The 71335-nt window shown below is 50.3% G+C and overlaps 1 protein-coding gene and 1 pseudogene across 1 annotated transcript; both read left to right on the forward strand.

Moving 5' to 3' along the window:
* Positions 1-4343: 4343 nt before the first annotated feature.
* On the forward strand, positions 4344-30068 carry LRRC38 (leucine rich repeat containing 38). Its single transcript, XM_028108182.2, has 2 exons — positions 4344-4992; positions 29815-30068. The coding sequence occupies exons 1-2, from the start codon at positions 4344-4346 to the stop codon at positions 30066-30068; spliced, it is 903 nt and encodes a 300-aa protein (XP_027963983.1).
* A 6960-nt stretch (positions 30069-37028) lies between these two features.
* On the forward strand, positions 37029-37311 carry LOC114213334 (cytochrome c oxidase subunit 7C, mitochondrial pseudogene; annotated as a pseudogene).
* Positions 37312-71335: the final 34024 nt, after the last annotated feature.

Below are 71335 nucleotides of genomic sequence, written 5' to 3' on the forward strand. Positions count from 1 at the left end.
TTAGTCTGCCCGTGCTCAGACCAATCAAGCCAGTGAACTGGGGGTGTGGTTGGGGAACCACTCACCTATGACAGTGCTAACAAAGTCAGCCAGAGCTGGAGAGAGCAAAGGTGCGCGTGAGTGCCTCCCTGCGTGCGTATGGGCATGCGTACGTGTCTGTCTGTCTCTCAGATGGTCTACAGTTGGAGTGGGGAAAATAGCTCAGGGAAGGGAGACTTCTGAAAACTGACCCTAGAACTTTAGGACATTCCGAACAAATAAATTCCAGACAGACAAGCACTTAAATACTTGACCTGAAGAACACCACCTCCTTGGGTGAAAAGATAGAGAAGTAGATAATTATGTGGCTGCCCTTTGTTGTGATAGTCTCACTGCTAAGCCCTTGATAGATACCTCATTTAATCCGCATAACAACCCAATGAAGTAGGCACTAGGATTATCCCATTTCACAGATGGGAAAACTGAGGCTTCGAGAAGTTAAGCAACTTGCCCAAGGTGATGGAGCCCATGAATAGGAGAGCCAGGATTTGATCCAGGTCTAACTCCAAATCCACGTTCCTAACCACGACCACTTCACTGCCTCTCATTTAGGCTGGTTGAAGATTCGTTTCCTGGTTCCAGGGATGAAACTAGGGGCAGGAGCTTTTCTTCTAAGTAGGTCCAGGCTTGCCAGAATTCTCGTCACCCCTAGACCTAGTGGTTAGGAGAGATGGATCTGGGTTTGGCTCTCACCAGTGCAGGCGGCAGATAGTGCCCCCTGGTGGTGGTGGTGAGAAAAGGCAGTGGGTGAGAACAGAGGAGCTTGGAGTTGGCCCATTAATTGGGGGGACAGAGTCACAGCAGGGTCCATGGAGCAGAGAGCTGGTTTCATGGATTCAGGATGTCCCAGGCAAAGGGCCAGAGCATCTCTCCTTGGGACCCTTGGGGTGTCCTCCTGCAGGTGCTCATCAGAGGTAATACACACCAGTAACACAAATGATGTCACCAAACACCAGCCACGCTCATCATTCAAACCTAGCATCTGCACCTAGATGCAGATTTCTGCACATTCCATATCGGCATCATCTTGTTTATAATGTAGGGCCTAGGATTTTGGCTAATTTAGAGGTCAGTCTGCCAACCAAAGGGGGAAAACCTCGTGACTAATTGTTTCTGTATATAGGGAGCAGGCCCCACATAGGGGATTTCCTGGGGGCTGTCCACATAGCTTCCCAAGACCCAACTTCACAGGGAGACAGACAGGGGCCACTTATGAAACAAGACAGGAAGGGCTACGGAGCTGCAGCTTAGGAGCACCGGAGGAGTGGGGAGCTCTGCTTGGCGAGTTGGGGAAGGCATGACACCAGGTTTTGAAAACATCAGAATACCTTGGGTATTTGCCACACCAGGTTCTGAGCCTCTTGAATGGGAATCACAAAGAAGGTGCTGACAGTCTCTGAAGTTCTGTCCCTGTCACCGGCAACGGTTTCCCATCCGGCTGTAAGAGGTCCCCTTCCTGGGGCGGTGGGGGAGCAGGGTGAGTGGAGCAGCTGGGGAGTCAGGATGCCTGTGTTCTATTTCCAGCAGCTATCACTGACTCATGGTGTGACCTTGCTGAGGTCAGAGCTATGTTTTTCTTGCCTGGGAAAAATCAGAGGTGGCAAAGTTTGCATTTTCCCAAGGGATAGGAATCCTGGAACATCGGGGGCCCCTCCCTGCTCCCCATGAACCCCAACCGAGTCTTCTCCTGCTGATATTAATGAAAAATGCTGAGATTTCGATTCAAGGGACTTTGGGGGACACTCAAAGCAAGAAACAAGGAGTTCCTGCCATAGCGAGACTTATGGCCACGTTTACGTGCAGTGTTTCTCTAAATCCTCTTCAGATCATGTTTCCTACCAGTATTTCCCTACGTGGGCCTTACATAGTCGGTGGAAGAGGAGAGAGCCGGTATTTTCTCCCAAGTTCCAAGATAAGAAAAATCCAGGCCAGGAGTGCTATTTCTCAACATTTTCATTAGCAAGAGCCCCCTCGTTTTACCACCAAGCACCCCCTTTCGAAAGCCCTTGCTAAATACTCTGCATTTATTACGTAGAAATGCATCTCCATTTTCATTAATCAAAGTCATCCGTGAGTGCCAGTGTCTGCTCAGCACAGAAGAACTAGAGCTACCATCAAGTCCATTACCAAGAATTGCAGCTTTTACTCTGGGTGGCCTCCTCGCAGTTAAAGATCTGGTTTTTACCAGATTTTTTTTTTTTTAATTCTGAAAAGTGTTCATCACCAAGGGGCCCACGGACCCCAGGCTAAGAAGTGCTTCCCCAGAGAGATCAGGTGGCCCGTGAAAGTTTCTGTGACTAGCGGTGGGGCCAGGACCAGGTCCAGGAGCCCGACTCCCAGGCCAGGGCTGCAGGCAACCAGACTCCTTGGCAGGAAGGGCTGGTGCACACGAGACACATGGCGCACTTGTGAGATGGGAGCCCAACCAAACACAGACGTCCTGAAGCAATGATGCCGAGGGCTCCAACCAGTGATAAATGGGTTCTCCTTGGTACTGGAGTGAGCAGCTGGAACCCAGCCTGAGACTGGAAAAGCGGAGGATATCATGGATGGGTTCAGGGCGTTCCTGGAGAGTTACAATAGGGGGACCTGTTTATTCTGCCACCTGCCTGTGCTTTGTCTGACACTACAGTAGTACATCATTTATGCAGCCTGGGGTACTCTCACCCACTCTAGGAGGATTTAGATTATTTCCCCTGCCCTGCATCTGCCTCTTCAAGGGGATGATGCCAGAGTGGGGGCTGAACCCCTGCACCTGGGGATGATAAAGGCGGGGGGGTACCCTGGGAAAGTAGGGACACAGAGAGAGGATTCGGAGGTCTGGCGTGGTGGCCTGTAGTATAAGCAGGGAAAGAGCTGCAGGACCCCAAGAGCTGTTCATTGGAACTCTGTAGCCACCCCACCCCCCACCCCGGTCTTCTGCAAACACTTGTCATCTGTTGAGCTGTTGGCTTCGTCCCAGAGGCTCAGGTTTTTGATCCATCAGAAGGCATCAAGACTGCACGTACCTTTGGAAAAAAGCTGGGGCTTAGCTCTTATGGTTTTAGAATCTGAGCCTCCACCAGTCTGTGTAGGGGCCAGGGACCCGGGCAGGGTCTCTGGGGGCCTGCTGCCCAACAGCTGTTCCCTGGGTTATTTTGGTTCAGTGGGAGCTTATCAATTCCAGGATATTTGGACCAAAATAGCCAGCAGCAGGACAATCTCTTGGTGGCTCTGTGGGGACCTCTCAGCCATTTCTGAAAGGAACCGGGGCCAGGGGAGGAGTTTGGCTTGAGTGTAGTTTCTCCCAGGAGGGAAATCTCCTGCCAGTATCATACTTACTACCCTTTCCCGTTCTACAGATGGGACACAGGGGGTCCAGAGAGATGGAGGCACTGGAACTGAGGCCACACCACTGGGAGCCAGGCCTCTGCCCCCAGGCCACAGTGCCTCTCCCTTGGGCCTCTGGTAGACCAGCAGCCAGGTCTAATCGTGCCAGGGGGGATTCCGGTTCCTGACAAGCTCGGGCCAGCATGGAAAGTGCTGACTGGCCCTGGCTTCCTTCAGGCCACAGCGGGGGCCCAGGCAGCTGCCCGCCTCACTTGACCCCGCGTGTCTCCCTGAGATGGGTCAAGTGCAGGTGGGCGGAGTGAGGAGGAAAAAACGAGCCACTCGGGAGCTCCACCCAACCCTAGGTCAGCAGCTCCTGGAGTGGCCCCCTAGAGCCCGCCGGGATTGCCCGGGGCGCAGAGCCAGAGGGACGCAGGTCGCATTCCCTTTGGCAATGGAGCTGGCGAACGGGGAGCGCGCTTCGGCACCAGGCGGGAGTCGGGGTGTGGGGCACATGCCCCCAGCACGCCCTCTGGCAATCGCTGGGGTGGGGGGCGCTCGATAACCGAACTTAGTTGTCGAGCGCTCCTGGCCAAGTCCGCGCGACAGGTCTTATTACCCTGTCTCAGAAAAAAGCTGCCCGGGCCACTCGGCCACCTCTATCGCTCCCCGCCCCTCCCTGGGATTTTCCAGAGGGTTAATTTCCTGTCCCGGTAAGTCCTTCGCGAGTCCTCGCCCTCCCTCCCGGACTCTCCCCTCTCGGTCCCTGCCGCCCCGGACTCCCCGAGTCCGTTGGCATCGCGCTCGGTCGCCCCCGCGCGCCCGGGCGCACGCCCTCCCCGCCCCGGCCGCCTTCCAGCTCCCAGCGCCCGGTCGCCGGGACCCCGCGCGCCGCACCCCTCCTCCCCCCGCGCCAGGGCTCGCCCCGAGAGCCACGTCCGCGTCGCCGCGGCTCGCGCGGGTCCTCCCCCAACCCACCCCACCCCGGCCGGGCCATGCGCCCCCGCGCCGCCCCCCGCAGCCCCGCCGGCCGCGCCGCCGCGCTCGGGTTCTGCAGCCTCCTCCTGCTGCCGCTGCTCCGGCCCGGGCACGCGTGCCCCGCGGGCTGCGCCTGCACCGACCCGCACACCGTGGACTGCCGCGACCGCGGGCTGCCCAGCGTGCCCGACCCTTTCCCCCTGGACGTGCGCAAGCTGCTGGTGGCCGGCAACCGCATCCAGCACATCCCCGAGGACTTCTTCATTTTCTACGGCGACCTGGTGTACCTGGACTTCAGGAATAACTCGCTGCGCTCACTGGAGGAGGGCACGTTCAGCGGCTCGGCCAAGCTGGCCTTCCTCGACCTCAGCTACAACAACCTGACCCAGCTGGGCGCCGGCGCCTTCCGCTCCGCGGGGAGGCTGGTCAAGCTGAGCCTGGCCAACAACAACCTGGCGGGCGTGCACGAGGACGCCTTTGAGACCCTGGAGTCGCTGCAGGTGCTGGAGCTCAACGACAACAACCTGCGCAGCCTCAACGTGGCCACCCTGGCCGCCCTGCCCGCGCTGCGCACCCTGCGCCTGGAGGGGAACCCCTGGCTCTGCGACTGCGACTTTGCCCACCTCTTCTCCTGGATCCAGGAGAACGCGTCCAAGCTGCCGAAAGGTGAGCCTGCCGGCAGACTGGGCTACACACCAGGCTGGGGGCGAGAGGAGGGGAGCAGGGAGCGTCCCCGGGCAGGGGGGCTTAGGTCCAGCCTGCAAGCCGTGGGGGGGCGGGGGTCTCGGGTGCACCAGGCACCCGAGCAACTGCCCCAGGAGAGTCGCTCAGGTATACGCCTGGCAGGTTCCCAGCCTGAACTTTGCCTGGGAGTCGGCTGGGACAAGTGGGTGGGCAGGGTTACTATGGATTCTCTGGAGTTTCTGGGCCCTGATGCCTTGCTTCTCCACCTGTTTCTCCGACAGCTCACTTTCTGGAGCTAGGGACCTTCCATTTCTGTTACCCATGTCCGAGTTCAACTCATCAGGTTTTGGGTCATAGGACTGGTGGGTGCAGGTTTTTTATGGGACCCTCCTAAGTGGAAGACACCCTCCTGTGTGGGAAAGAGCTGAGTGCCCTTCTCGCTACACTGAACATTGAAAGATCCAGCCAATTCTAGGGGCTCTCCAGCAGCTTCCAGAGCCTAAGCAGGCCTGTTTCTCAGCTCCCAGGTTTGTTCTCCTGTCCAAAAGGGATGAGAAATATTTCTGGTGAGGAATACTGGCAGCCTGCTAAAAGCCAGTGATGCAGTAAAGATTTGCAGTTCTGTGTTTTTTTTTTCAGCCCAGATGTGAAAAGCTGAACACAAAAACCTTAGCAGGCTGGTGCACCCTTTGTTTTCCTGGTTTACTTTTCCTGTGGTGACACGGATGGATGTACAGATCCCTTTGGCAGATGGAAACACAGAGGGCACAGACGTTAAGGGGCCGTGCAAAGGCCAGCAGAGGGAAGCAGAAACAGAGCTGAGAAAAGGGGGACCCCAGCATCCATAGAGATGAGCCCCAGGATGTCCGTACCCTCCGTGGATTCCAGCCTTCCACCGGTAGGCATGTGAGCCTCAGTCCTAGCAGTGACCTGGCACAGCCAGACCGGCCTCCCGCCTGGCCCCCGAGGGTTTGGCAGAATAGGATCCAGAGCTGTAAGACACATGTTATAAAAAGTGACATAGATGTGGATTTAGCTTTGGTATATCTTTTTTCCACTTCCTGGATTTCAAGGATGTTGCTCATCTATGCCCTGAATTCCTGTGACCACTTCTTCACTCCATACTTTACTAAGCATGAACCCCAGGCGTCAGGGCCATCACTCCCCAGCAGACGCAGGCCCCTGAACTGGCATTTTCAGCCTGGGCTGGCTCTGCCAGGGGAGCAAGTCCTGAAAAGATCTGACCTGCCCTCATTCACCTGCCTGCCCCACCAGAAGATTGTCCCGGAGACAGGAATGTCCAGATAGAAGCCTCATTGTGGAATGGGGGTATGCCTTGGTTCTGATCGCTCTTGCCTTTGGTTTTTGATGGAGTTGGCATCTTTAACCTCTGTGGTTAGCTGAGTTGGTATAATTGGTTCCATGTGTTATTGCAGGAGGGCAAGGTGTTAGAGGAAGCTGTAGATTTCAGTCTCAGTTCTGCCACAGACGGATGGCTGTGACCTTGAACAGGCCACGTGTCCTGTCTGGGTTTCAGACTCCTCATCTTCTAAAGTGCTTTGGTTGACCTCTGAGGTCCCTACACAGTCCTGGTTGTAGAGTCAGAAGACAGAGGTTTGAGTCCTGGTGGAAAGCCTGGGTGAGTCTGGCCGGGACCCTTAACTTTTCTGAGCCGCATCTTCCTCCTGTGTGAAATTAGGACACGGGTGATGCCGGATGGTCCATCTAACCCGGTGCTTGTCAGCATCAAAACCAGCTAATGTGGGTGAATGTAAAGAACAGTGAGACCTTAGGATGTTATTCCTCCTACGGCCTGTGATGTGGGGAAGGAAAGGGACACCAGGTGGGGATGTGTGGCCGGGAGGGGGAAAGGATGGGCAGGCTCAGAGCAAGGAACAGTGTCCAGGCCCTGGGTGAGGGTTGGTGTGGTCCAGTGGGGAGAGATGGAGGCAGCGAGAAGAGAGCATGAGGGCTTCGGTCACCTCACGGCAGGTGAGAGGGGGTGTGCCAAGAGTAGTGGTGGTCTCACTGCGGGCTGCCATGCATGTGTGGCCAGAGCAGTGTCCGGAGAATGTGAACCAGAGCAGGGTGGGTGGTGAGGGGACAAGCACGGGCCTTGATGCGAGACAGCTGAGGTCTGATTTCCACTCACGTTTCTCTCTGAGTCTCAGTTTCCCTGCCTCTGACTTCAGCACGCGGTACCAGTATGCCCCACCTTGTTTGCAGTGAAGTTGGAACGAGATCAGCTCTGTCGGGGGTGCAGGGATGCTTAGCACAGCCTAGGTGCTTGCTAGATGCCGGTCGCCCCCACCCTCTGCCTGCTGCCCTTGTGCTCCTTGTACCTTCGCAGAGGCGCCGGGCAAAGCGGCTGAGGGCCCAGGCTCCGTTTAAATCCTGCCTCGACCTCTTGCTAGCTATGTGGCCTTTCTGCGGCCCCGTTTCCTCGCCCGTGAAATGGAGATGATGCCAGTGCCCACCTCCTAGGGTTATTGGGAGGATTAAAGAGGCGTTATTTATGAAGTTCTGAGAACAGTGTCTGATACGCAGCGGCACGATCGAAGCGTTAGCGCTGTTGTCACCCTCCTGTTTTAACTGGAAGGCCCAGAGGGGTGATGGCACAGAGCGTTAACAATCGCTGGGGGGCAGGGGGGACCTCAGGACTTCCAGCCGTGGCCGCCCACTTCCTGCCAGGGAAAATCGGGCTCCGTGGGGCCCAAGCTCCAGGGGTTTGTAGGCAAGTGGCCCGCCTCTCCCAGGAGAGGGGATTCAAAGGCAGGAGCAAAGGGGTTCTGTCTTCATTGCTGTGTCCTTGGCTCCCCGGCCCCCCTCCCCCAGAGAAGCAGAACAGAGCAGAGCAAGTGACCTTGACTGGCTCCTTCGGTTACAAAAATGCCTTCGTCTGCCAGGCGAGCCTCCTGTGCGGTCACCGTGCTGATGGGAGCACTCCGCCACCGAGCACACCCCCGTGGGGAGGAAGGAACGCCTTGGAGGCGCCGGATCCCCTCCACCCAGGCTCCTTTGGGGGTTGGGCAGGGCTGGGTCTGGGGATGCAGGAGGATCTGTCCCGCTGGTGCTGGGGCTGAAGGAAGAGGGTGAGGGGTGGCCTGCTGGAAGGCCCATCAGCCAACTTAGCAACAAAACAAAGCAGACACACCTAAAATAAGAAAACAAACAAGGAGACCCGCCCGGATGCCTAGTTAACTCTGAATTTCAGATAAACAGTGAATCCTATTTTAGTATAAGTATGTCCCATGCAGTATTTGGGATATACTTGCACACGAAATTATTTGCTGTTTTCTGAAATTCAACATATAAATGTGCCATCCTGTATTTTACCTGGTGGCCTGACCTGGTGGTGTTTGTCACTCTGTGGTGTACCGGTGCCATCCCCTTTAATACAACTGTGCCTGGCAGGTACCTTAACCCACGGTTCCAACAAGGGGCAAAGAAGTGAAGTGGTTTGCACAAGGTCATGTAGTCAGTGGCTGAGATGAGTTTGCACTCAGGAGTGGCTGACCCTACACCTAGTTCTTTTTGATGGGCATCGATCAGGAGGGAGGGTGAGGCCATCCCCAACACTGCCCCCTCCCAATCTCCGATTGCTCTGGGTCACAGCTGGTGGACCTCCTTCCAGCCCCAGATCCTGAACCTGGGCTGGTGGTTCTCCCGTGAGATAGTGGATTCCCAGGCAATTTGGGACAGTGACCATCCCACTGTAGGTAGAAAGGACTCCAGACTTGGAAGCAAGCGTCCTTGGAAATCACTCGGGTGAGCCATGGGGTAGAGAAGGAGAGGGTGGGAATGTCTGGGGAGATGGGGAGCAGCAGGGTGACACCCTTGAGCTTTAAAGCTTTTCCCTGCTGGCCTAGCACCTGGTCTCCTTATAGCCCAGGGAAGTGGATCTGAACGAAGATACACAGGGAGCTTGGTTGAAATGCAGATTGAACCCCCGGGCCAACTGAATGGGTCTGCATTTTTAACACCGTACCCCCGCACCCCTGGCCCAGGGACTTGCAGTATACACGGAAGCTTGAGAACTGCCTGGAGGTGGGAGGGCCTTTTGGTACATCTCTAGAAACCCAAGGTCTTGTCTTGGTTCAGTAGCTGAACCAAGAGAAACATCTCCGAGATTTTTCTCTTGCGAGCAAAGGAGTGTGAGTAGGAGCATTTTAAGGCTCCTCTAACTCTAAAAATTCTATGGTTTCAAGGGAAGGGAATATTGTCCTCATATTAAGGGTTGGAAAGTTGAGGCCCTGGGAGGCCAGGTCCCTCTAGAGACCCCTCTGCTGGAATCTCGGGGGGCCATGTCTCTGTGTAGCAGGGTGGGGGCAGAGCACCCAGACCACTCTGGGCTCATGGGACACCTCACTTGCACCTAGCGTCGCTCCGGGAGCTACAAGAAGGAAAGGCTACTGGGTGTGAGAAACCATAGCGGCAGGCAGGGGGCTGCTTCCATACCTGGCTTCAGAGGTGCATGGAGCGAGCAGATGACCCGGGTGACACAGCCCACACCGTGTCTGAGAATGCGTCACAGGAGAGGCATATGTAGGTCCCAGAGTGGGAGGCCCAATTGCCCAGGCATCTTCTATCCCTTCCCTCTCTAACCACAACACACGTGGCCTGCAGGTCACAGCCCACAGTACCAGTGGAGAGATCTGGGCTTATCTTGCACCCCAAGACCTTGACACATGTAGCTATGGGGCGGGAAGGGTTGGGAGCAGGGAGGGGGGGACCGGGAGCCACAGGTCATGTTTTGGGTCTGTAACCCTGGCCCCTTGGGGGACAGCCTCCTAGAGAAGGTCCACTATAGTGCCTGGAGCCTCCAAGCATTTGGGGGCTCAGCCCCTGCGTGTTCCCGAGCCCCTCTCTAAGAAGGGGTGTCCTGGCAGCAAGGTCCTGGACGAGTTCCATGACTAACCCCTCCTTCCAGGCCCGACTGAGTGCTCGCTGGGGGAGCTGCCCCCTGTTTGCCAGTAACCCCACTTCTTTTTCTCATGTCAGACACAGTGAGGGCCTGGCTCGGTCAGATGACTGGGGACATCTTGTCATAACGACAGTGTAAACCGTATTTCAGCCAAAGGGACAAAAGCTGATGCTTCCTGGAGGTAACACAGGTCCTTTCTCCCAGGTGACTCCAAGGTGACTCTCTTTTCCTTTAGAAATCAAAGCAGTTTTATTTCTCCAATTATAAAGTAACAGTCTCCTTGTATATGTGGGAAACGTAGAGAAGTATCGTGAAGGAAACGGAAACCACCCAGAATCCCACCACTGTTAAAGTTTTGCTGTATTTTATTCCGGTTTTATTCTTATACGCATATACATTTTTAAACAATGTAGATGATACAATGTAGATCTTATTACTGATTTTATTTTCTCTTATTGAGCTGTGAGAATTTCCTGCCATTTCAGTTCTTTGAAAGTGTAACCTTTCACGGCCACGAAATACGTCATTTTGTGGATCTATTCGTTGAACCCGTCTCCTGTTGTTAGATGGATGTTTTGGGTGTGTTTATATGCCTAAGAAAATCATGTTCCCGGCAGAGGTGGGCTGAGGTCTCACCCCCTCTTGCAAGTGGCCTCCCTCGTGCCTTTGACAAGTCTGTACCCGTCCTGTGTGCACAGGCTAATGCGTTTTTAACTCGTCTCAATCAGAGCGGAGTGACGGGGTGTCACCTTTCCCATCATTACAGCGTCCGGGCCGAGCGTCAGCTCTGACGGGCCGCGGGGTCTGGACTGGAGTTCTGCTGGGGAGTGAGCCGCAAACGGGACCTAAGGCAACCTCGCCCTGTCTTGCTGGCTCCCAGGGGAGCCCGGCCGAGCCCTGCGACTCCGTCCCGAACACTGATGAAAATGTCACATTGGTTGTGCCATTCGGTCAGTTAACCCAAATTGCAGCCCCCTTGCTGGGCGACGTGGGCCAGTGGACCTACCTTCCTGCCCGTCCAGGGCAGCCCCGGGGGCACGCAGCCGGGGATCTGTTTTGGAGAGGCCCGTGTCCCTGTTAGCTGAAGCTGACGGGTTGCCAGGTGACTCACAGCCCCGGAGCGTGAGGCCTTGCAGTTTGCAGTTTCTGCTCTTGCGGTATTCGGTGTGCGGCGTTCGTTGTGGTTTGGAAGGAAGGGCTGGGCAGGCCTGGTCACCTCCAGGCTGGCAGTGCTGATGATGGAGACTGTGGGGAAGTCCTGGGAAGCTGTCCGGGGCTCCTGCCCTCGGGCCTCTGCCCTGGCTATTACCAGGTGCCCGGATTCTTCCCTCCCCATCCCTGCCTTTACTTCTTTACCTTTCTGGTTCCTACTTAGCCTTCCAGCCTCCAACCGTCTGGGCCCCTGAGGCTGGGTGGGGAGCCTTTCCTGCGTGACCTCATTGGATCCTGTACTATCTCTATGACCACAGCTTGACATGACTGTGGTTCCTGGGTCTGTCTGGCCTGTTTGGAGAACACAGAATGTGTCTTTTTCGTCCCTCAATCCCCAGAGGCTGGTACAGTATATGGCATGTTTGGAAACCTTCTGATGGCTTCCACTGCACTTAGAAGAAGCCAGCTCCCTCTCATGTCCCACAAGCCGTTCCCCACCTCCTTGTCCCTCCCTGCCCAGCCCCCCTTCCCCAGCCACACAGACCCCCATCTGTCCCTGGAACACACCAACTGCCAGTGTCCAACCAGGACCTCTGAACTTACGGCTCCCTCTCCTCCTAGGACATTTCCTCCTCGAGTGGCTGTGTCTTCCTCAGGCCCCCAGTCAGATGTCCCCACCTCCGAGAGGCTTTCCCTGACCACCCTGCCTGGGCAGTCCTGCACCACCCCCGACTCATCTTGGTGGAGTTTATGTCATGGCACTCACTGAGGGCCACATCACCTTGTCCACAAGATATCTGTGTCCCTGCAGAAACACAGGCTCCCAGAGATCAGCCTGCTCGCTGCTGTGTCCCTAGCAACTGGGGTCACGCCCAGTGCGGAAGGGGCTCGGTGGGGCTGTGGGCACGTGTGAGCAGACGAAGGCACACCCCCCAAGGCCTCTGTCACACCACTGAGGAACAGGCCAAGATCACTGGCCTTGGCTTTTGTCCTCAGCAAATACCCCTCTCCAGCTGTAGTCAGCAAAGGATACCCAGAGCATCTTTCAGCAGAGGCGGAGGCCTGGCAGGAAGGTTTTCTGGAGCGATCCTGGTCAAACCCCATAGGCCCCTGAGCCTCAGGCTCTCCACTGTGAAGGAGGGAGGGAGCCAGCTGTGCCTGGCCCTCTGCTGGCAAGATGAAGGGGCAGCCATCCGGGAGTCTTGGGGTGGCTGGTGTGCTCGAATTCTCTGCCCTGCAAGGCACACCGTGAGTGGCTGGTGCGGGTCACCAAGGACACACATCTCAGTTCACCCCGCTGAACCAGAAACCAGCTCCACCTGGCATAAGCAAACAGAAAGGTTTCTGCTAAGCATGTGGGGTGTCACCAGGAAGCCTAGGTCCTGAACCGTTGGGCCCCAGGGAGTACTGCGGGTGAGACCTCCTGGGAGGCCACAGGGGGCACAGAGCCTCCCCCGTGCTCTCATCTCTGCCTCTCATGCTTCTTTATTCTCCTCTCCACATGCTGATGGACTTTCTTTACGTTCTCACCCGCATGGCAAAAGCACACTCCTCCATTCAGGAGACCAGCTGGGGCCCAGAGACACTGGGCTCTGCTGGTCCCGATTTCCGGGTCCCAGGAGGAGGCTGCGTCTGGCTCCGTTTGGGAGATGTCCCTCTCGGTCCAGGCAGGGGAGGGGATGGCTGCGGTGACATGGTACACGGGGGCTGCTGGGGCGTGGGGCGGAGTTTAGGGAGGGGGCTGGGCAGGCCATCGCTAGGCGTCCGTGACCAGTAGCTGTGCTTCCAGTGAACTGTCTGATGGCAGGTACGTCCCCTAATGTTCCTGGGCCCCAGTGTCCCCCCAGTCCAATACAGGTGATAGTGTGGGCCCTTTGACCTCAAGGGATGTCATATGAAGAAGCTCAAAGTGCGGTTTCCTTCACCGCTGCACACAGAAGCGATTTTTTTCTCTTTATGCAAGTCATAGAAATGCAGATGCACAGATCAGCCATGCACGCAGCCTTGCAGATCCCACTGGATTTCAGCATTGCCAGTCAAATCCCAAGTGTCTGATGATCCACGCAAACGGGCACTCTGTCTTCACGGCACAGCCTCCCACTGGGTCGCAGCCTGGCCCCTCTGCTTCAGAGGCTGCTGATCAGGGAGCCCCTGGTGCCCCATCTCCCCCATCCTCTGGGCTGGTTATGGGATGAGTGCCAAGGGCACGGGTCAGGACCTCGAGGGAACTGCGGGCCGCTCGGGATTAAAGGGAGGATTCTCAGAGGCGAACCCAAATCAAAGAGGCAGGAATCGGGGTGCTGGTCCCGCTCCGTCCATAGCTAGCAGTGGGACCTGTGAGTCTCGTCCCTCCTTCAGTTGCCCTAGATCACCTCAGATGCCCCTTGGGGCAACAGGTGGGAGTCACTGGAGAAGGGGGGCAGGGGCAGAACTGAGAGCACATGTGCATGAAAAACAGTTTAGAGCACCACACTGGCCGAGCTCCCTAAAACATGTCAGTGGCTATGTTCCTCCTACTGGCTTCCAATTTTTGGCCCCTGGGTCAGGTGAAGACTCCTTCTAGCTCTGATTTTCGCTGATTCTGCACCCTCCTGAGCCAGCCTCCGCATGGGGTCACAGGATGAGCGGGTCTGAAGCCCCCAGCTCCTAGCAAGAGTCTCTGGGGTAGGTTCCCTTGGCACAGGTCCTACCCCCCAGCAGCTGTGTTTTAAACAAGCAGATGCAAGAGTATGTTCCCTTCTTCCTCTTCATATCAAGAAAAGATCCCCCCCCCCCAGTTGTTAGAATAGCCTTGCTTTTTATAAGACACCAGTGAGGTGAGATCTGTTTTAAACATAACCATCATAAGTGATTATTTGCATCAGAAATGAAAGCTGCCCATGGTCACGTTGAGGGGCTAGGAGCTTAGAACGAAGGGTCAGGACATTCTGCCTCTGCTGCCTCCTCCTTGACTTGGGCAGGTCACTAACTCTTCTGGGCTTTGGTTTCCTCGCCTGTCACCCCCTGGTGATCAGGGAAATACTGACATAAAAGAGCTTTAGAAGCAAATGGGGAGCACTTGCAAGAGAAGGGCCATTGTCAACCCATAAGTTTACAAGATGGTGCTTTGTAGGTCTTCAGCACCCTGGACAATCACGTGGCAAGAACCACAGAACAATGATGGGCAGCCAACACTCTCTGTACCCCCTTGATGGGATGCGGGAGAGAGGGTGGACATCCCAGTACGAAGGAACTGCTAGATGATGGGAAAACCTCGGCTTTAATGTTCATTGGTGGGGATGGGAGCGGCGAGCGCAGGGAGGAGGTGGTGAGGAAAGGAAGGAAGCTCCCAGCTGGTGCAGGGGGGCTGGGGGAAGCTTGCGGGAAGCCCCCCGGGGAGGCCAAGAGAAAGAACCGGGTCCCATAGAAAAATGACTGGAAAGGGTAGGCAGCCTAGTGCCACTGGTTGATTTTCTCTGGCTGAAAGAGTGGTTTTATTTTATTTTAAAAAAATAATAGACGATTTTTTTAGAGCAGTTTTAGGTTTCTGGAAAATTAAGCAGACAATACAGAGAGTGCCCATATGCCCCCCTCCCCTTCCGTTCCCCTATTACGGACACCTTGCATTAGTGCGGTCCATTGAGGAACCAACAATTGAGGAACCAACGTTGATACTATTACATTATTATTAACTAAAGTCCACAGCTTATGGTAGGGTTCACCCTTTGTGATGTGCATCCTGTGGGTTTGGACAGATGGACTATGTCATGCATCCACCATCCTGGTATACAGGTAATTTCACTGTCCTAAAAATGTCCTGTGTTCCACCGGCTTATTCCTCTCCCCTCCTCCTGAGCCCTCTCTGGGAAACACTAACTTTTTGCTGTCTCTATGGTTGGCCTCTTCCAGAATGGCATAGAGTTTTTCACTTCTTTCTTTTCTTCCGTGGGCTCTTCCATGTTGGTACAATGGGTAAGTACGATGTTGCCCCTCCCTGACCTTACCTTTATTTTAATATGACCCGAGCCAGACAAACAGGTGCACACATCTACCTGTTAGTCACAGCTCTGTCTTCCTGCTTCTTCAGGTTTGGATAACTGCCCACTCCCCTTATACCCCCAGGGAAGGCCGCCCCTCCGCACTGGTAGGGCTTTGGGGACTGCACTGACCCTTGTTGCCTTCTAAAGGCTGGTCCACGTGGTTGTAAATAGCCCCTTTGTTAGACTCCCTTCAAATAACTGGGTTTGGGTGGGCGTGGGTGGGCCATGCTCGCCTGCTGGGACCCTGACTTGAGGAACTCTTGCAGACTCTTGAGCAAGGAATGAGGGGAGAGGGTTGCTATGGGTTAAATTATGTCTCCCCAAAATCATATGTGGAAGCCCCAACCCTCCTGTACTTCAGATTCTGACCTTATTTGGAGATAGGGCTGTTTTAAATGTAGCTGGGATTTGTTTTAATCAGGCATGGTAAGACATGCTGACACAAATGACCTACGAAGGAGGAAGTTTAACACTCACAGATCTCGAGAAACTCTAGAAGCGTGGACGCCATGCAGGGCCATGCAGGGAGGCTCCACGGATGTTCAGGGGGCAGAGGGACCGACAGGGCGTGCGGTCAAGAATCTTTATTGTGGTTTTTGCAGGAGGAAGGGGCATGGTAGATAGGCTGGGTAGGTTTGGGATTGGCTAGTTTGAATAATTTGGGCAGGCTGTGGGCTAGACGGGGGGGGGGTCCCCTAGTGTCCAGTCCCTGGCCCTGGTGTCATTCAGGGCAGGAGAGAGTGTTCCAGACTGCAAGAGTCTGACAAAAAAAGGTGGGTGGCCATGTGGACTGGGAGTGGTCAGATTGCCTAGCAAAGGTGCACTTTCAAGCTGGTTGATTACTGTCTCTAGGAAGTGGAGAACCCTGGGTGAGGCCCCAAGATGTCGAAGCTAAATAAAACACAGAAAGTCCAAAACATGATTAATACAAGGGTCACTGCCGATGTAATTAGTTAGGATAAGGGCGCTAGGGCGGGCCTTAAACCAGAATGATTGATGTCCTTATAAAAAGGGGCAATTGGGACACGCTGACAGGGAGAAGGCAGAGGTCAAGGTGATGCGTCCACCGGCCAAGGAATGCCAAGGATGGCCCCCAAACCCCCAGGAACTGGGGTTCAGTAGCCTCCAAAATGGTGTCCAGCCGTCAGATTTTATGATGTCAAAGCAAATTGCCCTGCTGCGTTTGATTAAGGGGAAATAAACACTAAAGGTACAAAGCAGGCTTTTGCTTATTTGATCGGGGGTTGTCCCTACTCTCTGCACGAGCAGGCTGCTCCCGTGGCTCATTAACTGAGTGTCTGACTGTGTTCCAGGCCCTGAGCTAAGCACCCCAGGGCAGCCCCACCCTGTGGAAAGACAAAGAAGACACAAATGAACTGGTGAAATTAATTTTAATATTTTATTGAACGCAGCAGATCCAGAAGGTTATTTTTTTCAACTTGTCATCAAGAGAAAAGTCATTCATGAGATCTTTTTTGATTGTGTTTTCACACCAAGTCTTCAAAGTCTGGGGTGTATTTGACACCTACAGCACATCTCAGTCCAGACTGGACATACATGAACTTGTCAGCATGTGGCCAGAGGCTACTGCAGTGGACAGCAAGAGTTCCAGGTCTGTTAGTGTCATCCAAGGAGGATGTTTCCAGCCAACATCACCCCATTTGACAGGTGAGAAAGCCAAGGCACAGACAGGTTACTATAACTCAGCTCGGGTCACCAGCCAGAGTGGAGGTGTGACCCAGAGAGACTGGCTGCAGGATCTTTGTCACGAGCCGTTGTGCAGCTTCCCAAATCTCATATCAGAAACTGGGGTCCTTTAGTGGCAAGCCTATCCTCTTGGGTCCAGAGCCTCTGCTTTGGGCTCAGAACCTAACCTAGTCAATGAGCTTTCCAGATTCGGAACCTGGCCTGAATCCAAAGATGCCCTGAATGTCTTCGTAGAAACCAGAGCAGACTAAACATGTGAAAACAAGTTCAGCTCCAAGTGTGAAGGATCTGGCAGCGATCTGGACAAAAACTCTGCTCTCTTGGAGGGAACATTCCAGAAAACTCAAGTTTAGCTTATAGGGTGATCTAATTTATCCTTCTTCATGTACAGATAGGAAATCATGGCTCAGAGAGATTGAGTGACTTGTCCAAAGTACTCCCTGGGTGGCCATGTGGACTGGGAGTGGTCAGATTGGTGGGGGACATCATGGTGGAGATGGTGGAACCGGGACAGGTGGGGGACATCATGGTGGAGATGGTGGAACCAGGACAGGTGGGGGACATCATGGTGGAGATGGTACACATGGGGCAGGTGGGGGACATCTACAGCAAACTAGTGAAAAGCAGAGGAAGTCTAGCCCAAACCCCCCAGTTCCAGGCTGCGGCTGTGCCCTCATATTGCTCATCAGTCACCAGACGGGGATATGGCACAGTGGCTGAGAACTCAGGCTTTGCATTTAGAGCCCCCACCATTTGAACCCCGTTCTTCTACTTACTAGCTGTGTGAGTCTGGGCAGATCACCTAACCTTTCTATGCTTCAGTTGTCCCATGTGTAAAATATGGACAATGATATTCGTAGCTCGGCACGGTGCCTGGCACACAGAAAGCCCGTAATAAACACCAGCTGTTATTATCATCAGCTATAAATCAACACCCGGGTCACCTCCCCAAGGACCCAGTTCAAGAGGCTCACACTGAGCCTCCGCTATGTCTCAGTGAGGTACTCCTGCAGGTGCTCAGGACGGAGGGTCCGCTCCCAGGCGGGGCTCTGCCCCTGACTCGCTGTGTGATCTCGGGGGCTGTGTTAGTTTCCTGTAACACATTACTGCAAAACTAGGGCCTTAAGCTCACAGAGATCTATAATCTTACAGTTCTTTGCGTCAGAAGTCCAAAACAGGTCTTGCAGGCTGAAATCGAGGCGTCTGGGTTCCTTTGGCCTTTCCCGGCTTCCCCTGTCTCCCCACCTGTGAGAGTAGAGGCTCAGATAAAGGTGAGGGCCTCTCTGCCCGCCCAGGTTGTTTCTAGGGACGTCCTCTGCCCCCCTCCAGCCGCCGCCCCTGCGGTCCCTTCCAAACAGCCCGTAGCTCTAGCCCCAAAGACAGCAACTGTCCCCAGTGCTGGGAGCTTCTGAAAACTGCACGGGCAGGCGTCTGCTTCTGGGACCCCAGGTCTACCCGTGCCCCACCCCCCCCCAGCTGCCGAAAGATTCATAAACATAACAAAAACCCAACCTGATTCCTGACCTTCCTGGAAAATCAGAATTGCTGTGTTGGTTTCAGAGACGTCTGGGGCGGGAGAGAACTTAGGGGCTGAGAGGGACGGCCGGCGCTCACGGACAGCTATCCCGGGGTGACTGTCAGAAGCAGCGCAGATCCGGCTAGTCACCAGGGTCTCCAGAGAGAGGCAGGCCTCACATGCTGAGGGAGCACGATGGACGGGGTCTGGAGGAGAGAGGGAAGGTGGCACCACTGAGCAGACCCGGGGGGACACGGAGGCCGCTTTCACCGCTGGGATGAAGTTGTCCCCTGGAGAGTGGCCCGGTGAAGTCCCACAAATGGCCATGGGGTGAGCCCCCACAGTACTGACGGTGCCACGGTGTCAAGGAGGGGGGATGGGCTTTGGTGACAGCCAGGCCTGCCTTTACATCCTCATCCTGCCAGATGAGCTGGATGACTTTGGGCAAGTCACACGGCTTCTCTGAGCCCCGGGGCTCTGCATCTAAAAAATACCTCACACCCATGTCCATAGCAGTATTGTTCAAAATAGCCCAAAGCAACCCAAGGGTCCACTGAGGACTGGAGAAGCAAGATGGGGTCTATCCATACAATGGAATGTGAGTCAGCTTTATTTAATTTTATTATTTTTTAAAATTTTATTTGTTTATTTGTCAGAAAGCACAACCAGGGGGAGCAGGAAGCAGAGGGAGAAGCAGGCTCCCCACTGAGCAGGAAGCCTGATGCAGGACTTGATCCCAGGACACTGGGATCATGACCTGAGCCAAAGGCAGATGCTTCACTGACTGAGCCTCTAGGTGTTTCATGATGTCCCATGAGTCAGTTTTAAAAGGAAGGACATTCTAGGGTGCCTGGGTGGCTCAGTTGGTTAAGCATCCAACTCTGGATTTTGGCTCAGGTCATGATCTCAGGATCATGAGTTCAAGCCCCACATTGGGCTCCTTGCTCAGCAGGGAGTCTGCTTGAGATTCTTTCCCCCTCTCCTTCTGTCCCTCCCCCACACAAATAAATAAATAAATAAAATCTTCAAAGGGCTGTTAAGAAAGAGGACCAAGTGAGTTGATAATGGTGAAGTCCTCATCACAGTTCCTGGTAAATAGTTGGAGCTTCAATAAATATTACTTCCTTATCGAATGTCATCTCAACAGTGTAATTGGATGGGGCCCACTTCCCATGCACACCCCTCCTCACCCCAACACACTCGACACATCACGTTTTGCACCTGGCCAGTGGGCCCACTGTTAGAGACTTACTTGGGGCAATGAGAACTCCTAAGGACAGGTCCAGAGAGAGAGCCACATAGTAGGTGTCTCTGAGTACTCCACGGCAGCATGGAACATTGATCACCATGAGTATGGGAGGTAACCAGTCTTAGACTGGGGCCAGTCTTAGACTTCCTCACACAGAGGAAGCTGCCAGAATGTTCTCTTTAACCAGATCATCAATAATAACTAGACACAGATGGGTATCCCTAGCACTGGCAAATAACTGGTGTCGATAACTGAGGTGGCAGTGATGGTGGTGGTAGAAATGGTGGAGGTGACATCATGGTGCAGATGGTACTCATGGGACAGGTGGTGGCCATCATAGTGGAGATGGTGGAACCAGGACAGGTGGGGGACATCATGGTGGAGATGGTGCACATGGGGCAGATGGGGGACATCATGGTGGAGATGGTGGAACCAGGACAGGTGGGGGACATCATGGTGGAGATGGTACACATGGGGCAGGTGGAGGGACATCATGGTGGAGATGGTGGAACCAGGACAGGTGGGGGACATCATGGTGGAGATGGTACACATGGGGCAGGTGGGGGACATCATGGTGGAGATGGTGGAACCAGGACAGGTGGGGGACATCATGGTGGAGATGGTGGAACCAGGACAGGTGGGGGACATCATGGTGGAGATGGTGGAACCAGGACAGGTGGGGGACATCATGGTGGAGATGGTGCACATGGGGCAGGTGGGGGACATCATGGTGGAGATGGTGCACATGGGACCGGGGGTAGAAGTAATAATGGTGGTGATGGTCAAGATGATGGCAATGATGATGATGCTGGTGGTGGTAGCAGAAACGTGTGCACGCCTTCCCAGAGAATAAGATTTTCATCAGTGATCATCTCTGCTCATTTCTTACCAGGAGGAGGACAGGCTGCGAAAACTATACTGTGAGTCTGTTGATGTTCTATCCTCCTGCAGTGACTGATGTGGGTGTCCTGAGGTCCAGGGCTCAAGTCAGGCTGGAGGGTAGGATAGCGGATGCAAGTCCCAACCCTGGTGTAGGACCAACTGCACTCTGCTGCCCATTCTACAGAACATGCTCTGTGGAGCCAGCACCAAGCAGGAACGGTTGACCCGATGCTGCCAGTGCCTCTTCCTCGGGTGGAAATCAGCTGATTACTTAATCAGACAAAGTGTCTGCGGCTGAGACAGGGAGCACAATTGGGAATTTCCCCTGATGCCACAGCCCATATTTAATGAAAGTCATGGTGGAGAACAAAGGCCAGCACTATAGGAAATTAGAGCTGGCGTTCCCAGCACCCTGCCCCCCTGCAGTCCATGCAGGGTTGCCTCCCTGAGAAGTCTTCCTCTGTGACACCAAGAGGCTGCAGCAAGGGGCCATGGGACCCGCACCTTCAGGTCCAATGAAGGGGAGATGTGGGGCGGGGCGGCACGCACAGATGCCTTTGGATCTAAACTTCTAAGCTGCTGTGAAAGCAGGAAGCCGTGACTGGAAGTCTGGCTGTGCATCTGAAAGAACACCATGTTGCTTCTGTCTCATGCTCCTTTGGGTTTGGAGTTCTGGGGGGCTGTTGGGGAGTCCCAGGCCGGGTTTCAGCAGCCCACACCAAGCCCTCCGACTCCAGAGAGCGGGAGGGGAGACTGATAGGAGGGTGGACTCTGGTCAAGAGCAGTGGGACCAATGCCCAGGGGTCCCTGGAGGACCTTCGTGCTGGCCTTTCCTCCCGGGGGTGGGAGGAGAGGCTCCTTCCCTGGGAGCTGTAGCTCCAGCAGTGGTTTGGGTGGAGAGAATCGGCCACCTTCTCCCCCCAGCCCTCCTTGACACCGGGGCCCTCTCACGCCTTGATAAGACATGTGAAGCATTTAGTACAGGTCTTGAGCAGGCAGTTCACAGAGAAACCACTCCAAATGGTCCACGAGTCCGTGAGACAACATTTCGCTCTACTCGTAATCAGAGAAATGCAAATTAAAGCAGCAATTATGCTTTTTTTTAAAGAGTTATTTATTTATTTGAGAGAGTGAGAATGAGAGAGAGAGAGTACATGAGAGGGGGGAGGGTTAGGGGGAGACGCAGGCTCCCCGCTGAGCAGGGAGCCCGATGCGGGACTCGATCCCGGGACTCCATGACCTGAGCCGAAGGCAGTCGCTTAACCAACTGAGCCACCCAGGCGCCCTGCAATTATGCTCTTTTACGGCTTATGAGATCAGCAAAGATGGAAGAGTGACAAAACCCATTGTTAGCACAAGTGCAGGGACAGTCTTCAGCTTGTGGGAGCGCATTGTGCGGAGATAATTAAGAATGTGTATATAGATGCCCATAGTGGCCTTGCTTCTAGTGAGGAAAAAACTGGAAGCACCGTGGGATTGCAGAAGTAAATCGTGGCTCATCTACACAATACAGGGCCTGCAGCCATTACAAATGATGTTTGGAGGGAGCGTCTGGGTGGCTCAGTCAGTTGAGCGTCCGACTCTTGACCTCAGCTCAGGTCTGGATCTCAGGGTCATGAGTTCAAGCTCCACCTCAGGCTCTGCGCTGGGTGTGGAGCCTGCTTAAAAATAAATAAGTAAATAAACAAGTGACATTTGGCAATGACGTTGGTAGGATGGAAAGGTGTTCCCAGTATGGTTATCCAACAGAGTGGCAGAGTATATTTCTACTTGGGCGATTTCTGTACAGAGACGCACAGAAGAAATCTAGAAAGGTGTAAGCCAGCGTGTTAAATATGTATTTATGGGTCCTTTTATCCTCCATCTTTTTGTTTATTTCTGTTCTTTCAGTGTATACACGGGCTTTGCCTAAGCGGAGTTGGGAAAACAAAAATATACTTTTAATGACAAGAGTGCTTAGAAGAGCCTGTCATTGATGTGGATTGGCGGGGGGTGGGGGCCGGTTCAGCGGGGAGGGCCCCAGAGATCCTCTGGCTGAAGGCCCATTTGTTGGCAAGGGGCAAGAGATTAATCTCAGTCTACCATCCGCTGTGTCACCATCTATTTCGGGAGAGTGGCAGCTCTTCACCCTCTCCAGCTCAGGTGTCAGCTGCCGGGGAGAAGTCATCAGTCAAGGGGACAGAGCAGCAGCATGCCAGGGACTAAGCCACCCTGCAGGAGCAAGGAAGCATGTCTCTAGCTGATGGTTCCCGTAGGGCGGGGCTGCCGGACTGAGTGGGCTCTGGCCACCTTCGTGGTCAAGCCACTCAAGGCTCAGTGTACCAGGACAGAGAGACTGTGGCCCATTGTTGGTCACATGCTGACCCCCTGGCCAGGGGAGGGCCATGCATTTTCTAGAGTTACCCAAGTGGTGGAAGGCGATGGCCCCAAAATGCAATCTGGGAGCAGCCTCCAAATAAGGAGGGAGGACGAGAGGCCAAAGGGCAGCAGATGACTGTCACACCTAAGACACCCGGAGTGGGTTGAATTGTGTCCCCTCCAAGAGATATGGCCAAGTCCTAAAGCCTGGAACCTGTGAGTGGGGCCTTATTTGGAAAAAGAGTCTTTGCCGATGTAACTAAGGATCTCAAGATGAGCTGAGCCTGGATTTTGGATGGGCCCTAAATCCAATGACAGGAGTGTTTTTTATAAGAAGGAGATTTGACAGAGGCAGAGGGTGGAGTGATGCTGCCATAAACCAAGGAAGCTCTGGAGCCACGAGAGCTGGACAAGGCCGGGATGTATTCCTTCCTCGAGGCTTTGGAGGGAGCCCCACCCTCCTGGTACTTCATTCCAGGCTCTGGCCTCCAGAACTGGGAGGGAATAAACTTGCTTGAAGCCACGCAGTGTATGGCAATTAGTTAGGGCAGCCCTAGGAAAGGAAGACAGCACCCAGACCCTTGAGCATGACCTTGGGTGTTCTTTCCTCTGAGTATCCTGGGCGGGGGGCCACCACTGGAGGTAGCACAGGTTCCAGATCGGGTCAGCACACTTACTGTGCAGCCTCGGCATAATGATATGACCCACTGGGGCTTAGTATCCCATGCAATGGAATTATCATTCAGCTTAAACAAGAGGTAAATTTTGATAGACGCTACAGCCATGGAGGGACCTTAAAAACATTGTGCTTGGTGAAATAAGCCAGTCACAGAAGGACACATATTGTATGGTTTCACCTCTACGGGTAGGCAAGTTCATAGAGGCAGAAAGTAGGATAGCGGTTAGCAGGGTTGGGGGTGGGGGAAGGCGAGTTATTCTTTAATGGGTACAGAGTTTAGGGGATGAGAACGTTCTGGAAATGATAGTGGTGATGATTGTACAACATTGTAACTATACCTCATGCCACCAAGTCGCACACTTAAAAACAGTTAAAACAGTACGTTTTTATGTCCTGTATGTTTTGCTGCAATAAAAAGTACACGGAGGAGGGGCACCTGGGTGGCTCAGTCGGCTGAGCGGCCAACTCTTGATTTCAGCTCAGGTCATGGTCTCAGGGTCAAGAGATGGGGCCCCTGCGTTGGGCTCCTCGCTCGCTAGGGAGTCTGCATGAGGATTCTCTCTCTCCCTCTTCCTCAGCCCCTTCCCCTGTGTGCTTTCTCTCTCCAAAATAAATAAATAAATCTTAAAAAAAAAAAAAAAAGGATGGAGGAGAAACCACCGCTCCCTCTGTAGTCAAGAATGACTGTCGACGTGCAGATCGTCCATTTTCCACACCGCTAAATCCCGCTTTTGCTCTGAGCTCTTTCTGCCTTCTTTCAGGTATTCTGAGCAAGTAGAGGAAAGAAGACAATTTCTTCTGAATTTTCACCTCAGACCCATATAACTAAAAACGTCTCTCTTGTTGCTGCGGAAAAGCATGGAGAGCACTGTGATGGCGGAGTTTTGACTGCCTGGATATTTAGGCAGACATTATTCTGGGACCACCTATGAGGGTGTCTTTGGATGAGATGAACATTTGAATCCGTGGACTGGGTGAAGCAGAGTGCTCTCCCCAATGTGGGTGGGCCCTCATCTAATCAGGTGATTAGAACAAAACAAAACGGATCCTCCTGTGAGTAAGGGGGAGCTCCTTCTGCCTGACGACCTGGAGCTGGATCATCCGTTCTTGCCTTCTGATTTGAACTGAAACATTGGCTCTTCCTGGGGGTTGGGCCTGGCAATATTCAGCCTGAAACGACACCATCAGCTCTTGGGGTTGCCAGCTTACTGGTTGCGGACCTTGGGACTTGTCACCCTCCATAATTGTGTGAGCCAATTCCTCATGATATTTCTCTTTACACACACACACACACACACACACACACACACACCCCTCCTGTTGGTTGTGTCTCTGGAGAACCCTGACTAATGCAGGCAGCCTCCTCAGATATCTGGAGTCAGGTGTGGGCACAATTTGAAACCTTGAAAATCTGAATAAAATGAATGCTGTTTTTTTAAGCATGAATGGTGGCCAGGCGCCATAGTTCAGAGTTTCCAGATGTCCCCTATGTCATGCTCACAACACCATCACCAGGCCAGGGGAGGGGACGAGGGGGAAGATGCTGTTCCCAGGCTCACGGGAGGGTGTCCCTCCACATCTGCATTCAGAGCTCTGCTCCTGACAAGGAAGGGAGACCTCTCCGGTCTGTCTAGGTCAGGGCTGGAGATAGGAGGGTCGCTGGAGAGTTCTAGAGCATCTCTCTAAAAGACAGTCTGCCCGAAAGGAACTTGTTGTGAAATGCTGGGTGAGGCTGGGCCGCTCTGGGAAAGCAGGTGAGCCAGCGTGCTCAAAATGCTGTCTCAGTATTGGCTCTTGTTTGCTGACCTTAGCTCAGATAGCCGAACAGATGGGGGTCGGGAAGGGAGGGAGAACATTCCAAATCAAGTAGGGACATCCCAGGGACGCCCTTCCTCCCCTCATGTGCCCGTGTCCCCCCACATTTCCACTGACCCTGCACTGGTGCCCCTCCTGTTAGACCAAAGGTCCTGAGGCCAGAACTGTGTCTCTCTTCCTCCTTCCTTCCCTCCTCTCCTTCCTCTTTTGCGTCCTTCACAGCCTCTAGCACAAAACCTCACCCGTTGTGTTTAATGCATGAATCCAAGAAAGCCATTTAATAGCTAAGCTCAGTCACGAAGGGTAGCCCTGCCATAGAGGGTAACTTACTTTGCCGGGCACTTTCCCCTAAAGTTCTCAACCAGAAGGACTTTATCGCCCTCTCCCAGGGGCCACGTGGCACTGTTCGGAGACATTTCTGATTGTCCTCCTGGGTGCCGGAATGCTGGCAAACACCCTGCCCCACATAGGGGTAGTGCCCTGATGACGCAAAACATCACTAGTGCCAAGGGTGAGACACTCTGGTCTAGAGTAAGATCGTGCAGGAGAGAAGAGATACCCAAAGTCAGATTACCCTGACTCCTGAGTTCCACAGCCAGCCTGGGACGCGTCTCCAGAGCACTCTGGCAGCGAAGCCCTGCCCCCTCCGCTGAGCCTTGTCTGTTCGGCTGACGCTCTTTGACTCTTCTTATTTCTCTGCCTTTTGTGAGCTACAAAAACCCATTAAGACAGTGTTTCTTATCGTGCTAGCTCCATCAAACGTGGTTCCAGAGTCTCCCACTCCTGGTGGGCTTGTGTGTGCTGGTTTGCAAACAAGCCTGTTTCTTCTAGCCACAGAGAAATGTGAGGTGACATTCTCTAAAAGTGTCACTTTGTAAAAATGCCAAGCCTAATCTCCAGGCACAGACACCATCATGGAAATCGGAATTGACTCAAGGAGTCTTGGCAAGCAAAGGCAGGATTTAAATGGCAGGCTCTGTAGGCTTGCGTTGCCGCATTGCGGTTGTTTTCCGGTGAATACAGCTTATTGAAGGCAAGAACGGCTAGAAAGTTTCTCTAGGCAAGAGTGACCTGGTATAGGTTTGGGGATTGCAAATATTATCTTGGAATTAGAAACTTCCTGTGCTTCCTTGGAGTCCATCTTGTTTATGTTCATAACACCTGTGGCTGTGGGGGAAGTGTTTAGAGGAGGCAGGTGAATTGATTTGTCCACTTTCCATTGAAGAAAACAAGGGAAGCCCAAGGGAACCCCAGTATAACTCTGTCTTCAAGTTCTCCTAATTCTGTTCAAGGGCATTGAAAATGCTCATAAGTGGTCAACGGAAGTTAGGCTTCTTTAAGAAAAAGAGAGTCAAAAACGAGTCCAGCATAAACCGGAGAAACATGCAGAGCCCTCGCCCAGCTCGTGCCCGGGGTATGTGAGGTGGGCATGGGATCAGGGAGAGGAGGGACTGGGAGTGTGGTTGCCACGGCAACGGCTCCCTCGGGGAGGGGAGCCTCGGCGGGTTGGCTGTACACTATGTAAAAGATGGGCCAGGACAGAAGGAAGGAGGAAGGCTCTGTGTCTGAGCTGGAGAAGGAAAAATACCCAAATAAAGACCCAAAGGGTGGTTGCGGGGTTGCTGTGCACTTAGCAGCTGCTCTTCACAGGATGGAAGCCAGCTCCTTAGGGAGGTGTGAAGAAATCATTCTGACTTTCGGATAATTCTGGAGATGGTTTGAGGGCCAGCTCTTTGAAACCTGGAAGCCCTGAAAAAGAGAGAAATTGCAGGTTTTCCTGGAAGTTGAAAGGAAGCCGAAGGGAAGAAGAGATTGTAGGCAGCTGAGCTTCACGTCAAAATGGTGTCCTCACATTTCTGGGAAGCCGTGTCGCTGAAGGCAAGCTATGTAAACTCCCTATGCTTCAGTTTTCTCATCCATAAAATGGGCATGCTAATACTACCTACCTCATAAAGTTGTGGCGAGAATTAAGAATTGGTATGTTTGTAGCACATGGAAGAGAGTTTGCACACACTAAGTGCAATATGCATGCTAGTTTCTACTGCTTTATTTTTCTCTCCTCTTCCAGATCAGAAACAGAAGATCTGGGTCTCATTATGCATTTTAATATTACACATTTTCTTATATCTGAAGTTTGTGAAATCATGGTAGTAACTTGACTTTGTGTATAGTTTGTACTATGTATCAGTCAGGGTGTGTAGATTTTGCTTGGTAACAAACAACCTTTGGTTGCTGACTTCTCACACAAGTCTACCTTTTGTTCATGTCCAGCGAGGGTTTGTATTTGTTTTCTAGGGCTGCCATAACAAAATACCACAGGCTGGGGGACTTCGATAACAGACATCGATTTTCTCACAGTTCCGGAGGCTGGAAGTCCCAGATCAAGGTGCCAGCAGGATCGGTTTCTGGTGGGGTCTCTCTTCATGGCTTATAGATGCCACCTTCTCCTGGAGTCCTCACGTGGTCTCACACTCTGTGCACATGCAGAGAGAGAGAGAGAGAGAGAGAGAGAGTTTCTTCCTCTTCTTCGGAGGACACCAGTCCTGTGAGATTAGGGCCCCACCCTTCTGACCCCATTTAACCTAATTATCCCCCTATTATTATCTCTAATTACAGTCACACTGGGGGTTAGGTCTTCAACATATAGAAGCAGTGAGGGGCACAATTCAGTCCATAACAGGGTTGGTGGTACAGGTGGGGCCTCTGTTCATGATATTCATTTGGAGACCCTGGCAGGTCGGGGGCTTCATCTCAAGCCATGTCCACGTGTCCCACTTCAGCTCATACTAAATGCCCCTTTGCCCACTCTGCTGCCCCTGGCTACACGGTGTTCCCGGAACACTGAGCTCTTTGCCAACTTCCTGTCTCCTCTGACTCGACTGTTCTTCCGTGACTGGTTCCATCTCATTCTTTGGATCTTCGCTGAAACAGTACCTCCTGAACACCCCATCTAAAGACACTCCTCATTTTACCCTAGTGTGTCATCTTCACATTTATGTATTTCTTTTTTTTTTTTTTAAGATTTATTTATTTGAGAGCAAGAGCAAGCACACATGTGATGGGGGGGGAGAGAGAGAGGGAGAGAAGCAGACTCCCCACTGAGCACAGAGCCCAACAAGGGGCTTGATCTCACGACACTGAGACCACGACCTGAGCTGAAATCAAGAGTCAGACACTTAACCAACTGAGCCACTCAGGCTCCCCAACATTTATGTATTTCTTGATCTACTCATTAGTTGTCTACACCTAAGCTGCATTAGGGCAAGAACTTTGTTGTGCTCCCTGCTCTATCCCCATGGCCTAGTATGGAGTAGATACTCAGTAAACATGTGCTGAGGGCATGAATGCGTGTCTGTCTTCTAGAATTTATACCCTCTGAGATTAGGGACCTTTTTTGCCTTGTTTGTCATCAATCCCTTGGCACAGGATAAAGTGCTCAGTAAATGTGTGCTGAGCGAATAAACGAGTGTCTGGAAAACCATCCTCATGGTGCTCAGATCTTCATGCCTTGGGCAAGTTTTCCTTCAGGCTCACTAGGTAACTGGAGGGTATGGAATCCACCCAGCTACAGTTGTACGAGCTGTCCCCCTACTTCACTTGATGGCACCACGAGGGTGAAATGCATGATTGTATGTGAGGCACTTAGAACAGCGTCTGGCCCCTGGTAAGTTCAAGTTAGCATTTATTGTTACTATTGTTTTAAAGCACTTTCTCACACGGACTCAGATGTCAGATTTTCCTGGACTGGAGTCTTTTTAAGTCAGCCAAACACTCTTCAAGTGAAATCTTAAGGGGAACGTGACTATATAAAACAGAGGGTACCAGGACTCCTCTGGGCATCGTCGGAGTGAGCGTCCCAGAAGCTCGCCAACTCCCTGGGGAACCTGCATTTTAAAGCTCTCTTCAGGTGATTCTGAATCACACGGAAGCTTCACAGAAGCTTCGGTAACTGCTGTTGGAAGGCCACCTTCAGATAGAGCCTATTTTCCCCACTCCCATCGAGGGAAAACCCTTCTAGAGTAGTGGAGTTACTCCAGTGCTGTGCTAATCCTCTGTTCATTTTTCGCCCTGAGGACAAGGAAAAGGAGGATGGCATCCAGCTCGGGCGGTGGCACGGCACGCTGGATTATATGGCAGCTGCGGGCACTGCCCCCGGCCCCTTGCATCTGCCGCCCGCCCCCAATCCTGGGTGGTATCCAGGTCTGGATCAAGGTCAACAGAGGCCCTGGCCCTGAATCTCCTCTTGCGTCACCACCAACGTGGTTCAAAACCCAGAGTTCCTCAGCTTAGGGCAGGGCAAGGGAGACCAAGGCATTCTGATTTTCCCCATGGGGATTACTCCGGAGCTTTTAAAAAAGCTTCAATTCCATTATCCATCAACTTTCTCCCCCTTTCGCTCGGGGGCGGGGGGATGCCCGCGCCCCACACTTCGCAAGCTCTCGGCCTGCCAACTTGTAGGCCATCCTGCAGACCTCTGTCTCACCCTGCCTGCCGTTTCCACAGGCCGTGAGGAAATCCAGTGCTCCGTGCCCCCGGGAAACAGGCGGATATTCCTGCACGAGCTGTCCGAGGCCAGCTTCAGCGAGTGCAGGTTCAGCCTGTCGCTCACAGACCTGTTCATCATCATCTTCTCCGGGGTGGCCGTGTCCATTGCTGCCATTATCTCCGGCTTCTTCCTGGCCACCGTGGTGCAGTGCTGCCAGAGGTGCGCGCCCAACAAGGACCCGGAAGACGAGGACGACGATGAGGACGACTGAGCCGCCGCCTCCCTTCCTGGCTTTGCGGGAGCCCAGGCCCGGCTCCCCTCCACGCGGAGAGGGAAGAGGGGAGGCGGGACGCGGGAAGGAGTCAATCTGCCGCAGCCCAAAGCAGCCCCTGCCCCTGGCCGTCCGCCTGGCTTGCCCCTGGCCACGCCCCCTGGGACCTCCCATCTCGGAGTTTAGAAGCTGCGGGGTGGGGGTGGGGGTGGGGGGCCCGGAGGAGCCCAGGAGGGATTCTGGGGGCGGGGGAGGGGGGGAGGGGGAGAAGGGGGGACCTGCCTTCCGCCTGAGGTGCGAGAACGGGGAAGGAGACGGCCGCGTCAGGCTTCCCGGCTGATGGCTGACCACCAAGCCAGGGGGTGCGGACACTTGCAGTTCCCACCGCTAAGCTGGTTTGTGCACCTGTTCTCTGGCCTGGACTGGGAGACGAGCAGAGGCCTCCCCCTCCCCGGATGCAGCGGCTTGATGGGGACCGTGTCCAGGGCCCTGTCCCCGGAGCGGGGCTTCTCCTGCTGTAATGGGCTTCAGCAGCCTCGGGAGGTTAGCTACAGGGGCACCGAGGGGAAAGCTCAGGCCCGGCCAAGGGGTGTTTGTTGCTGTATTTTGGTGAGCAGGTGAGGAAGACTTCTGCCGGCAGGACTCCCACCCTCAGCCTCAGCCTCAGAGGAAGCAACTCGTAGAGGAAGGACGGTGGGTCGATGTGTACAGTCTCGAGGGCCTCTGCGCCCCGTCTCTCCGCCCCCTGAAATGCAAGCAGCTGTGCCCCTTCCCCGGCCCCCGCCCTGGCCCCCCAGTTCGAGTCCCTCCTCGGCCAACTAATGCCTGGCCGGTCTCTGTGCTGGCCCCGCTCCGACCTGTCATCTCTAGAACTTGCAGCGAACTGTCTCCGAGGCCAGGATTCCAAAAAAGCAGGTTGCTCTGGACCAACAAAGAAACCTCCCTCCCTCAGTGGCCTTAGGGTGTGTGTGACATTTCTTGGGAGCACAGGTTGTGACAGGCACTGCTTTCCTGGATGTGCAAGAAGGCACTTTGGGCAGAGATAATACGAAACCATGTCATGTGCCCGGCGGGTTGTTACCAAGTGACAGTGTCCGCCGCATCAGACCCCGTTGGGGACTGAGACGTAGACGGGGCCTGAGAGAAGCCCCTGGGGTGTTTCTGAGAAACACCTCTCCATTGTTTCTCACAATATATTCCTTTATGTGTCCTTGCATTGCTCCCTGCTATTTCTGCGCTTGCGAAGGGCCAGGCACTGGGGGTCCGGGCAGTGTGGGGGTGCATTGAGTAAGAAGACAGGGCCCCCGGCTCGCTTGGCCTCAATTCTTATGGTGGGGGGCGGGGGGGGACACAAAACAAACAAGGAGACAGAACTGAAATTACAGGTAGAGATAAGCACCGTGAAAGATGTAAATGAGATCCTGCGAACGAGGAGTGGGTAAACTCAAGAATGGGTAGTTGGGTGTATTAGCCAGGGCTCTCCAGAGAAACAGAACCCCCCGGAGATAGGTATTCTATATAGCTGTTACTGTCTGTCTGTCCGTCCGTCCATCCATCCATCTAGATTATAAGGGATTGGTTCACGTGAGTATGGAAGCTGAGAAGTCCCCCTATCTGCAGTTGGGCAGCTGGAGGGAGACCCAAGGAAAACCAGTGGGGTAGCGCTAGTCTGAGTCCAAAGGCCTGAGAACCAAGAGAGCCATGAGTCTAGGTTCTAGACCGAGGGCAGGAGAAGACTCAGCTCAAGCCGTCATGCAGACAGAGAAAGGTGGGGGGAGTAATTCTCCCTTCCTCCACTTTCTTATTCTATTTATTCTATTGAGACCCCCAACAGATTGGATGCTGCCCACCCACACTTTTATGCAAGTTGATGCATAAAATTAACCGTCATATGGGGGGAAGGCCTCAGCGGGTGGCTTCAGCTGAATCCTGCATCTTTCTCTCCCTCGCTCTTTTCCTCTGCACCTACTTTCTTTCCCTACTCTTCTCCCCCCTTCACCCCTGAGGAGACTCAGTCACCCCTGCTGGCCCCCAGCATTGTCGGCTCCAGGGGAGGAGACCCCTAGCTCAGGGAGCTGTCTTGTCACAGAGTCCCTGGGCAGGTGGGGAGGTGGGCAGCATCTTTGCCACACTCCACGGCCCCTCCGCACTGGAGGGAGCCACCTCTGGGGGCCCCCCCCTCAGTGCAGGTACCACTTCCCTTGAGAAAATAGTACGAGCTGCCTGAAAGTGGTCGTCAGGAGCGTGAGGTGCTGTGTGCATGCCAGGCCTCAGCTTCCAGCCACTGTGTGCGCCTTACTGTGAATGAAGGCTCATGGAAGTTTTCGGTCAGGAGAGGGGAGCTCTGCTGCTGGTGAGCTACTGGAGGGACTGAGGAAAAGACCATGGCGGGGGAGGGGGGGTGTGCATCAAGGGCTCAGAGGCTGAGAGTTTGAGCCACAAAACAATCTCACATCAGCACCTCCCCAGCCTGGCCACAGACTCACTGAGACTTGTGTGGGGTCAGAATCGCTGCCCGTTGTCACAGCGTCTGATCCCCACCCCCCAGGAGCACCCTATGAGGGACACCGCTAAAGGCCCTGCGTCCAACTGGGCCCCCCGCAAAAGTCGCAACTTGTTTCTCTCAGAATCCTAGGGAAATGGTGCCCCAAGCTGTGAAATTCCTACCACAGCCTTGTTCTAATGGGCCTCAGGGGGTGAATTCCCACCTCATGAGTCTATTTTATTCCTAATAGTGAGTGGACTCCCGCCGTTTCCTTAGAAACACAAGCCCTGCACAGCATGGGGGTCATTCACTGAATGAACGAGTGGGTGGAGGAGGGGCAACCCGGAGCCAGAGATGAGTGCTCGATGGGTACCAACCAACCCCCATGTCTGCCGGCTGCACCCCAGAGATTTGGAAGGAACGTGACTCTGGGGAAGAAGAGCTTTAAATTATTGCCAGTTGAAACCGTTACTGCCTGGGTATAAAGCCTGTGAAACACTCAGGAGGTTGGGGACAGGAGGGACATCCAAGCCCGAGAAAATATACTGGCCAGGAGCCCTGGCTCAACTGGGGAAATGCCTTTCGGGAAGTGGGGTGTCAGCATGATCCGTTGTCACTAACAACAAGGATGATGCAATAAATACCCCTCTCAGATCTCTACAAGTGTCACTGAGTCTCCAGTGTCACCTCCCCAGAGTCTCCTCATCACAGCACCCCATACTGTTCTCTGCACAGCACGTACCCAAACCCTTTGTTTACATGTTTACGGTCTACCTCTCTGGCCTGGAACATGAGCTCCCCAGGCGCCGGGACGTGGGCCATCGGTGTCCCCAGGTTTAGAGCCGTGCCTGGCACACTGTGGTGGCACAACCGATATGCATATTGGGTAGAAAAAGCAAACAAATGAATTCCACGCACCATACCAGAAACTCTACCAACACGAGCTCTTTTTAAGCATCCTCGTAAGTCCAGGTGAGAGCAGCTATTATCCCCGTTTTATGGATAAGGAAACTGAGGCCCAGAGAAGGTGGGTGGGTGACAGGACATGGCAGGGCTAGAGCCCATTCACATTTGGACTTCGAAACCTGTGCTCCTGCTTATGATAATAGTTCATGCGCCTTGAGGGCACTGTGCTAGATGCTGGGCCACGCCTGTTCCGTGGCTCATAAACCCTATTAGGCGGTGTATTTATCTGGGTTGCCCCGAGAAACAGAACCAACAGTGTGTCGTAGAGAAAGAGACTTATTCTAAGGAACCGGTTCATGTGACTGTGGAGGCTCGCCAGCCCAACATCTTCGGGGCGGGTTGTCAGGCTGGAGACCCAGGGAAGAGCCCGTCTTGCAGTTCAAGTCTGAAGGCTGTCCCCTGCACAATTCCCCCTTGCTTGGGAGAGGTTGGTCTTTTGTTCCGTGAGAGCCTTCAGCTGATTCCATGAGGCCGCATTACGACTGGGCAATCAGCTTTACCCAGAGTCCACCGATTTAAATAATCTCGTCTAAAAACCCCCTTGTAGAAACATCCAGCATAGTGTTTGACCACACATCTGGGCACCGTGGCCCAGCCAACTTGACCATGAAGCAAACCATCCCAGATGAGGTACCATGATCACCTCCTTTATAGATCCATCGCCTCCATGTGGCCATAGAGAAAACTGGTTCAGTCCTGGGAGTCACTTGCTTGCCCAGACAGGGCCAGTAAGAGAGCGGGACCTGGCCACAGGTGCTCTGACCACTGCATAATCTCTCTCTACTCAACTGCACTCCCCGCTCAGGCCAGCAGGGGTGGGCTTGGCAGGGACAGCGTGGGGAGGCACTTTTCTTGGAGCTGTATCCTGGGCTCCAGGAAAAGCAGCTGGGTGCACCCGGGATGAATTTATTTTGAGTCTCCAATCCCATGTCTCAGACCCCTTCAGGAGAGTCAAAGCCAACAAAATATTTTGCCTCCTTGTCTTGCTCTCCCTAACATCTGATGACCAGAGGATTCTGGCAGCATCACAAATGAATTCATCTTATTAGGCTGACCATGGCTACCACCAGTACAGCCCATGAACCTCAGCAAGGGGCCTCTGGTTTGGGTCCAGCCCTTTAGAGGGCCCTATTCCAGCCTTCCTCTAGCTGTGCTCCTCCGCCCTGGGATGAAGAATCTGTGGGGCCCAGGGTACATACATACTCAGAACTGGTGCCCTCTTCTAGAACAGTCTCTGGGTCTTTATGACTCCAGAATTCACTGCACAAATGACGTCCAATGAGGTACACCCACCATCCCTCCTCCAGGACAGACTGAGTGGTCAGGCAGTAGAGGTTGGGGGGATGTGAATGGAGGTTGGATGTGCATAAGTGTGCCTAAGACCCCTGGAGGCACAGGATGGAGCCAGAGCTGAGAAGGGGGAGGTCTTGGATGCTCAGCTCTCCCCACACGCCACATTCTGGTGCAGATTTCTAGGAATGTAAGAATCATCTGAAGCTGGTCTTCCATTCATAAAGAAGGGATTTCTGTGAAGGTTGCTGGGTGGAATATTTTCTTTAGCACTTTATCTTCATTGATGACTTATGATGGTTTCAGTGTGGGTATGTGAAGTGTATTTTTAACGCTTGTCCTGGCTTCATGGATTGTTACAGGTGGGCCTGGGTACCACACTAGGGGCCAAGAGGCAGCTACGGGCCTTGGCTCTGGCCCTAGGGCCCAACACTGCTTCTGCTCCACGGGGCTGATCCACAAGGGGCTTTGTACAGAAAGCATGGAAAATGCACACATACTGATTGCTTTCACCAGCCACAGAGAAGCCTTTGCATGGAACATCCATGCTTCGGCCTCCCCCTTCTTCCCCTTGTCCTCCCCCCACCCTGCAATGTCCCCCTACAGGCTCAGATGGCCAAAGCTACAGGCACAAATTCTAGATTCTGACAGTGGCTGGACGCGGGTGTTTTTTCTAAGCTATGAAATTTAACTGGACCCTGGAGCACATCACGTCTCTAAGCCTCCTTTACATCCCACCCCCACCAGCTGAGTCAGCCACCAGCCCTGGGCCTTGGCCGTTAACCCCTTTTTAGTGGCCCCCAGTAGCCTTAAGGGTTAAGTAATTCATTATTTGCAGAAGTGGTCTGTTGATTCCTGTATGGTAAAACCACCCCAAAGCAGACCCCTGTGGCTTTCATTTGCCTGCAACCAACAAGGTAGCTTTTGTTCTTTCAGACTCCTGACTAATAAACACACATCCAAACTTTAAATTGTTTTTTCTGAGAAAAGATTTTTTAAAAATGAACAAGAACACTCTTCTGCTATTTGCAAATGGGATCCTTTTTTGGAAAACGCATCTTTTCAGGGTGCAAGTTATTATATTTTGGCCTTGGGAAAAATACAATGTGCTTTTTGTTAAAACCTCATACTCGTGCTCAGGACTGTTCGTCAAGAACTTATTTGCTGCCTGGGGCTTCGTTGGTATCCGAGCTGGGAGTTGGTTGACCAAGAATCATTCTTTCAAGGTGTGTCACTCAGTAAAATCCCACCATCCCCATCCAAGCCTCTAACTGAATAATCAGAGCAAAGCAACCATGTGTCTACCAGCCTCCAAGGGAGTCCTGTGTGGTGGAGGGTTAGCCCTCCAAAGGGCTGTCCGTCCACTCTGCCCTTGTAGCCAAGATGCCCTTGGCCACACTGTGGACCCTCTAGAGCCACAAGTCTCCCCCGCCCCCCACTGTGAACAGAGTAATACTTCTTGGCAGAGTTGATGAGAAACGATGAAATAATGGCCCCACAAACATGGTCCCTTCCCTCCCCCCTCAGAATCCCAGTGGTACCTCCTTGAGCGCTCACAGGTGCCCAGAAGAAGAGGCCGTCTCAAGAGAACGATGGAATCAGAGGCCAAATCCCAGCATCGGGTAACAGGAGCCAAGGGCCAGCAGTCTGAAGACCTCTGGTGCATTACAAAGGAGCTCAGTTGTCCTTTTCACCCTTTTGTAAGCAGCCCCCAGCCCCACTGCTCACGAGTCTGCATAGATATCAGAGGCCACGTTTACAGGTGCAACCTGTGCATCCCCTGGGGTCCACGCACCAGCGATACAGATGAGGCCCCAGGAAGATTCATTCAAATTGTGTTGTCCTGGTGGATCCCACCGGCCTGACTGCAAGTCAGTGAAAGGGTCCCCCTGCCCACTCCCCGGCCCACAGACACTATTTCTGAGGATGGAGAGTCTCTCTCAGGCTTAAAACCCACCCTGAACTGACGTCCATGGAGCATCCTTCATGTCGGCTGCGGGTTCACCCTTGTCCCAGGCAGTGTGGCCTTCATCTGCTCTGCTGGGGCTCCTTGGGGACCCCTCCCCAACGATGGGTGCCCTGCCTGGGGGTTATTCCCACACCACCATCCCTGAGCACACTCACTCAGCCCACAGAGCCACAGTGTGTTTCTCATGGAAATGGGGACAATGTACGCCGAGGAACAAGGTCGTGAGAAGGGGAGGACTAGGTGGTGCTGCCATTTCTACGGTCTTAGGGCTCTGCCCCTTTCGCAGAACTTCCAACAGCGCCATGTCGGGACAGAGCGTCCGGAGGTTCACAACCTCTGTGGTCCGTAGGAGCCACTATGAGGAAGGCCCAGGGAAGAATTTGCCATTTTCAGTGGAAAACAAGTGGCGATTACTACTTATGATGACTTTGTACTTTGGATCTGGATTTGCTGCACCTTTTTTTATAATAAGACATCAGCTGCTTCAGAAATAAGGATGTTTTAATTAATCCATCAAACAGATGTGAAAAGGAACATTTTAAGAGGTGCAGTCTCTTTGAAAAATGGATCAAACTCTTGTTTTCAGCATACTCCATACATTTGTAAATAAACTTATGGCATGCATCCTTAATGCCTCTTCTCTGAAACATGGAATGTAATAGTTGTGCTTACTTTTTTATTTGGGAAATATTCCAGGATTAGTTTGTTTGGTCAAATTAGTGTGTGATTTAGCCTGTTTCTTGTTTTTAGATTTTTGAGGTTTTATTTAATCTTGATACTAAGTCAGGACCTTGTTGGTAATTTATGTTATTAAAAATGCAAACTTGAAAAAAAAAAAAAGAAATGGGGACAATGTCCCCTAGTCCCTAGGCGGGGCTTAGAAGCAGATCCCCTAAGATCCTCCCATTTTCCTCATCCCTTGGGCTTCTTCCTTGAACACCAAAACCTGCCTTTTGTCAGCCTCCCTCCACTCAGGTTTATCAACGTGAGCAAACAGATTCTCCAGGCGGGGACACCACCACCCATAGCCGTGGCAACCAGCCAGCCTCTGAACCAGATGAGGTTCTGGTGGGACAGGAAGGGATACGGACATCAGTGACATTCAGCACCTGATTGATGGGGGAAGCTGCAGGGATCTGCTGAGGCGGGGAAAGCCATGGGCTCTCCACACCCTTGCAAGCTGCCTGGGAAGGCAGGAAATGCAGGGCAAGCCGTGCCCGCCACAGGGCTCCATGTTGGCACCATGGACGTCTTCCCCTGCCCCATGCAGTCCCCTGCCCCCAGAAATGCCCATGAGACTGTAAGCTCCATGAGGTCAGACCCAGCTGGTCTCCATCACTAAACACTGACCCTTCAACAGGCCTGTAGATAGGAGCCCCCAAAGGTTGCACAAACAAGGAACACACACTCTTTCCCATCTGAAGAGGCCATACCACGTGGCCTCCCTCAAGGAAGGAAGTGCAAGGGAGTGAGGAGGCAAAGCAGATCCCAGGCTGGGGTCCAAGCCAGCCTATTGCACTTGACCCACGGCCACTGAGATGGTTCTAACGGAATATTTGTGGGTAGTACTACTGGAGCATTGAAATAGAGTAATAAAATATTTTGGTATGTGAATTGTATTCACATTCAGCCTGAGTATTTGGAAGGCCGTTGGTCTGTGTGATGCTGCCGTGGGTGATCCTGGCCTTTGCCAGCCTGCTCCTGCCCCTCTCCCCACCGCTCATGCTGGCGGCCCCTTGGCATGCAGGCCTTGCTTGCTCCAGCTATCCTCTCCGCTTGGGAGGCTCTTCCTCCAGATCTTTGCTCCTTCTTGTCATTCTGGTCTCAGCCCAAAGGTCACCTTCTCAGTGAGGCTTGCCCTGCCCATCCCAGCTAAAGAACCATCCCCTGTCCACCTCTAACACACATCACTCTGTTTCATTCTCTTCAGAGCACTCGTCGCTGTGTGGGCTTCTTGAGTTGTGTTTGCCTGTCAGTTTGCTCTGTCTGTTTCTTCCTCTCTTGATTGTAAACTGCGAGAGCAAGGTCCATGCTTATCTTGTTTATGCCCAGAGTCTAGACCTGTCATGGGCTTGGCAGGAGCCTGATAAATATTTGTGAAGTGGATGGATAGGTGGGTGGATGGGGAGATGGATGACGGTTAGATGGATGGGTTGGTGGTTGGATGGGTGGCAGGTGGATGGGTGAGTGAGTAGGTGAGTGGGTGGATGGGTAGATGGGTAGGTGAGTGGATAGATGGGTGGATGGATTGATAGGCAGGTGGATGGATGGGTGAGTAGGTGTGTGAATGATGGATGGGTGGGTGAATGGGTAGATGGGTGAATGGATGGATGGATGGATGGATGGGTAGATGGGTGGATGGATGGATGGATGGATGGATGGATGGATGGATGGATGGATGAGTGGGTGAATGGATAGATGGGTGGATGGATGGATGGGTAGGCAGGTGGATGGATGGGTGAGTAGGTGAGTGGGTGGATGGGTGGATGGATGGTTGGACAGATGGGTGAATGGATAGATGGGTGGATGGATGGATGGGTAGGCAGGTGGATGGATGGGTGAGTAGGTGAGTGGGTGGATGGGTGGATGGATGGTTGGACAGATGGGTGAATGGATAGATGGGTGGATGGATGGATGGGTAGGCAGGTGGATGGATGGGTGAGTAGGTGAGTGGGTGGATGGGTGGATGGATGGTTGGACAGATGGGTGAATGGATAGATGGGTGGATGGATGGATGGGTAGGCAGGTGGATGGATGGGTGAGTAGGTGAGTGGGTGGATGGGTGGATGGATGGTTGGACAGATGGGTGAATGGATAGATGGGTGGATGGATGGATGGGTGGATAGCAAATTTTCTACCCTTTCCAAAGACTTGAAAGCCACACATAATGTGTGAGGGATCTAACCAAGAAAGGATTTACAAGCCATACAGAGTGTGTTAAAGGAACATGCCTCTTCACCTTGCAGGGGGCAGAGTTCCAAGCCCAGGGTTGCAGCCATGTCGGGGACCACTTGTCGTGTTTCCTTCCTTAGCAGTTGCCCATCTTGTAGCTCAGGAGCCTTCCCTCCTGCCCCAGGGCGGGCTGCTGATTATGGATGCAACCCCCAGACTTTGCACCTTGCCTTTTGTCTGAGAGCCCCAGGAAAACAAACCCGATCAGATGATCAGATCATCAGATTGCCATGTCCTGTTAGGCAGTGGCGGCCACCTCTTCCCTCCCCTCCTCTCGGAGTCCCGCTCCCCCTTGCTCTTCTCTCCTTGGCTCTGCCAGCCTTGGCATCAGTGGCTGGATACTGAGTGATCTCCATCCGTGACCATCTGACCCCTAATTGCTTCCGTTAATTACTTGGACAGGCTTTCCCTGCAAGAAGGGCTTAAAACCCAGCGCTGACGAGAGGGCCATGTTCTTCACATGTCCTTGTCCACCACCTGCCTCTAGAGGGAGGAGACTGTGCACCAGTCAGGTTATTCGATTTTCCAAAGATTTGCTCTCAGTGGAGGTCAGTCTGTCCCTTTGATGAGCTCCCTCTAAGAGCTTATTCTCTTGCTAATCCTGAATCTTCTAAAAGTGCCTGATTGCTTGTTGGGAGAAACAAGTGTGAGAGCAGGAGAGAGGGGGAGAGCTCTCCTCATGGGTGCATTGTGGGATTAAGTCTCTGGATGATTTCTGGTCCCCACTCTAACTCCCTCCCCTGGAGCTCCCCCCCCCCCCCCCCGGCTCACAGCACAGAAGCCCAAGTGGGGTATAGACACCCCTCAAACCAGTTCTAGGGAGGTTGTGTGGGTCTACACTTTCTTCTCATTTTTTCCCCCATTTCCCCATTTTTACCCCGGGCCAGGCCCTGTCCTATAGTAGCAAACAGGACAGACACAGCCTCTGACGTCAAGCACTTTACTATCAGCGAAAACAAGAAAAACAATGGCCACAACAAAGGTAAGGAGTTACCCTGCAGGGAAGTGCCGCTCCCTGGGGAGCCCAGAGCAGGGGCCATCTCAGGGTGAGGGGCCAGGAGAAGGGTCCCCAGTTAGAACCAAGGACTGAGCCCAAACCCCTGCTGTAGGAGATGAGCAGCGGGAGGCTGTGTCCCTAGGACCTCCCCAGCCCCCTATGAAGTGCCTGCCTGAGAAAGCTTATCACTGCCAGAATTTACTGTTTGTTCTAGCCAACACCTGACAATGGGCCCTGACTTCCCTTTCTTAGAGCATTTACTAAACAGGGCTTTCAATTAAGAAAGCTTCCTCTGTCCGTTTGAGATAGACCCCTATGTCCTGTAACTCAGGAGTTTTTCTCCAGGGTCTGAGAACCATTCCTCTGAAATGCAGTCATTAGGAAGGTGGGACCCAGTCTCCCAGTCCCTGTGGGAGGACAGACTCCTAACTCCTGCAACTACCGAGCTAGCAAACCCAGTTGGCCTAATCGCATGCACGCTGACCACCCTCTGTGGTTTTTCTGGCCCCCCCCCGGCCCCACCCATTCTCCCCCTCCTTCATTCTCCCTTTCAAATGCCCAGTCAACTCTGGCAAGTCCGCCCTTCTCCTACTGTCGGCCCTCCCCGAATAAAATCTGTTTTCACCGCTTTAACTAGCATCCTGCTGTATTTACTTTTGACACTGCAGAAGGCATGTTTCATCTGAAACGAGAAAGTTAGCCAGGCTGAGGGGGTGGGCCCAGGACAAGGAGGTGGAGGAGAGGGTTCTAGACAGAGAATAAGAGAGAAACTAGAATTAGGGGCTGGAGATGGGAGGGGTGAGGTCTTTGGTGCCTGTCCTGCCCTGGGGAGAGCCTGGGGCGATGCGGGAGGCTGCTCCTTCCCACCCCGCCTCCTCCCCTTTCCCACTCAGCTCTGCCCAGCCCTCCCTGCTGCCGCCCCATGGCTGCTTCCTTCCTTCTCATTAAAGCAAAACTCGAGATAGGACACACCGTCCAGTCCCCCTTTGAAGGGGACAGCCAGGGGTGTGAGTGCACTCGCAAGATTGTACAATCGTCACTACTCTCTGACTCCGGAACATTTCATCGCACGGAGAGAAGCCCCATACCTATCAGCAGGCACTCGCCTTGCCCCTTCCCTCACTCCTGCAACCCTTAATCTACGTCCTGTGTCCACGGATTCGCCCATTCTGGACATTTCATGTAATGGAATCATACAAATGTGGCCTTTGGTGCCCGACTTCTGTCGCTCAGTATCATGTTCTCAAGGTTCATCCCGTGGTAGCGTGGGTCAGCGGCAGCGCTCCCTTTTCATGGCCAAATAATATTCCACCGCTGGGCTAGTCTGCACGTTGTTCATCTGCTCCTCAGTCCACAGACATTTGCATGGCTTTGCTCCTTGGCTATGATGAATAATGCTGCCGTGAACACTCACGTGCGCACGTGGGTTTTTTTAAATGAACAAGTGTTTTTGATTCTTTCGGGCGTATACATGGGGGTGCGTTTTCTGCATCACCACGGAGAATCCCCTTCACTGGCGCAGGTAGCTGAGGGCAGTCCTGGGTTCTTTCCCATAAAACCTGCTCGATGAGGCTGGGCTAAAGAAGCCTCCAGCCACAGCATTTCCTGTCCTCATGTTCACAACCTGTCTCTGAACTGAACCACGCTCCGGGAGGGAGGTCCACGCCCTGGGGAAAGGAAGAAAATCTCTGAGACTATCTGCTCCAACTCAACTGGGGTGAAGGTGGATTGTTTCCAGGAGGACAGGGCTTGGGGCAAGGAGCAGGCTGGTGCCAGCAGGAGTCCTGTGAGCGGGAGGCTGTCCAGACCCTGCAGGGCTCTCTGCCCTCAGCAGATGGCATAGCCTCTAGCTAGAATGTAGCTCCAACTGCAGGAGTTGGAGCCAACGTTCGATCTAATTCACAATCCCTGCTTTAGAAAGGTGTGCGCTTGCCTCCCCCAAGGGCATCTGAGTCATTTGGCAAAAGATCAGCCTTCACTGAAATGGCCAGGACAGGGATGTGTGCTGTGCTGTGCTTTCAGTGGGGGCCCGAGCAACTGGGACGCTCTGCCCATCCCACCACTCCCCCAGGGGCTTTGCCTGATAGCACCTTCTGGAGCCTTCTCTGGTGCTTGCCTTGGGTAGGTTGAAGCCACCCCCTGGGAGTTACACAGCACTCCCCACACCGGATTGCTGGGACAATGGCTCACAGAGAAAAGTCCCTGAGTGTAGCATTCACCAATTTCCAGGGTGTAACTATCACCCCCTTGGCTGATTTCAAGCCACCAAAGTGACCTCACTGAACTTGGAGTTTGGAAGAGATGCATACAGTTGGTCTCACCAGCTGATAGAAGCAGGCAACAACACTCCCCTGCCCCCCCCTCCCAAAGGCCCCCAGGCCAACGGCCAGCAATTGATGGGGAGTGGAGTATCAGGGGTACAAAAGCCCCTCTCCTTTGTCTCAAGATGGAACAAGCCCTGGGGGGCCAGTCACGCTCTGGGGCTCCCTGCAGGACTGGCTAAAGCCGGACTTCTGAAACCAGTCTTATGCTGTTCCTTCCCCTGGGTTCTTCTGTTTCCCTCACCCCTTGTTGGAATCTTCCGAGGGCTCTCACTCGGTAAGTCAGATCTGAGTCTCAGGCTCGGCTTCTAGGGGACGCAACCTGAGACGGGTCTCTCTGCCAAGTGGTGTCCCAGCAGGGTCTGTCCTGAGGTGCACGTGGGTTTTCGGATAGTGGTGAGAGGGAGGGCATGACCATCCTCCTGACGTTTGCAGGTGGTCAGAATAGCCTGTACCAGGAGGCATGAAATTGGCCCGGACTCCACTGCTGACCAGAGACGAGGCCCTTCTGCTTGGTCTATCCCAAGTTCAGCAAGGAGAAGCATGGGTATGGACTCCATCACCTCTGGAAGCTTTGAAATCCTTGGTCAGGCCCCATTTCTGGAAACTCAGATTCATCATGCCCAGGTTGGGATGCTTCTTATTTAAAAATGCACCTGTTGATTAGGTGAGGCTGGAAATCATGGTTTGAGGGCAGGCTTCTCAGCCTCTGCACCATTGACATTTGGGCCCAGTTATTCTTTGTCGGGAGCGGGGGGACCATTCTAAGCAGCATCCCTGGCCTATGCCCATAGGATGCTGGTATCCCCCTCCCCAGTTGGGACAACCAAAAATATCTCCAGACTCTACTACGTCCTGGTGGGCAAAATCACCCCCCTTCCCACTCCCTGGCTCAAGATCTATGCCCATGAACCTTGAACTGTCATGGCCACACCTCAAACTGTGGTTAGCAGACCATACAGATCGGACTCCCCACAAACCCTTCTACTTTAAAAAAATCTGTCGATGTTTTATTTCCCAATTATATTTGCATAGAGGTACAAATACACTCGCTCTCATTTTTAAAATGTACTGTAATCATTATTGTTACTTTAATTTTCAGGGAGGGGTAGGAAAATTACTTCCAGTTCTATCTGTGCAGACACATTCATTTTGCTCTGCCACCTTCCCCCTCGGAACTGCGTCCCCTCCCCTCCACTCTCTGTAACTAGAGGCAGTCCCCTCTGAGTTCCTCTGTCTTCAGCGCTGTCAGCACAAGCTCCTGCAAGATCTTAGGGAGATTCTGAGACCCAGGATGGACTGAGGGGCTTGGGAAACAAAGCGGAACGTAACAGGAAGGGGTGCCTGGGTGGCTCAGTTGTTAAGCATCTGCCTTCAGGGGCGCCTGGGTGCCTCAGTCGTTAAGCATCTGCCTTGGGCTCAGGTCATGGTCCCAGGGTCCTGGGATCGAGCCCCGCGTCGGGCTCCCTGCCCAGCGGGAGGCCTGCTTCTCCCTCTCCCACTCCCCCTGCTTGTGTTCAGTCTCTCGCTGTGTCTCTCTCTGTCAAATAAATAAATAAAATCTTAAAAAAAAAAAAAAAAGAAAGTAACAGGAATGTGGGGTCGGGGGGGAGGCAAGCCACTGCCACTGGGAGAGGGGCTCATAATCACAACCAAACCGAATCAGGGACACAGCACTTTGATAGCTGGCTCCTAGTGAGTGGTGGGGTCCAGAGCGTTCTTCTAACTGGGGAGTGGGTGGAAACCCGGAGGTGGGCGTATTCAGCAACCCTCAAAAGATGGCCCTGTTATAAGCAGTCACTTTACATTCCAGTAGGGTCCTTGACAGATAAACAGAGGAGTTTTTGGCCCACCATGTTGTGCCCTACGGAGCCACTGAAGGATCTTGAGTAACATTCCACAAAGCAGAAAGGATCCTGACATTCACTGAACCTCCAGGCTTTCTGATGTCTCTTCAGCTTATAGCAAGTCGTAGGAGAACAGTGCGGTGGGTGGGGGGTGGGGGAGGGCATTGGAAGAGGAAGAGGTCCCAGGCTGCCCATCAGTTAGGCAGAAATCATTGAGTAGCTAATTCTGGGAATTCCCTGGATGTCACATTCGGATTGTGAAGTCCTTCCCTGTCCAGGGCAGGCAGAGTTTAGGGGAGCAGTGTGCCCTTGGCGATAGGGAGGCTAAGGGAGCAGGTGGTTTGTTACAGGGGCAAACGCTGATGGGTGCTTGTGGTCAGTGCCTGTCTGGACGATGGCGGTTGGCCGCTCCCTGCTGTGAACTGCACCAGCTTTGGAACCCAGGCTCTGACATTCCAACCAGCACCTTCCAAATGCTCTGATATATGAGGCCTGCCCAGGGATTTTCTCCTGTGCAAGGGGAGGATTTTCTCAGATTAACCGAACCGAGACAGGCATATGTAAAGCTCCGGACGAGGCTTTGGGAAGGAAATCTTGGCCTTTCCCCAGGCATATTCTCAGTCTTACTGAATCCTCATGAGTGACAGGGATGTTTCTTCAAACCGTCTTGGGATGAAAGACTGAACAAGGAATGTGACTCGTAAGTCCTTCCCTTTTCTTTCCTCATAAACTTAGTCTCTAAATCCAAATAAATATGTAAATACGGTCCTTCCAGGAGGGGTTTACACAGGTTCACAGGCCTTGGCTGGTGGATTTCTTTTTTAAAATCAGTAAAAAGGCAGAGGAAACTGTCATTTTCATCCCCTGATGTAGCATCTACTTTGAGGGTGTGAATGGACCCTGCCTTCCCCATTGCTGGAGAATGGGCTCACATCCTTTAAATTGGGCTGATTTCCCATCCTCTCCCAGCACAGAGCATCACCCCGAGAATGCGTTACAGGGTGATGAAAATGTTTGGGGACTCGATAGAGGTGATGGTTGTGCCACAATGTGAATGTACTAAATGGCACTGGATTATAGGACTGTACACTTTTTTTTTTTTTTTTAGAGAGGGAGAGAGAGGGGGTGGGGAGGGGCAGAGGGAGAGGGAGAGAGGGAATATCCAGCAGGCTCCACACCCAGCATGGAACCCAACCAGGGGCTTGATCTCACAACCCTGAGACCATGACCTGAGTCAGAATGAAGAGTTGGATGCTTAACCGACTGAGCTACCCAGATGCCCCTAAATGCCACTGGATTATACACTTTCAATGATTAATTTTATGTTATGTGAATTTCAACAACATTGAAAATAGGGCAGGGCATGGGGCGCCTGGGTGGCTCAGTCGTTAAGCATCTGCCTTCGGCTCAGGTCATGATCCCAGGGTCCTGGGATCGAGCCCCGGGTTGGGCTCCCTGCTCGGCAGGAAGCCTGCTTCTCCCTCTCCCACTCCCCCTGCTTGTGTTCCCTCTCTCGCTGTGTCTCTCTCTGTCAAATAAATAAATAAAATCTTAAAAAAAAAAAAGAAAAGAAGGCAGGGCATAGAACCCCCTGCCCACTTGTACTCTCTACCTCTTTGACCCCAAACAAGCTCCTTGATCTTATTTCCCTGGCTCCAAGCTCAAGGCTCCTTATTTTAAAACCCAGCCACACCTCTGGCTCCCTTTGACATTATAGTCATTGTTCCCCAGAAATATGATCTTATTGTCCAGTGCTGTTCCAGCTTTGACCTGCTTCCCGGGTCTCCTTATCTCCTATCCAGGTGGGAGTTCCAAGAGCTACTCCAAGCCAGCTGAGGGAACTGGGGCCCCCCAATCATGGGGGGGTCCTTTAATACAATAGCTCATTAGAATGCTGAACCGGGAGGGAAGTAAAAAGCAAGTGGGGTGTGGGGATGGGGTTGAGGATGTCATCAGATTGTGACTCCAAGCCGCTTTGTCCTTCCCTCCGAAGCACGTCTGTATGTCTTCTTTCCTGGTTTGCTTGTGCATTGCTGGACAGAGATATAGCAGGCAACCAGGGTCCTCAGATGGCCCCCAAGATTCCCATCCCCTGGTGTGCAGACCCCGTACAACCCCTCCCTTTGAGTCTGGCCAAGACTGAAAAAATGATGGGATTTTGCTAGTGTGATTAGGTTACATTTGAACACTAAAGGTGACAGGATTTTGCAGCTGTTGACTTTGGGTTCATCACAAGGGAGACTGTCCCCAGTGGGTTTTTAAAGGAGGATCTTGAAGAGAGAGACTCTCCTGCCGGCTGGAGGAAGCAGGGACATAAATTCTGCCCCAGGAGCTCAGAGCAGGACCCTAAACCTCAGAGGAGACCCCAGTCCTGGCTGACATCTCAACTGCAGCCTCATGAGACCCCGAGCAGAGGACCTGGCTAAAGCACATGAGGACTCCTGACCCACAGAAACCCAAAGATGATATGTGGGTGTTGTTTTATGTTGTTTTAAGCCGTTAAGGTTCGTGGTGACTTGCTTTTCTTCATAGCGCGCGAATATAGAGTGACTGAGAAAGAGAAAGACATCTTGGCCAGAAAGCCCTCAGGATCAAGAGATTGGAGTCGACTCTTAGATCTGCTATCTGAATGTGATTGGGGGGGGTGCGGGTGTAGGTCATGGAAGAGTTTTTTGTAAACGACTTTGTTGAAGTATGATTGACATGTAATAAATGGGATGCTTAAAGAATATAACTTGATAAGTTTTTATCTATCTGTCCATCCCCATGCAATCATCACCACCATCAAGATCATGAACATGGCCTTCATCCTTCACACCACCCCTCTCCAGCCCCAGGCAACCATGATCAGCTTTGTCACTATAGATTAATTTGCATTTTCTAAAGTTTTAATAAATGGTACTGTTACCAATCCATCCAGCATAGCTGCTGACTCCGGAAACGAAGAGGTAAGTCTTGGCTCAATGTTACAGCCAACGGCCCTACCCTGGGGATTCCCGAAGGGGCTGGACAAATCAAGAGCAAAGCTTTGCCAACACTGTTGCTGAAGAAACTCGGATAAACTCATCGCAAGCTAATAACGCAAGAGACGAGGGTTTGGAAAAGAGGAAGGGAGAAATTCATTTCTGGTGCCGGCTGCTGGGGACAGTGGCAGGCTTGAGCCTTATCAACCGACTTCTCTGCCCACAAGATAGACATTTAGAATTTTGTAGGGAGAGGTTCAGCAGGGTAGGAGCGAGAGAGCAGGTGGAGAGCGCGTGATCACAGGTAGGGGTTCGTATGTGTTCAGCACATGATCACAGGCAGGGAAGGGGGCGTGTAGGTGTGGTCTTCTAGGCATTCCCTTGCTATCAGGGCTTTTCTGGGCTGGCGATTGGGATATTCCAAAATGTCATTGCAAAACATCGTCAGTGTCTCAACAAGGTGTGATAAGAAATAAGAATGATGGGTTTTCCCTGGAGCATGAGTAAAGTGGTCTTGTCTATATCTGGTTTTAACTCTTGGGGTCTATAGTTGAACAAGAGAGCTCGCCCACAGAACCAGAGACTAGGAATTCTTTTTGGTTGGGCTTCCTCTTCACTCTGCACGACCATTTGGAGACTGATCCATGTTGTTGCTTGTATCAGAGGTCATGCCTTTTGGTTGCTGAGTTGTCCTGAATGCCCTTTGATCTTAAGCAGGACATTCAGTGTCTCTGGGTCTCAGTTTCTTCCGTGGGTAAACAGACACCAGATCCCCTAGGAGCTACTACCTGGTGAACTCCACGTCTTCTCTCCTGGGATTGAGGACACAGCACACCTCTTCTAGTACCTTCCTGCCTGTGTCCTAGATGCCTGGGGTTTTTCCAAGGGTGGCAGCTGTCTCTAAGTCTGAAAAATCTGTCTCTCTTAGTTCTTAACTTATAGAAAGAGAGAGCTTTGAGACTCCAGTCTCAGGGATTGGACCCTCTAGGGACCCTCTGTGACACTGAGTGACCTCACAGATGGCAGACCCTGCTTGTGGACTAGCCCGCACGCTCATGACCCTGAGTGCCCAAGAGCTCCGGAAAGAGAATTCCACTCCAGTCTTGCAGACACAGAAAGGATCAATTGAAATCTCAGGGTCGATTCGTTGCCAGCCTGCCTTCCTTTCTGCTAGGATTCTGGGTGAGGAATATAAAGAGTGCAGTGGGTAATCAGAGAGGCAGCAAGGTACAGCCCCTGCCCTAGAAAAGAAGTGAAATATATTTGAAAAAAAAGGAAGGAAAGAAAGTAAAGGAGAGAGAGAAACAAACAAAAACAGGAATGCTTTTGTATCTCCTTGGCAGAGCTAACCTCACACCCTGTTTCTGATGGTTCCACGGTCCTCTGTAGAAATAGCAGGCAGCTTACCTCTCCGAAAGTGTTTGCCAAGTCTTGGATGAACATTGTTTTTAAAAATGCCTCCGTTGGTTAGGCATCTGCTTTCAGCTCAGGGCATGATCTTGGGGTCCTGGGATCCAGCCCTGCGTTGGGCTCCCTGCTCAGCGGGGTGTCTGCTTCTCCCTCTGTGCTCCCCCCACTTGTGCTCACTCTCTCTCTCTCTCAAATAAATAAAAATTAAAAAAAAAATTTAAATTAGAAGTTAGAGCTGATTTTTTTTTCAGAGAGCGCAAGAGAGAGAATTGTGTGTGTGTGTGTGTGTGTGTGTGTGTGTGAGCAAGCAGGCAGGGGATGGAGGGGGTGGCAGGGAGTTGAGCACAGAGCCTGATCCCACGACCTGAGATCATGACTGGAGCCGAAATCAAGAGTCAGACGTTCAACTGACTGAGCCACCCAGGTGCCCCAGAGCTGAAACTTTTAAAACAGAGAGGACATGTCTGTATGGGTAAGGCAGCTCCTGGGTCTAGGCCCACCTGAACAAAGAAACCCTTACCTTGGTCAGAAATTTCATCTTTAGGGGGAGGCACATAGCTCCCCCTACTGGGGAAGACCCCCTTGCTGCTAGGAGCGAGGGCATTGGCTGGGCTATACTTAGGGTCTATTTCCCCAGGTACCCCAGACTGCAGTCTCCTGGACATCTCTGCCTGGTCCAGTTGGGGCCACCTATGGTTTATTCACTTAAACCCCTGCTTCCACCATCTACTGTGTTCGGTCCCGTGGTTCCTGAGGCTGGGCAAGAACAGTGGCTTCCTTGGGCCATGACAAGGCTACCACCCTTCTTTTTTTAAAAAATTAACATATAATATATTATTTGTTTCAGGGGTACAGGCCTGTGATTCATCAGTCTTACACAATTCACAGCGCTCACCATAGCACATACCCTCCCCAGTGTCCATCACCCAGCCACCCCATCCCTCCCACCCCCCACCACTCCAGCAACCCTGTTTGTTTCCTGAGATTAAGAGTCTCTTATGGTTTGTCTCCCTCTCTGGTTTCATCTTGTTTCATTTTTCCCTCCCTTCCCCTATGATCCTCTGCCTTCTTTCTCAAATTCCACAGATCAGTGAGATCATATGATAATTGTCTTTCTCTGACTGACTTATTTCGCTCAGCATAATACCCTCTAGTTCCATCCATGTCGTTGCAAATGGCAAGATTTCATTTTTTTGATGGCTGCATAATATTCCATTGAATATATATACAACATTTTCTTTATCCATTCATCTGTTGATGGACATCTAGGCTCTTTCCACAGTTTGGCTATTGTGGACATTGCTGCTATGAACATCGGGGTGCACGTGACCCTTCAGATCACTACATTTGTATCTTTGGGGTAAATACCTAGCAGTGCAATTGCTGGGTCATAGGGTAGTAGCTCCATTTTCAACTGTTTGAGGAACCTCCCTACTGTTTTCCAGAGGGGTTGCACCAGCTTGCATCCCCACCAACAGTGTAGGAGGGTTCCCCTTTCTCCGCATCCCCGCCAACATCTGTCGTTTCCTGACCTGTTGATTTTAGCCATTCTGGCTGGTGTGAGGTGGTATCTCATTGAGGTTTTGATCAGTATTTCCCTGATGCCGAGTGATGTGGAGCACTTTTTCATGTGTCTGTTGGCCATTTGGATGTCTTCTTTGGAGAAATGTCTGTTCATATCTTCTGCCCATTTTGATTAGATTATTTGTTCTGTGGGTTTTGAGTTGGATAAGTTCTTTATAGATTTTGGATACTAGCCCTTTATCTGATAAGGCATTGCAAATATCTTCTCCCATTCTGTCAGTTGTCTTTGGGTTTTGTTGACTGTTTCCTTTGCTGTGGCTTCCACCCTTCAGATTGAGTGGAAAGCCCACCAGACTTCCCAACCCCAAGCTGGCCCTCGCTCCTGGCACAGGTCCCTCTGGTCATTTGTTCATCACACATGCGTCAAGCATCTTCTCCACTGCTGATTCACATTGGGCAGCATCGCTGGGGTGTCTCCATGACAACCACATCTCTGCTTCCACCTCCCTTAGGAAAATTACCCTGTGAATGCATGTATTTCAGACTGATTAGAATCAGAGAATTTTAGAATGAGAAAGTTACTTAATTTCTCCTAATTTCTCCCTCTGCTGCTTTGTGGATATGCAGAGGCACAAAGAGGTGAAGTGACCACAGTGAAGTTACAGAGCTGGTCAATGGTGAGGCAGGATGGGAACCTTCTTGTGTCACTTGGGATTAGGTTTGGGATGAAGTTTGGCTATACATGACAACAAACAAGCAAATGACAACAATAACAAAAACAGATAACATAGCTTGAACAAGAGAGTGGCTTATGTCTTTCTCCAATCAGGTAGCCAGTTAATTGAGGATTGTCTGACCATTCCACAATTCCAGGAATCCAAGTTTTTTCTCAATGTGGCTCTGTCATCCGCAGCACCTGGCTTCCACCTCATGGTCCAAGATGTCTGCCTGAGCTCCTGCCATCACTTCAGCATCCCAGACAACAAGAAGGAGGGACAGAGGGGAAGGACATGCCACTGCCTCCTAAGGGGATCTACCAGAAGTTCCACCAACATTTCTGCCTATCTCTTATTGCTTGGAACTTGGTCACCAGGCAGGCCATGACTTTGAAGGGAGGCTGGGAAATGAAAGGGGAGGGGGTCACGTGACCAGCTAAAATGTTTTATTCACTAAGGAAGAAAGGGAGAATAGTATGGGAGGCAAGTGGGAAGTTCCCTGCCCCGCAACCCCCGACTTCTGCCTCAGGTGTCACTTAGGACTGGGGCTCTGAGCAGGGAAAGCATAGGCTCAGTGGATCCACATTTTCAAGTTTTTTGCTTGCTAAAATTTATTTGTAAGCCCCAAATCAGTACTTACAGCACTTTTGTAGTCATTCCGAGGCATGCGTGCACTCAGAGTGACCGAATATTAGAGTAACCCGATGTGGGGACTCCCAGCTGGCGTGGGCCAGGGTGACACTCTGCCCTCCTGTCTCATGCTCTCACATCTCAACCTTCGCATGGTCTATTTACTGCCACTTTTTTTTTCTTGCATTTTTGCATTTGCAGGTTTTTTTTTTTTTTTTTTTTGGTGATTTTGCTGTTTAAAATGGCCCCCAAGCGTGGTGTTGAAGTGTGGTCTGGTGTTCCTAGATGCAAGGGTTTGGATGAACCTTAGAGAAGATATGTGTGTTGGATAAACTTTGTTCTGGTCTGAGTTATAGTGTGGTAGGCCATGAGGCCGACGTTATGAATCTACAGTATTTATCAAATAAGGTGTCTGGAGACAGAAACACACATAAAACAAGGTTATGTATTGGTAAGTTGACAAAAATGTTGTGACCAGAAGTCCCAAGGAACCTAACTGTACATTTCCGCTAGAGGCAATGATTCAGTATTGACCCGTTCAGCATTTCATGCACTTCATGGAATGTAAGTACCAGAAATAACAAGAATTGACTACACACACACACAATCTTATTTAATCCTCAAGGACAATTATGCTCATTTGACAGACAAGAAAACTAGCTCAGAGAGGTTAAGTGGCTCCCCCTAAGTTGCACAGCCAGAAGGTAGACTTGAACTCACTTCTGTCCAACCTTGAGTTTTCCCTCTTGCTCCCATCAGGCTGAATAAGAGAGAGTTGGGAGTAAACTCGGGAGCCAGGATGAAGGTTGCCAAGTAGAGAGTGATGCTCAGAGAGGTCAAGTGTCAAACTCTGCTGAGCAGAGGATCCCAGAGCTCCCTCTCCCCTCTTTGGGCCCAGCCCCTGCTGAGAGGCCTGGAGCAGGGAGAAGTGAGCAGGGCGGCCTGGGCCCCCAGCGTGAGCCACAGAGTGGACAGTCGGGGTGGGGCGGGCTCCTTGGCAGGCGGACAGTTATATATATCCGAGGATTGATTGCTACCATCTGCCCTCCCTCCATCTGGCTCACGGAAGACTGCACTCCTTCATCTTTACACAAAGCAGGCAGCTGGCCCCTCCCCACCCACTGCCCCAGGAGTCGGCCCACAGGTCCCTTCACAAGCAGGCCCCAGTGAAAAGAACAGAAAGACATTTGCCTTTGGAAGAACGAAAAAGAGCAGACAGCAAATGCGGAAGGAGCTTCTATTGTTTTGTGTGGCAAAGAAGACTCAGAGGAAATATTGAAATAGAAGCAAAATTAGAATCGCCGTGGGCAATGCAGAGCCAGCAAGCAGAAAATGGTGTCTCTGAATGATCCTCAGTATCTCTAGTCATTGGGATTTTGACTCCCATGTGGAATGGGCTGCCTTGCCCACTGGATTTCCTGTGGGGCTTGGCCGTGGGTGAACCAGAGGGTGTCACGGACAGATTTCACGTCGCTCGGGTCCCTTCCAACCCTGGGATTCTGCAAGTCAAATGCCTACAGAGATATGTCCTGGGGTGATATGGCGAGGATAAATAATTAGCTTTTGAGCGAGGTACTTTCTATAAAGTTTCCAAACTGCCATGGCACACAAGTTCCATTATCCCTGTTTTTCCCTTGGAGACACTGACTGGGAAGCCACGTGCCCAGTGAGACGGCAGTCAGTGGCCGTATCTTTCCCATTACACCACCCTACCCCACCATGCCCCCCCAGAACCATCCAGAAGCCAATAGCTTTGGAGGGGATGGGCAGGAAGACATAATTCTTCCGTACCAGTGAGTCCATTGTCAGAAACAGTTCCTCGGGTTTCCTAGGATGAAAAGAAGACCCTGTCCTCTCTACCAATGATTTGCAACTGTATCTATTTTTAGCAAAAAAAAAAAAAAATCATTAAAAAAATCTTCAAATAGAACCTGACGCAGAACTCTTCGTGCAGGTGGAGCATGGGATGTCCCCCATCTCCAGGGAGGGTGCGTCATCCTTCAACCCCTGATACTGAAGAAGTCAACAGTATCAGCCGTGGAGGAGGCGACATCAGCAGGTGCTGGCGGGGGGGCTGGGAACCCAGCCAGCCCCCCCCGCGTGAGCTGGCTGACCAGGGCTCCGGGCACCTGGCCTCCTGGCCTCTCTCTCCTCCCACGTCCAAGCTACACGTCTCCTGTCCCTGGTCACTACTGGTCAAGGGCACGCAAGAACTTCCCAAGACTCTGTACAGGGTCGGACAGTGAATATTTTCGGCTAAGCTGGCCACTCACTGTTTCTGCTGTATTGTTTTCTTTTTCATTTTTCTGTTTTGTTTTTACAGCTCTTTAGAAATGTGAAAACCACCCTTAGTCCACAGGCCGTATCCAAACAGGCCACGGACTAGATCTGGCCCATGGTGTAAAGAATAAAACACAGTTGCAGCCTGGCGTTCGGGGCCTCCTGTGATCTTCCCACAAGCCCTTTTGTGAGCCGTGTCCCATATTATTGCCCTTCCCCTTACTACACTCCTGCCAAATCAGAGCCCTCCTACACCCGTAAGCACCCAGTACTCTCCCCTCGTTGATGCCCTCACATGATTCCTTCTGCCATCTACCAACCTCTTCCACCTGCCGAGATCCCGCATCTCAAATGCCACTTCCTCCATGGAGGTTTCTGGATTCTCCTCCAACAGGGCATGTTGCATACCGTGGTGCATGTCATCCCCCAGAGTTATGCAGTGCACAACCTGCAAAACCAAATGTGGTAGCCTGTCCTGCCTCTAGACACAATCTCTCCCTCCTCTGAACTTGAAAAAAAAAATTATTTTATGAAGCATTACTACCTAGATTCAGTTTTCCACACATACATGTTCAAATCTCCAATTCTTCTACCTCCTAAAAAAACATAAAAGCACCTTGGATTTGTCCACTTCTCTCTTCTCCGTTATATGTGGCAGATTGAAGTTTCCAAAAATGGCTTCAGTGGTATCTCCCACTGCATCTACCCCTCAGCAATGTGACTTTGCCATATCCCCATCAAAAGATGAGGTCAGTGGTGAGTGCTGGGGACCCTGAGACTGTTCTGAGGAATAGAATATGGGGGAGTGACGCTGGGCCAATTCCGGGGGACTGGCAGGCTCTGCTCCATGCCCCTTCAAACAAGCGTTATATTGGAAGGTCAACTCCCCTGAGACCACCATGTTGTGGGAAGCTCAGCCATGAGGGGTGGCCCTGGTGGGTGACAGGCCACATGAGAGGGTGAGGAAGAGTTCAGGAGCACCATGGAGCCAGACTGGGGAAACCAGAAGCCACCTGGACATTCCTGCGCCGTGGACACCTCATGGCGAGAATAAGCCACAGACACATGGCACCAGTCGAGCTGGTCAAGGCTCCCCATGTGAGACACTGGGGAGCAGACAGGGGATCCTGCTGCACCCACCCGAATCCTGAACCGTGAACACCCCAAAATGGCTGTTGATTTACACCACTGAGTTTCAGTTTGTTCCAGAACCACAGACAGCCAGAGCATCCTACATCCCAACCCATACCGGCATCACCCCTTGGCCTTCTAATGAACTGATTACCTGGATGCCCCTCCAGTCCAGTTCCACCCAGGAGCCAGAGCCGTCTAAATAATCGATCTCATGGCCTCCTGCATAGAGACCTCAAAACCTATCAAGGCTCTTCCATTACTCTCAAAACAAACCTGACCCCTTGCCCATGGGCTAGTGGGCCTGCTGCCTCTCCGGCCTACCTCCCTCACGCCAGGAACACCTTCCATCAGGTTCTGGAATGTGCCAGGTCTTTCCTGCCCCCAGAACTTGATTTGTACATGATCTTCCCCAGCCTTGACTGCTCTTTCCTGGGGTGTTGAGAGGGCTGGCTTCTCATCAATCAGCTTGAAGAGCACTTCCTCAGAGAGGTCTTCCCTGGCCTCCAGATGCCCAGCCCTGAATGTCCTCTGCCTTCTTTCCCCATCTCCCCTCCCCTGAGCTCTTTCTGACAGCTTGAACTGCTTTGAATGTTATCTAGCTATCAGGCTATCCCCCTCATTAGACTATAAACTGTGAGTACAGGCACGTTTGTCTTGACCGCCTCGTACCCCGGCTCCAGTGCAGTGCTGGGCAAATGGTAGACGCTTAGTTTGTGGAATGAATGAATGAATGAATGAATGGAGCACCTAAGGCCGGGCTTAGACCTCATACCTCTCTGAACGTCCACAGCACTTAACCAGGGACCCAACAGCCAGCAGATATTCGCTGGACAAATGTGGCAATACCCTGTGTAGATTCTATGTGTGTCCCTATGGTGGGAGCAGGTGGGGTTTGGGGACCGAGTTCAAGAACGGCCTCATTTTTCTGCCCCCGAAGGTAACCCGAGAGGACCCCTGACCCTTTCCAGTAGGGTCCCCCTCAGGGAGCTAAAAACTGAAAGTCATACTGCCTGCACCCCATGAAACCAGAGGAAATGAATGAATGCATGAATGATGTGATCAGCCTAGGCCTCTCCTGGAATCCATGGCGTGACAAGAGTAAGGCTGACCAAAGACTCCAGCCCAAGGAGATCTCAGAGAATTGCTGACCTGAACCATGACCCATCGTGTGTCCAGCCCCCACCTCCCCGGAGAGCCCACTCCTCAGGTTTCCTGGAGGACACCGGCCCTCCCCTTTCTCCCTCCCCTCCACATTTCTCGCCTCCTTCCCTTCTTCCTCCTTCACCTCCACCCCATCCTCAAAGCCTGCAGCGCAGCCCCATGGCCATTTCAAGCAGGGCTGGGCACCAAGATGGTGCAAGCCACTGTCTCTGGTCCTGGCGGTATTGGCACCACACTGACATGTGGACCTGCACACACCAACCTCCTGTGCCTTCCCACTTGGGTGTGAGCACGGAGGCAGGGGGAAGTGGGATGACCGGCCATTACCCCTTTAGACTCAGTATCAACAATATGTATTGAGCACCTACATGGAGTGGACATGGGGTCGCTGTGGGGTCAATGTTGATAAATGAGACAGTAAGGTCTCATGCCCTCCTGGAGCTGGTCATCTAGAAAGAACAAGAATGCAGAACATCATTACAGATCGTGCTATGCTTCTTCTGTCGGGGAGGGAAACCAGCATCAAGAGTGATGGGGAAGAGCAGAGGTGGTCAGGGAGGGCTTCTCTGAGCAGGTGGCAGTGCAGCTGAGACCTGGAGGATGAGAAGGAGCTGTTCTAGTAAAGGGCGTGGTGGGGTAGGAGAGGACAGACCCCTGCCTGTCTCCTTCCACCCCCCAGAGCCAAGATCATGCAGCCAGTTAAGGCTCCTTGTACCAACTCCCATCCCCGCCTCTGGCCGTGGGAGGTTTTACCCTGAGAGGGAAGGGTCACCTCTGTCTTGTTTGGAGGCGAGTTAATGTCCCTTTCAATGTGCTGCTATGGGAGGTGACAGCTCTGTGATTTATCTCTTGCTGACATGCCTCCCAGTCAGTGAGAAGGCAGCACCTAAGTCCATTCAAGCTGCGTTCAGACAAGCCAACCTGCTGTATACGTATTTATTCAGGAGGCAGAAACTGCTCCGGATAAGGAAGAAATGATTTGATAGCAAAAAGAATTGTTGAGAAACTGGAAGGGTTTGGCCAAATCCATGTACAGAGGATTTGGGGGTGGGAGACAAGCTGCTGACTTAATTACTTTATTTATCACACTGACCAGATCCTGTTTAAGACAGCCCCAGTGAATAACAACGTGGAAAATCAATTTTGAGCTGCTCTGGGGAAAAAAAGCCCTACTATTAACTACTCTTCTGTAACATTTCTTGATTATGAGAGAAAATAGTCATGAACCTCCGGCAGTATCTGAATTAAGCTAAAGGAAGTTAAAAAAAAAAAAAGGACTGGTTATAAGAGCATCAAACTAAAATGTGTTTACAATTTTGATTTTTCTCTCTGACCTTGGATGTGGCATTCGATTCCTCAAAGCTAAATTTTCCCCTTTACTTTCCTACATGTATTTGGCAGATAAAACCCCCTAACACCTTCTCCATTTCTTCTTTGTCTCATGCAGCATCTTGGACTTGATTCTTAGTGCTAAAAAGAGACAATCACACACACACACACACACACACACACACACACACACACACACCCAAGGCTTCAAACCAGACAAGGTGAATGCTCTGTACTAACCAAATAATTAAAAATAATGCACGTCTGCCTCACTTAAGGAAAGAACAAAGGGAGAAAGGTAGTACATCTTCAAAACATCCTATCCTCTTGTTGTCATTTCTTTTTTCCTGAGGAAGAAGGGGTCTTATGAGGCTGAAGACTTTTCAGACAAATACGGCGGGTAGGAGCCATCACTAAAGTGAGCTGGAGTCGTTGCACTAACTTTCTCCCTCCAGGGACCAAAGAGGGATTTGAATTTTCAAGGAGGTTGAGCCCTCCGTCTGTAACCACATCAAAGTGGGTCATGGATCTGTTCTAACAGATTTCACTGTCAAATAGGAAGCTGGCTCCAAGCCCAGCCCATGATGGAAATTTAATAGAATATTTCTCATCCTGGAGCCTTTGGATTGTGTGGAGATGTGGAGTCATGAAGGCAGGCCACAGTGTTAAGTGGAAGAAAAATGCTACATTTTGACAGCGAGTTAACTTTCAGACAACCTCTTCCAATGCCTGCTCATGAATATGTATATGTTTAAAGAACGATTTGAGTGAGCAGCGATTAACTCCAGCACACTGTTAATTTTTCTTAAAGAGTCTTCTCAAAATTTTGTCTCCCTTTTGCACTTTGCTCCTCTCTCCAATGGGCTGAGTGCCCAGGTTCTAAATTCCTGGAGCAATGTTGACTTTTGGCACCACTGCCATCATCTTTTTGTCCAGAAAACCTGGTGTCCACTTCCTGATCACTCAACAGTGCCCATACAACTGTCTCCTTAGCTAGGTTTGACTAGATGTAGTGAACCGTCAGTGTGCCATCCAGACCCTTGTGCTGGGCACACCCATCTGCCACTGCTGTGAGTATTGATTGCTAAGAGCTCCCAGCTCCTGCTTCTTCTAGAGAACCACCTCCACCAGAAGTGGAGTTACCTTGTCAGTCCTGACCCAGGCACCACACAGCCATAAACTCAATGACAAAGGAGAACAAAAGGAAGCCCCCCTGGCCTCCAGGTGGGACTCATGCTGTGTCACAGTCTACATTCCAGAGCCCTTGTGTGGTCAGGTGGAAGCTGGCTCCAGCTGGGACCATGTCCTTACTTGGCTCCTTCCTCTGTCCTGTCCCATGTCCTTCACACTCTTCTCCTGAGACCCCCCCCCTTGGTCAGCTCCCCTGTGCACTTGCACCCCTGTAGCAGGCTCTACTTCTAGGGAACCCGACCTAAAACATTTGGCTGTGCTGGGGTGGAAAAATTTTCTTCTAGCCTTCAAGATTCTTCTGGCTGACCTAAGAATTAAGTTGACTTGAGAGAGGTTAACTGGAGAAAATCAATTTTAATTTTGTATATATGGAATGAACATACACAAGAGGTTCAAAGAAAGAAAGGTAAAATGGAGAATATATGCCATCTTAAATTAAAGAGAAGCGAGTAGGAGTCTGGTACTTTGAAGGGAAGGAAATGATTCACAGGAAGAGAAAAAAATATATGCTTGGTAAGCAAATATTTGCTAGTCTGCAGAGAAACAATGGGACACAGAGGAATTTTAGCAATCAGACTTTGATTGCTAAATGCCTCCGGGTTTACTATCCCTAATTCATATTATGGTGCAGCTCTCATCCTGGAGCAGGTCCTCTATCGAAATTCTTTTAAGCAGTTAGGGGGAAGATCAAAGTTTTTTCCTAAATCTTTTGAGCTTCCCTAGAAGTTTGATTGATTTCAGCTCAAAATAATCTACTTGCCCAAGTGGCACATCTGTTCTGAACCCCTGCAGATTTACAGGTACCCAAGAAAAAGTCACCCTGACCGACACTGATAAAATTCATCTCCATTATCTTTGCAGAAATCCTTTTTCGTCTGAAAGCACAGAACCTGACAATGAACAATTAGGGCATTTTCTCATCACATGGGGTGGGAGGGTTGCAAAAACTGAGTTCCAATGCTGTTCACGTGGGGAATGAACGAACTTTCTCACGAGGAAGCTCTTCTACCAGCAATGGCCATATGTTAATATGAAACTGAGTGGGTCAGGATTGGACATCTCTGGAGGACAGTGGTAAGGGGCAACCAAGAGCCCGGAGAGGTGAAAAAGACCAGCCCTGACAGTGCTTGCACCCTTTAGGGAAGTAGATTCAACAGTGGTCTAACTCAGAATAAACCCAGTCCCTGATGTCTCTGTGGGAAGCTCCACAGTGTCATCACTTGTATTTCTATGTTACACATGTTATACCTGAAGTAAAAATTCTGGTTTACAATAGCTTTAGGGAGATCATTTAACATCACTAGAGGTATTTAGCAAATGTTAAATATAACAACTTCAGAGAAGTTTTGTTAATAAAGGGCATGTTCCAGAAACCTCTAGCAAATATCATAATTACTAGTGAATCAACAGCAGCATTATATATTACATATATATGTTATATACATAATGTATATATTATAGCACACAGCTATAATATGTCTGCTAACTTTGCTATGATTCAATATTGCCCTAGGGGTCCTAAGCCAGTTTTATAAGAAAAGGAAAAAGAATCATAGGTATAAATATTTGAAATTAATAATGTAGACGGTATGATTGTCTATACAGAAAACCCAAGAGAATCCCCCAATTAGTCATTTGGACTAATATGCAGTTCTGTAAAATGAGCAGGTCCGAGATTAATGCACAAAAATCAGGACCTGCCAGACTTCCAATTCTTCCACAGACACCTAACAATAAATTTAGGAATCCTGGAAAACTATAATACACAATGCTTTTAAAGCCCAGCTGAGCCCATCGGGTGGGGTGGGAAAGGAAGCATTTACATGTCAGAATAAAACAGCTTGAAACTAGGGTGGTAAGAATGTGAGCCAACATAAGGGCTGCCAGAGGCAAAGGAAGATGTGGTGCAGGGGTCATTAACAGCCCGGTAACTTAGCAGCGTGGGTTTTAAGATCCACATGGGGGACCAGTAGGAAACTAGCCTGCAAAGCACAGGCAACTGGAATTAATATCACTACATAAAACTGGGCCATCAAGATTTACCTTCAGTGAAAGGATGGATTCTAAAAGTCCACCTGCCAGTGCAGGGATGGTTCTGGGTAGGAAAAAAAAAAAATTACCTCCCTTCATAAATTCAATCCTACAGCCTGTTCCTGGGGTAGGTTTGGGGCCTATTTTATATTCACTGTGTGGTCTAGGAAGCTCCAAGATGAGAAATAACAAAATTACAATTTGTCCCATGCCACTGATGTCACTGGGACACTTGGAAAAATCAAAGCTGCAAACTGACCTTGGGGGATGATCCAATAACACAAGCTAGAAGACATTCCCACAAACGAAGCCCTGGTGAAGATGAGTCCACAAACCAAAATTATAACACTCATTCTAAAACATCTCACCTAGAGCTAGGGTCAGCAAACCATAATAATCAGGAGGATTAGAATCCTGGAAACTTCTAGTAATAGAACAGTCCAGAAATGACTCTACAATAAGATGTTAGAAATGAACAAAAACATAAAGGAATCAAACACTTAAGAAAAGATGCTAGTAAAAAAAGAAAAACAAATGTTAAAAAGATAGAAGCAAACAGAACTCTTTGAAACTCTTTATCCAAGAGATAAAGACTACAGTTTTCTCAGAATTGGTGAAAGAGAGCAATCCTCAGATTCAGGAAGGCAAATAAATCACAAGCAGAATATTTATTTTTGTTTTAATTTTTTTTTTTTTTTTGAAAGAGAGAGACGGAGAGAGAGCATGAGCAGGGAGGGGCAGAGAGGGAGGGAGAGAGAGAATCCCAAGCAGGCTCCATGCTCCGTGTGGATCCTGATGCAGGGCTTGATCTCAAGACCATGAGATCATGACCTGAGCTGAAATCAAGAGTCAGATGCTTAACCGACTGAGCTACCCAGGTGCCCCCAATAAATTCCAAGCAAAATAAAGAAAAAGAAATCCATACTTAGATAAACTATATGAAATCCAGAACACCAAAGACAAAGGGCTTATCTTAAAAGTGCCCAAGAGAAAAAACAAGTGACTACATGGGAATGATAATTGCCTTTACAGCTGGCTTCTCAGCCCCACCAATGGAAACCAGAAGTCCCTCAAATAGGAATAGGACCTTAAAATCACTAAGAATGTAATTGCCATCTTAGAATTCTAAATTCAGGAAAACTTTTCAAGGAGGTGCAACAAAAGCCTTTTAAGATAAGGATTGAGAGTTTTCCAGCTCTGTTGAGTGAAAAAGTAAATCACATCTATAAAGAGGCCTGAGATTCAAAAAGAGATGGTAAATAAAGACATCAGAAAACACACTGTTAATCTAAACCAGCTTCAACTATGTGAAACAGAAATAATGACAAATTTGGGGTACAAAACAAGGGGTAATTAAAACCCAACTCAGTAATGTAACATAATGCAAAATGGGAGAGGGCTAGTTGGCATTAAAATTTTTCTATTGTTTGACAGGATAGAGACCCTAACTTTGTGTTTTACTTCTTTTCTTCTCTCTCTTTTATCTCTTTTATTCGCATTTTCCCTCCTCCATCTTTCTTCCTAACTCAAGAGCAGAACTGAACTATATTCTAGATTCTTCGTTCATAGCTCATTGTTGTAACTGGTCCATGAGAGCCTTCTCTCTTGAGAGGGTATAATTATGCATCTACATCTATTCCCTTTTATTCCCATTGCCCATTTCCACTCCCCTCCCTACCGTAGATAAGCACTCTACTATTTGACCTAACCTTGAATTTGCATGTCTCCATATAAACATGTAGTGTCATTCTGTGCATATATTTTTTTTTTAACTCACATAAATGGTATAGGGTATAGTGTTACAGAGTGATCCTACAACTAGTTGCCCAATCCAGGACACTTGGAGGGTGAATGGAAGTGCCGTTATTAATACTTCCAGAATTGGGATACCCTGTTGGAATTATAATCACCCTAACCACAGACCCTGTTCTCTTATTTAATTTTTTCACTTGGCAACATCTTTTTAAGATATAATAATAACAATAGTTACACTGTTACACTGTTGCAACTCTGTAAGGTGGATCTCGTTACTATTCCCATTGTGTGGGTGAGTGAACTGAGGCACAGAGAAATTAAGCACGTTGTATAAGGTCACACAGCCCATGAGGACTGAGCCAGTAATTTTCCTTCCTTCGTCTCTCAATGTGGTGAATTACGCGGGTAGATTTTTCAGAGGTTGTTTTACAATCCTGGAGTAAACCTCACTTGATCATGATGTATTACTTTTTAATACTCTGTTGGATCAGTTAGCTGAATTAAGAATTTTTGCCAAATGGACCTATAAGTTACTTTCCTTTTAATGTCCTTATTTGGTTTTGAAATACGGGTTACAGCTTTCCTCATAAAATGAATTTCTCAGCTTTCTCTCTTAGTCTATTTTCTGGAACATCTTGTTTAAGACAGAACTACCCAAAAGTGTGGGGAAAATCACATGGAGAGTGTCTGAGCCCAGAGCTTTGGTGGAGGGCTGGAGGTCTCTCTGGTTACCATTTCAAATGCTTTGTCTATTCTAGTTTCTGTTTCTTTTTTCACCAGTTTTACCGTTTCATAGTTTTCCAGAAATTTACCCTTTTGGTTTTGGTTTCCAAATTTATTAGCATATAGTTGTTGGTATTTTTGTTATAATACATTTTTATTATGAAATATACATACAAGACTATATGTAATACATATATATACACACGTATAGTTTGTATACAGTAATAATAAAAAGTATAAAAAAATAATAGTAAAGTGAAGACTCATGCCCACCTACCCATCCCCTGCCTCTGCCAATTCCGTCCCCCTAAATCTCTTTCAATGACATAATGACCAAAAGAGTTGTATCCCAAGAACGCAAGACTGGCTTCACATTTGAAAATCATTCAACAGAGGTATGCAGGCAAGATGTCGGAGGAGTAGGAGACCTGGATTTCGTCTGGTCTCAGGAATTCAGCTGAATAGGCATCAAGCCATTCTGAACACCTACGAACTCAACAGGAGACCGAAGAGGAGAGTAGCAACAACTCTCTGAACAGAGAAGCGACCACTTTCTGGAAGGTAGGACATGCAGAGAAGTGAATCCGAGGCGATATTCGGGAGGGTAGACGGCGGGGGAGGGGGCCTCCGTCAGCCGCTTCTGGCAAGTGCTAGAGCCGCGGAGCACAAAATCGGAACTTTTAGAAGTCGGCTCCGCGGAGGGACGTCGCTCCAGCGGCTAAGCGGGGGGTGGAACCCTCGCGGGACAGTGTGGTCTCAGGACCCTCGGGGTCACAGAAAGACCGGGGCAGCCTGAGTGCGGCAGAGCTCCCAGGGATCGGAGCGGGGAAGCCGGCTGCAGAGACGGAGCCGAGGCGCGGGCTCTCAGCTCGGGGTGGCCATAAACTGTGATCCGCGGCCCAGTCGGGCCACTGCTCCTCCAGCAGGGACCCAACAAGTGGCAGAGCCGGGGAGACTCCCCTTCCTCCCCCGGGAGGAGCGGCGCGGGAACGCACCGCAGGGATCTGCTGGGTTTGGAGACTCCACACGGGGTCGGGTGCCAGAGATAGAAACGCTCGGTCACAGGCCGGGTGAGCACGGAGTGCGGCCGGAGACCGGGGACACGGGAGTGACTGCTTTTCTCTGGGGGCGCACTGAGGAGCGGGGCCCCGAGGTCTCGGCTCCTCCGGGTGGAGATTGGGAGGCCACCATTTTCACTCTCGTCCTCCAAAGCTGTACGGAGAGCTTGCAGGGAACAAAAGCTCTTGAGAGCAAACCCGAGCAGCTTGCTTAGCCCCGACCGACAAGGGCGGGGCAATTCCGCCTCCGGCAAAGACATTTGGGAACCACGGCAACAGGCCCCTCCCCCAGAAGATCAGCACCAACAGCCAGCAAGCCAAGACCAAGTTTACCGATCAAGGAGAACGGGAGAACTCCAGCGCTAGGGGAATACTGCACATAGACTTCATGGCTTTTTTTTTTTACCATGATTCATTAGTTTTTCAAAGTTAATTTTTTTAACTGTTTTTTTTTTTAATTTTTCTTTTTCCCTTTTTCAACCAACATCTTATCAATCCCTTTTTTAAAAAAATTTTTTTATTTTTCATTTTTAGAGTCATATTCTATCCCTTCATAGTAGTTACCCTTATTTTTGACATATATATATAAGTTGTTCTCTCTTTAAAATTTTGAGATACAGTTTCTTCTAACAGATCAAAATATACCCTAAATCACTAGTGTATGCCTTTGTTCTAGTCTCCTGCCTGATCACATACTCTCCCTTTTTTTTTTAAATCTTCTTTCTTTTTTCAAACAACTTCTTATCAATTCCTTTTATAAAATCTTTTATAATTTTCATCTTTAGAGTCATCTTCCATCCCTTCATTGTATCAACCCTTATTTTGTACATATATAAGTATTTCTTCCTTTAAAATTTTAGGAGGCACTTTTTTCTAACAGACCAAAATACTCCCAAAATCTAGTGTGTGGCACTGATCTATGCACTAGCCTGATCATATTTGATCATATTCTGTTTTCTCTTTGTATTGTTCTGTTTTTGTTTTTATCTTTTTCTTTTTCTTTTTTTTCTTTCTTTTTTCTTTCTTTCCCTTTCTTTTCCCCTGGTTTCAGGTCTTTTCTGATTTGTATAGAGTATATGTGCTGGGGACGTTGTTAACCTGTTAGCATTTTGTTCTCTCATTCATCTAGTCTCCTCCGGACAAAATGACAAGATGAAAAACATCACCTCAGCAAAAACAAGAGGTAGTACCATCAGCCAGGGACCTACTCAATACGGACATTAGTACGATGTCGGACCTAGAGTTCAGAATCATGACTTTAAAGATACTAGCTGGGCTTGAAAAAAGCGTGGAAGTTATTAGAGAAACCCTTTCTGGAGAAATAAAAGAACTAAAATCTAACCAAGTCGAAATCAGAAAGGCTATTAATGAGGTGCAATCAAAAATGGGGGCACTAACTGCTAGGATAAATGAGGCAGAAGAGAGAATCAGCGATATAGAAGACCAAATGATGGAAAGTAAAGAGGCTGAGAAAAAGAGAGAGAAACAACTACAGGATCACGAGGGCAGAATTCGAAAGATAAGCGATAATAAAGACAAAACAACATTAGAATAATTGGGATCCCAGAGGAAGAAGAAAGAGAGAGAGGGGCAGAAGGTATATTGGAGCAAATTATAGCAGAGAACTTCCCTAATGTGGGGAGGAAACAGGCATCAAAATCCAGGAGGCACAGAGAACCCCTCTCAAAATCAATAAAAATAGGTCAACACCCCGACATCTAATAGTAAAACTTACGAGTCTCAGAGACTAAGAGAAAATCCTGAAAGCAGCTCGGGAGAAGAGAACTGTAACCTACAATGGTAGAAACATTAGATTGGCAACAGACCAATCCACAGAGGCCTGGCAGGCCAGAAAGGACGGGCATGATATCTTCAGAGCACTAAACGAGAAAAATATGCAGCCAAGAATACTATATCCAGCTAGGCTGTCATTGAAAAGAGAAGGAGAGATAAAAAGCTTCCAGGACAAACAAAAACTAAAGGAATTTGCAAACACGAAACCAGCCCTCGAAGAAATATTGAAAGGGGTCCTCTAAGCAAAGAGAGAGCCTAAAAGCAGCATAGACCAGAAAGGAACACAGACAATATAAAGTAACAGTCACCTTACAGGCAGTACAATGGCACTAAATTCCTATCTTTCAATAATTACCCTGAATGTAAATGAGCTCAATGCCCCAATGAAAAGACACAGGCTATCAGATTGGATTAAAAAACAAGACCCATCGATATGCTGTCTGCAAGAGACTCATTTTAGACCCAGAGACACCCCCACACTGAAAGTGAGGGGGTGGAAAGCCATTTACCATGCTAATGGACACCAAAAGAAAGCTGGGGTGGCAATCCTTATATCAGACAAATTAGATTTTAAAACAAAGCCTGTAAGAAGAGATGAAGAAGGACACTATATCCTACTTCAAGGGTCTAGCCAACAAGAAGATCTAACAATTGTAAATATCTATGCCCCGAACATGGGAGCAGCCAATTACATAAGGCAATTAATAACAAAAGCGAAGAAACAAACACATTGACAACAATACAGTAATAGTGGGGGACGTTAACACCCCCCTGACTGAAATGGACAGATCATCTAAGCAAAAGATCAACAAGGAAATAAAGACTTTAAATGACACCCTGGACCAAATGGACTTCACATATTCAGAACATTCCATCCCAAAGCAACGGAATACACATTCTTCTCTAGTGCCCATGGAACATTCTCCAGAATTGATCACATCCTAGGTCACAAATCAGGTCTCAACCGGTATCAAAAGATTGGGATCATTCCCTGCATATTTTCAGAACACAATGCTTTGAAACTAGAACTCAATCACAAGAGGAAAGTCGGAAAGAACTCAAATACATGGAGGCTAAAGAGCATCCTACTAAGAATGAATGGGTCGACCAGGAAATTAAAGAAGAATTAAAAAAATTCATGGAAACCAATGAAAATGAAAACACAACTGTTCAAAATCTTTGGGAGACAGCAAAGGCAGTCCTGAGAGGAAAGTACATAGCAATACAAGCCTTTCTCAAGAAACAAGAAAGGTCTCAAATACACAACCTAACCCTACACCTAAAAGAGCTAGAGAAAAAACAGCAAATAAAGCCTAAACCCAGCAGGAGAAGAGAAATCATAAAGATCAGAGCAGAAATCAATGAAATAGAAACCAAGAGAACAGTAGAACAGATCCATGAAACTAGGAGCTGGTTCTTTGAAAGAATTAACAAGATTGATAAACCCCTGGCCAGACTTATCAAAAAGAAAAGAGAAGTGACCCAAATCAACAAAATCATGAATGAAAGAGGAGAGATCACAACCAACACCAAAGAAATACAAACAAGTATAAGAACATATTGTGAGCAACCCTATGCCAGCAAATTAGATAACCTGGAAGAAATGGGTGCATTCCTAGAGATGTATCAACTACCAAAATTGAACCAGGAAGAAATAGAAAACCTGAACAGACCTATAACCACTAAGGAAATTGAAGCAGTCATCAAAAATCTCCCAACAAACAAAAGCCCAGGGCCAGATGGCTTCCCAGGGGAATCCCATCAGACATTTAAAGAAGAATTAATACCTATTCTCCCGAAACTGTTCCAAAAAATAGAAATGGAAGGAAAACTTCTAAACTCATTTTATGAGGCCAGCATTACCTTGATCCCAAAACCAGTAAAAGACCCCGTCAAAAAGGAGAATTACAGACAAATATCCTTGATGAACATAGATGCAAAAATTCTCACCAAAATCCTAGCCAATAGGATCCAACAGTACATTTAAAGGATTATTCACCATAACCAAGTAGGATTTATCCCTGGGCTGCAAGGTTGGTTCAACATCCACAAATCAATCAACGTGATACAACACATTAACAAAAGAAAGAACAAGAATCATATGATCCTCTCAGTAGATGCAGGAAGAAGCATTTGACAAAGTACAGCATCCTTTCTTGATCAAAACTCTTCAGAGTATAGGGATAGAGGGTACATACCTCAATATCATAAAAGCCATCTATGAAAAACCTACAGCGAATATCATTCTCAATGGGGAAAAACTGAGAGCTTTCCCCCTAAGGTAGGGACGCGGCAGGGATGTCCACTCTCACCACTGCTATTCAACAGAGTATTAGAAGTCCTAGCCACAGCAATCAGACAACAAAAAGAAATCAAAGGCATCCAAATTGGCAAAGAGGAAGTCAAACTCTCACTCTTTGCAGATGAGATGATACTGTGTGTGGAAAACCCAAAAGACTCCACCCCAAAACTGCTAGAACTCATCCAGGAATTCAGTCAAGTAGCAGGATATAAAATCAATGCACAGATATCAGTGGCATTCCTATACACCAACAACAAGACAGAAGAGAGAGAAATCAAGGAGTCAATCCCATTTACAATTGCACCCCAAACCATAAGATACCTAGGAACAAATTTAACCAAAGAGGCAAAGGATCTGTACTCAGAAAACTATAAAATACTCATGAAAGTAATTGAAGAAGACACAAAGAAATGGAAAAACATTCCATGTTCATGGATTGGGAGAACGAACATTGTGAAGATGTCAGTGCTACCTAGAGCAATCTACACATTCAATGCAATCCCCATCAAAATGCCATCCACTTTTTTCAAAGAAAGGGAACAAATAATCCTAAAATTTGTATGGAACCAGAAGAGACCCCGAATAGCCAGAGGAATCTTGAAAAAGAAAAGCAAAGCTGGCGGCATCACGATTCCGGACTTTCAGCTCTATTACAAAGCTGTCATCATCAAGACAGTATGGTACTGGCACAAAAACAGACACATAGATCAATGGAACAGAATAGAGAGCCCAGAAATGGACCCTCAACTCTATGGTCAGCTCATCTCTGACAAAGCAGGAAAGAATGTCCAATGGCAAAAAGACAGTCTCTTCAACAAATGGTGTTGGGAAAATTGGACAGCCACATGCAGAAGAATGAAACTGGACCATTTCCTTACACCACACACAAAAATAGACTCCAAATGGTTGAAAGACCTATACATGAGACAGGAGTCCATCAAAATCCTAAAGGAGAACACAGGCAGCAACCTCTTTGACCTCAGCCACAGCAACTTCTTCCTAGAAATATCGCCAAAGGCAAGGGAAGCAAGGGCAAAAATGAACTATTGGGATTTCATCAAGATAAAAAGCTTTTGCACAGTAAAAGAAACATTCCACAAAACCAGAAGACAACCGACAGAATGGGAGAAAATATTTGCAAATGACATATCAGATATAGGGCTAGTATCCAAAATCTATAAAGAACTTATCAAACTCAACACCCAGAGAACAAATAATCCAATCAAGATATGGGCAGAAGACATGAACAGACATTTTTCCAAAGAAGACATCCAAATGGCCAACAGACACATGAAAAAGTGCTCAACATCGCTCGGCATCAGGGAAATCCAAATCAAAACCTCAATGAGAAACCACCTCACACCAGTCAGAATGGCTAAAATTAACAAGTCAGGAAATGACAGATGTTGGCGGGGATGTGGAGAAAGGGGAACCCTCCTACACTGTTGGTGGGAATGCAAGCTGGTGCAGCCACTCTGGAAAACAGTATGGAGGTTCCTCAAACAGTTGAAAATAGAGCTACCCTACGATCCAGCAATTGCACTACTGGGTATTTACCACAAAGATACAAATGTAGGGATCCGAAGGGGTACGTGCACCCCAATGTTTATAGCAGCAATGTCCACAATAGCCAAACTGTGGAAAGAGCCAAAATGTCCATGGACAGATGAATGGATAAAGAAGAAGTGGTATATATACACAATGGAATATTATGTAGCCATCAAAAGGAATGAGATCTTGCCATTTGCAATGACATGGATGGAACTGGAGGGTGTTATGCTGAGTGAAATAAGTCAATCAGAGAAAGACATGTATCATTTGACCTCACTGATATGAGGAATTCTTAATCTCAGGAAACAAACTGAGTGTTGCTGGAGTGGTAGGGGGTGGGAGGGATGGGGTGGCTGGGTGATAGACATTGGGGAGGGTATGTGCTATGGTGAGCACTGTGAATTGTGCAAGACTGTTGGATCACAGATCTGTACTTCTGAAACAAATAATGCAACATATGTTAAGAAAAAAGAAAAAGAAGAAGATAGCAGGAGGGGAAGAATGAAGGGGAGTAAGTCGGAGGGGGAGACGAACCATGAGAGACGATGGACTGAAAAACAAACTGAGGGTTCTAGAGGGGAGGGGGGTGGGGGGATGGGTTAGCCTGGTGATGGGTATTAAAGAGGGCACGTTCTGCGTGGGGCACTGGGTGTTATGCACAAACAATGAATCATGGAACACTACATCAAAAACTAATGATGTAATGTATGGTGATTAACATAACAATAAAAATTAAAAAACAAAACAAAACAAAAAAAAAGAAAAGAAAATCATTCAACCATATCAATGGAACAAAAGCAAAAAGATCCCATATGATCATCTCATTAAGTGCAAGAAAATCATTTGCAAAATTCAATTATGCATTCATGATTTTTTTAAACTCTTATT

Source organism: Eumetopias jubatus, unplaced genomic scaffold, assembly GCF_037043125.1.
Source record: "Eumetopias jubatus isolate StellerSeaLion01/CBP00866 unplaced genomic scaffold, mEumJub1_p1.0 scaffold_4, whole genome shotgun sequence".
NCBI classification, from domain to species: domain Eukaryota; kingdom Metazoa; phylum Chordata; class Mammalia; order Carnivora; family Otariidae; genus Eumetopias; species Eumetopias jubatus.

Excerpts from the sequence above, each read along its gene's own strand:
- LRRC38 (XM_028108182.2), top strand. The coding sequence starts at position 4,344 with ATGCGCCCCCGCGCCGCCCCCCGCAGCCCCGCCGGCCGCGCCGCCGCG. Across the intron at positions 4,993-29,814 it reads CGCGTCCAAGCTGCCGAAAG|GCCGTGAGGAAATCCAGTGC; the intron begins GTGAGCCTGCCG and ends CCGTTTCCACAG.